General features: G+C 37.8%; 1 protein-coding gene across 2 annotated transcripts; it reads left to right on the forward strand.

Annotated features, from left to right (window-relative positions):
* The first annotated feature begins 27004 nt into the window (after positions 1-27004).
* LOC115218653 lies at positions 27005-57392 on the forward strand. 2 transcript variants are annotated; one of them, XR_005001689.1, is made up of 5 exons: positions 27005-27648; positions 48335-48752; positions 51413-51538; positions 54884-55570; positions 55790-55816. XR_005001689.1 is itself a non-coding variant. In XM_029788577.2 (4 exons), exons 1-4 carry the CDS (start codon positions 27163-27165, stop codon positions 54886-54888), a joined length of 1035 nt encoding a protein of 344 aa, XP_029644437.1. In that variant the 5' UTR covers positions 27005-27162; the 3' UTR covers positions 54889-57392. The 2 variants fall into 2 exon arrangements, 1 of the variants encoding a protein (XP_029644437.1); XM_029788577.2 differs by having other exon boundaries at positions 54884-57392.
* The last annotated feature ends 14697 nt before the right edge of the window (positions 57393-72089 follow it).

A 72089-nucleotide genomic window follows, 5' to 3' on the forward strand; every position in this document is an offset into this window, starting at 1 on the left:
CTGCACCGATGATATTACCATCACTGAGGTCAAATTAATTTCCAATCTTTCAGTAATTAGCTAACACAAACGTCTTATATCTAATTATGTGAATCCGTAAACTGTAAACGGAATAAAATAACAGGAAAGGGTGAAATAGAATAAAATGAAACGAAGTGAGGGATGAGGGAATAAAAATATAATTAGATATTCAGTATAACACATCCAATATTTCAATTCGGTGAAGACAAATATGTGCGTGTGCATATGTGGTAGTGGTGTACGTCCGTGTATGTATTTGTGTATGTGTGTGCATGTGTGCGTAAAATGATTTATTATATGTATGTAAATTAAATTTTTTTAATGTATATACAAAGATGTATGCTTATAATTATAATTAAAAATTAACTGAGTTAGTACATTATGTAAACATGCATGAATTTAGATATGCATGTATGTACCTAAGTATATAAATATATTTAAGATTATAACTATATATATTTATATATATATATATATATATATATACTATATCTTTTATATTTTACTTGTTTGAATCATTAGACTGCGGCCATCCTGGGGCGGCGTCATAAAGGATTTTAGTTGAACGAATCTTTTAGTCGAACGAATCTGTTTTGCCGAACCGCTAAGTTACAGGGAGGTAAATACAGTAACATTGGTTACCAAGCGGTGGTGGCGGATAAACACAGACTCAAACACACACACACACCACACACACACACACACACACATACGTCGAACTTCTTACAATCTCCTTCTACCAAATCCATTGACAAGTCTTTGGCCGGCCCAATAATATAGCAGAAGATACTTGTCCAAGGTACCAAGCAGTGGGACTCAACCCGAAACCATGTTCTTGGGAAGCAAGATTCTTACCACACAATCACGCTTATATTATATTATATTATATTATATTATATTATATATTTAGAATATACAAAACTTATAAGAAATCTTACAGGTATGAGATTTTTGTTTGTAGTCTTTATGTGCATGTGTACTTGTGTTTGTGAGTGTGTATTGCAACTGGGATAAAATTTGATACGATTTAACGTGAAGAAAACTTTCTGCTGATTGATTAGGATATGCCCAGTAATAATAATGATTTCATATATTGGCACAAGGCCAACAATTGCGGTGGAGGTGGTAAATCGATTACATCAACTCCAGTGTTCAGCAGATACTTATTTTGCCCATTCCTCAGCGGAATTTGAACTCAGAACATAAAGACTGAAGAAATACTGCTAAGCAATATTTTTTTTAGATGCGGTAACGATTCTGCTAGCGCACCGCCTTATGATCAGTAATAACGGTTTTAAATGTTTGCACAAAGCCAGCAATTTCAGGGGAGGGAGTAGGTCAATTACATCGATCTCAGTGCTCAACTGGTACTGATTTTATCGAATCCGAAGGGTTGAAAGGTAAAGTCAACCTCGGCTGAATTTGAACTCAGAACGAAAAAACGGACGAAAAGCCGCTAAGCATCATGCTCGGTGTACTAACAATTCTGCTCGCTCGCTACCTTTTCATTAGTAGTAGTAATAGTAATAATAATCCTTTCTATTATAGGCACAAGGCCTGAAATCTGGGGGAGCCGGATAGTCTATTATATCGACCCCAGTACTCAACCGGCACTTAATTTATCGACCTCGAAAGGATGAAAGGTAAAGTCGACCTCGGCTCAATTTGAACTCAGAACGGAAAGGCCTCCCTCTCCACTCTGATCCGCCTGAAAAAGTTGATCAGAAATTCGCCAGAGTGGAATGTGCCCGGACATACATCAGTGTTTCTGGCACTTGAAAGGTGCTGGTGCCAAAGATCACATCCTCTCTCACGACATCCTTCCTCCGTGCTAAGCGGTCCATTAATTCTTTATTTGATCTCCTTACTAGAAGAAGAAGAAGAGGAAGAAGAACCTGATGGAGATTTTTTAAGATGAGAAATAAAGAATTTTTTTCTTTCTGTTTAGCTGAGCCTTTTCTTCAATGAAAAAAGAGAAACTCTCTGGATACTGTTGGAAAATCTTTTATAAACAAATATTGCAAATTTAATTTCTCTCTGTTAATCGAGATTAATAAAGGAACCAAGTGATCTATAACGGAAACATTCGCGTTTGTTTAATGCGATAAATGGAATTAGTAAAATTTGGTAAACAATTTCTAAACCACTCTAAGTTTTATTACGTTTGTGCAACATTCCAGTTTCGTGACACTTCTTTGTTTTACGTCAATATCGATTGTTAAATGACCTTGCAGTTTCGTGTCATTGCAGTGCTTTTATTGCCGAACCATTTTCAAATAATGGACAATAAAAACTATTTTGAATACTGGCATGAGGCCACATGGCCAAACAATTTGAAGGGCGGGTTGCAGTTGATTTAATCACTGTACTGTACTACTGGTTGCTTATTTTAATCGATCGATGATTAGGGGGATCGAATCCAGCAACCAAATTTAAAGTGAACCTATGATCATTGAGTACAACAAAAGATTTTGATTCGGTGATTTACTGCTTTTCTCACGCCCTATAATTATAATTCCCAAAGGGTTCCACAAGGATATGCATTTAGAGGTGGATACAATATGTTACTGATACATATTTGGTCAAAATCTTGGAAGGATGGAAGGAAAAGTTAGTATATAGAACGGCAAAGTTTTAAATCAGGACACAAAACGGCGGCGAGCTGGCAGAAACGTTAGCACGCCGGGTAGAATGCCTAGCGGTATTTTGTCTCTCGTTACATTGAGTTCAAACTCCGCTGAGGTCGACTTTGCCTTTTATCCTTTCGGGGTCGATTAAATAAGTACCAGTTACGCACTGGGGTCGAAGTAATCGACTTAATCCGTTTGTGTCCTTGTTTGTTCTCTCTGTGTTTATCCCCTTGTGGGTAGTAAAGAAATAGGTGTTTCGTCTGCCGCTACGTTCTGAGTTCAAATCCCGCCGAGGTCGACTTTGCCTCTCATTCTTTCGGGGTCGATAAATTAAGTACCAGTTACGCACTGGGGTCGATATAATCGACTTAATCCCTTTGTCTGTCCTTGTTTGTTCTCTCTGTGTTTAGCCCCTTGTGGGTAGTAAAGAAATAGGTGTTTCGTCTGCCGCTACGTTCTGAGTTCAAATTCCGCCGAGGTCGACTTTGCCTCTCATCCTTTCGGGGTCGATAAATTAAGTACCAGTTACGCACTGGGGTAGATGTAATCGACTTAATCCGTTTGTCTGTCCTTATTTGTCCCCTCTATGTTTAGCCCCTTGTGGGCAAGAATGAAATAGCAAAACGGCGTAACTTAATTCTAACTTTTAGTCAGAGATTGAAGGGTAATGTTCGTGACTATGTATTTTCTCAGGGAGTCCAAACGTGGCGAAAGAAATGAAGGAAGTTAGTCGCAAACGGGAAATTTTCGTTTGGATGTTCGTAACAGAGTAAACTCCACTAATGGTCAAGTGGTGATGTTAAACCGGTTGATAGATGAGCTATACCAATTAAAATCTCAGAATGAAAAGAGCCGAGCAAATAAAATTCCATCCTTGACATCACTAAACTCCATATCTTCTCCTCCAAATCACAATAAGATTTGACCATTGCACTCAAAAACTGCACTGTTCATAAAATTAACAACACAAAAATTCCATATCGTAAAAAAGATAAGAAAGAAAAACACGTTCGTTCTAACCATCATCGACACTCGCGATTCTTTCAGCTCAATCTTTCGCTATTCCACCCATACAAATAGATTCAATACCACTTAAAAAAAAAAAACGATTCAAAACACCGGCTACCCGTTAGTCTATTTCCTTACCTGTAATTTATCCCTTTATGGATCACACTCTGCAGATACTTCTGCAAAACTATTCTCTCATCCAGAAACTGTACTCAGGTAACATCATAAGATGCAGATAATATGATAATGTTCACATCCCCCCATCTTACTGCCGACAATTTTGCGAAACTACTCTTAAATCACATAAGAATTTGACTCTACAAGAACTGGCTAACCCCAATCCTATCGAATCAACCGTCTCCATTTTTTCCAATAAAGCCTAAGAACCTCAGATACCAACAATTTTTTTTTAAAAAGACATTACATTGTAAAGAACAACAAAACTTGAACAAGTAGTAAATAACAATCCAAAGAGTTACAGTTTTTTGCCAAACATTCACAACCTACACAGCCAAGAAAATAAAATGATGCACAGGCCGAATTTGACCTCAAAAGAAAGAAACAACTACAATATAGTATAAAGTATCGAAAATCTAACTTTATAGAGAGAAAGGATACTCCTTTACATCGACGACAGAACTTAACTGGTACTTACTTCATCTTGCCCGCAAGGGTCGGGGAAAAAAGTCAACCTCAGCAGAATTTCAGCTCAGAACGTACAGACAAACGAAATGCCGCTCAGAATTTTGTCTGGCGTGCTAACGATTCTTATTTCTTTATTGCCCACAAGGGGCTAAACATAGAGGCGACAAACAAGGACAGACAAACGGATTAAGTCGATTACATCGACTCCAGTGCGTAACTGGTACTTAATTTATCGACCCCGAAAGGATGAAAGGCAAAGTCGACCTCGGAGGAATTTGAACTCAGAGCGTAACTGCAGACGAAATACCGCTAAGAATTTTGTCCGGCGTGCTAACGATTCTGCCTGCTCGTTACCTTAATAATAAAAATAATAGCTTCACTTTTTGGCATTAGATCAGCAGTTTCGGGGTAGGGGTAAGTCGATTACATCGACTCCAGTGCTCAACTGGAACTTATTTTATCGACCCCAAAAAGATGAAAGGCAAAATCGACCTTGGCGGAATTTGAACTTACAATGTGAAGAAGGGCGAAATGCCGCTAAGTATTTTGCCCGGCGTGCTAGCGATTCTACAAGCATGTGTATTCGTTCTTTACTCGATATATTTCTGCCCAAGAGAGTGAATATTTGTGTTTGCTTAAAACCATTTGAATGGATAAAAAAAAAAATTCCTCATGTGGCTCGAAGGTAAACAGAGACATCACAACAAAAAAATAAAATACACTGAGACATATACGTACACAAAGGCACTCAATCACTCACACACACACACGCGCGCAAACACATGAATTTACACATAATTTGGTCATTGAATGTTATACAAATGCCAGAACTGGCTGCCATTCTATCGTACCGAAGGTACCATCCAATCCATCTACATTCAGGACCAGGTACTGCAATAGTTAAGGGTTCAAGGACCCACAGCTCTTCAACGCCCTGTCACAAAAATTAAGAAGTCTGCATAAGGTGGAAGTAGATATCTTCAAAACGGAATTAGACATACTCCTCTCCACAATACCGGATGAACCAACAACCCGATATGAGGTGCAGACAAGGGCAGCGGAATCAGAGTCCCTTATATACAAAATGGGCCATCAGCTGAAACAAAGACACATACAGGAGTGTTGATGTGAAACACCCCAGAATGAAGAAAAGAAAAAGACCACGGTGGTACTCCAGCATGACTACAGCTGCATCGCCGAAACGAGTAAAGGATTAAAAGAGTATATGTAAACATGTGCATGCATATAAGTATATATACGCATGTATGCATGTGATTTAATCAGCAACTCGTTCTTGTATATATGTGTGAACTAACCTTGTGACATGAATATATATGCACACACACACACAAATATATATATATATATATATATATATATAATATATATAATATATATATATATATATATATAAGGAGCATTCCGTCGGTTACGACTACGAGGGTCCCAGCTGATACGATCAGCAGAACAGCTTGCTTGTGAAATTAACGTGCAAGTCGCTGAGCAATCCACAGACACGTGTATCCTTAACGTGGTTCTCGAGGAGATTCAACGTGACACATTGTGTGATAAAGCTGGTCCTTTGAAATACAGGTACAACTCATTTTTGTCTGCTGAGTGGACTGGAGCAACGTGAAATAAAGTGCCTTGCTCAAGGACACAACGCATCGCCGGTAATTGAATTCACAACCTTACAATCGTGAGTCAAATGCCCTTACCACTAAGCCACGCGTCTTCACTATATATATATATATATATATATATAGTTATGCATATAGACGTATATATGTATACTTGTGTGAGCGTGTCTCTGCTTTTCTTCTCATCGTCTGTGTGTGTGAGTGTATAGTGTGTGTATGTGTGTGCATGTGTGTATGCTTTGTGTGTGTGTGTGTGTAAGTAAGCGTTCATTTTTATAAGCTCTTCGTAATTACAAGAATATTAATTCTAATTCAATAAGTAGGGCATAAAATGGTAATTAATTTGGAGGATATCAAGACTGACTCAATCGTACTTAGTATTCTTAAGTAACGTTTCCTTTCATTGATCTTCGATGAAAAACAAAAAAAAAAGACAACAGAAATATTCAACCTCGATGGTGTATCTAATCTCAAAACGTAAAGAAATATGTCTAAAATATGATAGGGTTGACATTTTTACAGCACTTTACCACTTCCGGTCATCACCCGTCCTTCACATAACTATAAATTAGACATGTTAGAATCATTGTCTCTGTGTTTGCTTTCTTCTCACCATGTGTGTGTGTGTGTGCGTTTGTGCGGGTGTGTGTGTGTGTGTGTGTCTATATTGTGTGTATGTATTTATGTGTATGTGTGTATGTGTGTGTGTTGTGTGTGTGTATGCATGTGTGTTTTTCTTTATTATGTTAATCAACCACTGTTGTCTACACTTCATTATTGCTGTCATCGTCGTCTCCGTCGTCATCATCTTCGTCATCACTACCACCGCCACAATCATTAGCATGACTATGATATTATTATTATTATTATTATTATTATTATTATTATTATTATTATTATTACCATTGTCAACATGATCGTCTTCTTCATAAGCAGCATCTCCATTGTTTCGTACTCGTCGTTACGGCTCTAGCTGTTGTCATGGCACCGCCACCACCCACCCAAAAACCCACCCACCACCACCACCACCACCACAACAACAGCAACGTGAGCTACATCGCCGACGACGACAACCTTGATAATAATGATGATGATTTCTTTCATTTTTCAGAGGCACATGAGATGAAGGGAACATTGCAAGAACAGTTTACAAATGTGTCTGGAAATTTGCATGAAAGAGTAGAGGAAGTAAAAGAAATTATATAAAAGCATACATTTATGCATAATATAGAAAGTATGTGAATATGTGAATGATGCAGTCAGTCCTCCTGAAACAGGTGAACCAGTAGCTAGGGCTAATTAAGGAAACTCACAGATCCAGCATCATCTTGATCACAAAAGGCAAACTCTTGTCAAATTGTTGCTCTCCAATCTCTGGCGCAAGCTTAGAGTAGATACATTCATTCTTACCCTTCTTTCAACACTCACCTATCTTTTGACATATTCAATAGGAGAGAACATATCCCTCTCGACCATTTCCTTTTGAAGTAGAGCTTAGAAAGGACTATGGGGGATTGATCGAAGAGGAAAGTCACTTTCCTCAACTCTTTCAATCTTGAGCACCATACAGCCACTTCCGCCGTTACTACTAAACAAAGAAATACAGTCGGACCCGCCTTGTTAATGGTGGCTGGTGGGACAATCCTCACGACAGACTCGATTAAGAGTTTGGATTCATCCTACACGTGACAACAGATGTTTGATATGACTCTAGATGTCAGCAATACTTGGACACTCCACGAGTGCATGCAGTACGGTTTCATTGCTCTGTGCACATCTCAGGCGGCCCTTCCTGGCGGCGTTTCCGTACTTATAGAGCTTATTTTGAATCGGCAGTGCTCCTGGTAGTATTGCCAGGTCAGACATTTCTGGTAATCTACGGCCCGAATGTCCTCCTTAGCAAACCAACTGGTTCATCCTAGAGTTTCCTGGAGAACTGCTCTGTGCACATTTCAGGCGGCTCTGCCAGGCGGCATTTTCGTACTTATAGAGTTTATTTTCAATCGGCAGTGCCCCCGAATGTCCTCCTAAGCAAACCAACTGGTTTGTCCTAGTGTTTCCTCGAGAACATCATTACTTATCTAACACTAATTCTTTACATGTTACTAACATAAACACCGGCTGCCATTGCAGATACCAGGCGTCCAACTTTAGTCTTTTCTTACCATTCTTTGCATAGGACTGCAGATCCGTCCAAGAGATGAGCTGCGGAAAGACGTATCTTACAAATGGAGACCACGCCTGCTTACCGTTCAAGAAAATCTGCAGGTGGTGTTGGCTCAGTGCGAGTCTGCGCGTCAGGAGACACAAAATGCCGAGCCTGCGATCCAAAGGACGCTGACAACAGATGGACCACCTGACAAGTGGAATGCCTCCCTTTTGTAGAAAGCAAAAAATTAGACGCTCCAATCTGGCCAAAAGTGAACTGGAGCAAGGCACAAATGTCAACGATAAGTTATTAAGGAGGCGATGTAGGCATTTGTAACCTCTGCTCGATCTTTCAGGAGTAGATTTCTCCTGTCCATTTCTAGTAAGGCTGAATAACAAGAATTACTATCACTACTATCATGATTAGATTCAAAATAATCATTATCATCACCATTACCACCTTCATTCATTTTTATCACCAGAAGTGAGTGAGTCACGCAATACTGTCGGTTGCAGATCATCACTAAAGAGCTGGTATTGATAGCGAGAGATGAAAATAAAATATATATTTCTATAGGATTGAAGTTTAGTGTGAAAGACAGTACAAAGGGAATGGAAAGAGGATGACTGGATAAGAGTGATGGTTACGGTTGAAAGTGGAAAGTAATCGAATTGATATTAGATTAAGGAATGTTGTAGTTCTGACTTGCTAAGTGTTGTAGATGTAATGTAAGAAGCTTTGTATAAATGAAGAAGTGTGGAGATGAAGTGTGACCGGAAAGCCGTGCTGTTTGCGGAGAAAGAAATAAAGGCAGATGAAAGAGAAAGGAATGAGAACGGAGTGAACGAGAAAAGAGAATGAAGAAGGAGGAGGATGAGGAAGAGGGGGAGGAATAACGATGAAAATAGAAAAGATAATAAGACTATGGAAACTAAAATATGGGGGATTTAGGGTAAAAAGATGAATGGAAAGGAGTTGAGATCAAGAAATATATACGTGGATTAACAAAAGATGTAAACGCAAGCGAGAAAACCAGAAAAACCTCAATGGCTATGAAGAAGGTCCGTTGTGATATTTGTTCTGCCCCAAGTTATATATACACCCTTGTCATCCTCCCTGTCAGAAATAAAGGGAATCAGTGATTTACACTTGTTGAAAGCCTGTGACTATGTTATGGTTCTTCAGTTTGTACATACATACATACATACATACATATATATATATATATATATATATATATATAATATATATATATATATTAAATAAAGCTAGAAGTGTCACATGTGTGCTTTAGCTTGATTTACGACAAGCATCTAAAATGGTACCTCATAGCTTAAAGATGGAAATATTGAAATCATTCCATAACATTTTTTAACAATGACACGAGGCCTTAAGATTTTATACAAGGCATATATAATTAAAAATTGACGTACCACAAGCATGACCTAACCTGTTTCATAATAGCATCTAATATGGTACCACATAGCTTCAACAGGGGAACATCGAAACCATTCAAAATTAATTTCTAACCCTGAGATGAACTCGTAAATGCTGATGGGAGTCGATTAAATCAACAACAATATTTGACTGGTACAAATTTTATCGGCTCCAGAATGTATGTAAAGCGAAGGCAGTTTCAGTGGATTTGAACTCGGAACATATATACCCCAATGCTTTTTTCCAACGCACTACTGCATCACTTAATCTACGGACTTAAAATTATTGAATCTTGATTTCAAATATAAACTCTTTAGTATTACTTTCTTATTTTCGTCTGTCTTTACGTTCTGAGTTCAAATTCCTCCGAGGTCGACTTTGCCTTTCATCCTTTCGGGGTTCGATAAATTAAGTATCAGTTGCGTACTGGTGACGATCTAATCGACTAGCCCCCCCTCTCCCAAAATTTCGGGCCTTGTGCCTAGAGTAGAAACGAATATTACTTTCTCATATAAAGGCAGTGAATTGGGAGAATCGTTTGCACGCCGAGCAAAATGCTAAGCAACATTTCGTTCGACTTTACGTTCTGAGTTCAAATTCCATGGAAGTTGACTTTGCCGTTCGGGGTCGATAAAATAAGTACTAGTCAAACACTAGGATCGATGTGATCGACTTATCCCGTTCCTCGAAATTGTTGGCCTTGTCCCAAAATTTGAAATCAATATTAATTCTTTATATAAGCATAAGGATCCAAGATACTTTGTTAACAATTCAATTAAACGGACGTCATTAAAAGTACATAGACACATTAGTATTAGTTTCTAACATAGGCATGAGGCCTCTAGAAGCTTTAATATTAATAGCAATTCGATTAAATGGATTTTATTAAGCGTACTCTTGGGAGGCCAATGTTTGCAAGTAACCAATCGCTTGGAATTTTAACAACTAAGATAGACCTATTAAATGGAGAGTCGCACCCGCTAAACATATTTATAACATTGCCTTAATTACATTTTCGATAACTTTCCACGAGACTGGATCCATGACTGAAAACCTTGGTTAAGTCATCGATTATTTACGGATGAGTTTGTGCGTTTTTGGTGAGAAGAAACACTTTAATTCGATTGCTTAGACTGTCCAAATCTTTACTGAAAATATCGTATAGAAGGAGGAGAGAGAGAATGAATTATGGGAATAGTGGTATTATGGATTACAATAACTGACATAACAAGTGGGGGATTTAAGTATTTGATAGATCGGGTATCAGAAGAAATCAAGGGGAAAATAGTGATGTAAAACATGAAAAGGTTAAGACTGGTGTTAGAATCAAAATAAGGTACCCCACGCCAAACAAATTGATTTAGTTAACTGCTTAACGTTTCCAGTTGTGACATACGATGAAATAATCTGTTTCAGATTAAAAGCTGCAACAGATAACATCAAATATTTCCATAAGAGAGATTATAACAGATTATGATGGAATTCATCCTTGAATAAATGTAATAGATGCTTACAGAACCAGAAAATATGCTGGAATAGTAGGGCATGCATTGATGAATGTGTAGTAAAAGAAAGAAATATAGATTTTTATGTGGGAAATAGCAAAACGATTATTTTGCCAGCTGCTTGTTAAAATAAGAACAACTTTGGGAATGGTGTGGCGGGGGAGGTCGGTTATAAAGTTTGCGTTAAAAGAAACTCTGCTACTACAGATAGATTCTCTGATCTTTATAACTCCGCACTTAGTACTTCATTCAAACCTTCATTCTTAGATACGAAACTATTCGGCTCTTTCTGTGTAGGCAGTGAGCTCTAGAAATTCAAGCTGAACATCACCACAACTACCTTACTAATCAGGGATTACAATGCCCATGGGTTTTCTAATTACAATGTAAAAGGAAATAAACAAATGCCAGATATCCAGCTGTATTGTGGAGATGACAGTATTATAGAGAACTGGTTGGGCTAGTTTATTTCAAGAAATTGGTGAGGTGTGATCTTCACTCAAGACTACACATTGTAGAAAAAGCAAGCAAAAGGCGATACATACATACATACATGCATACATACATACATACAGACAGACAGACCGACAGACAGACAGACAGACAAACAGACAGGAAGACAGACAGACATAGTGCTGAAAAACGTAGAGAACAACTTTCCGCGAGTCGATAGTAAGCTCCTCGGGAAGTGCTGCCTTTCTGACGATCTCCCACACAACTCCAAAACAGCTGGACTAACATACCTCAAAAGAGAACTAGATGTAAAACGCTCACCATACCTCCCACCACTACTACCACCGTGAAAAAAAAAAGACTGTTAATGGGTATGTTTCTTGAAGACTTGAATATGACACAAATAGCGACATTAAGTGCCGCCTTGAACTCGCAACACCTACATCACATTGCTAACATTTGAGACTATTTATCAAATGCCACCGGGGTCAACTTTGCCTTTAACCCTTTCGTGGTTGATAAAATAAGTACCAGTTGAGCACTGGGATTGATTTAATCGACTTAGATCCACCCCCAAAACTTCTGGCCTTGTACAACAATTTGAAACCAGCAATTTTAAGGCGGCAAGCTGGCAGAACCATTAAGTACGCCGAACAAAATGCTTAGTGTCATTTCGTCCGTGAATACATTGAGTTCAAATTATGCTGAGGTCAACTTTGCTTTTCATCCTCCTGGGGGTCAATAAAAAATAAGTTCCAGTCAAATACTGGGGTCGTTGAAATCGACTAGCTCCTCACAAAATTTCACGCCTTGTGCCTATACTAGGAAGAATTATTTTTAGTATCTACATTTTGTGCTTCCAAAGGTCCTTTTCCAGTTTTTTTCCATTATATCAGCTGTTCGTGTTTGTGCCTAGAAGCTTACTTAGAAATCTCGAATCTGTCAACAGGGTTAATGGAATTCTCCGACATACACTCTGTCTGTCAGTTGACCAAAAAACGTGGTTAGAAGGAGTAAATACTTAGGCGATGTTTAATGTTGTAAAACTTGAAATCTAAATAATGACCATGCTTAAAGGGCCCAGGCGTAGCTGTGTGGTAATATGTTTGCTTCCCAACCACATGGTTGTTTGTCCCCACTAAGCAATTGACAACTGGTGTTAGTGGGTTTACGTCCCCGTAACTTGGCAGTTCGGCATACGAGACCGATACAATAAGTCCCTGGCTTAAAAAGGAAATAAGTACTGAGGTCGATTAGTTTGACTAAAATTCCTCAAGCCGGTGCCCCAGCATGACCGCAATCTAACGACTAAAACAAATTAACGGTAAGATATATATATATATATGTTGTAGTAAAAAACTTCCTTTTTATTCAATAAGGGAAAATTATCTATCAGTGTAGGTACTTCGAAATTTTATGAAATAATTAAAAGAATTAATGTTTCTTTTATTTCTGTGATAAGATGTTCTGGTTGTTGCATCAATGTCAGACATATTCCTTTTTCAAATCAATTCCGTAACTGGCATAACAATAGTAAATTAATGATTCGATAAAGATTTGTTCGTTGAGAGAAAGGATGAGAGAAGGGAAAAAATTGACAATGCAAGGATGTGTTGAAAAGTTCTTAAACTGACTATAAGCGAGTGGTGCTAGAGCAATGAAATTCGGCATACATTAATTTCAATACTTCTTATAACCGAATTGTTTCTTTCCTGGTAAACTCTCATTTGACTGTTCAAAGAAAACTTCATAAGTAAGGCGGCGAGCTGGCAGAAACGTTATCACGCCGGGCGAAATGCTTAGCGGCATTTCGACTGTCTTTACGTTCTGAGTTCAAATTCCGCAGAGGTCGACTTTGCCTTTCATCCTTTCGAGGTCGATAAATTAAGTACCAGTTACGCACTAGGGTCGATGTAATCGACTTAATCCCTTTGTCTGTCCTTGTTTGTCCCTTCTATGTTTAGCCCCTTGTGGGCAATAAAGAAATTAGAAAACTTCAAAAGTAACCAGTAGCGACTTCTTTTCAAAAGGGACAAACTTTGGCACCGTGGTGTTATCAAATACCTGCAGAAAAATGGTTCAGCCCCCAAGAATATGCATACTGATATGATTACTACATTAGGTGATGACGCTCCAACTTTATCAATAGTACAAAAGTGAGCAGCTGAAATCAGGAGGGGAAAGGAGAGTCTTGAAATGACCCAAGATCTGGACCGAAGCATTGACTATAAATCAAATTGTCAATGCTATCAGCATTTCCTGTAAGAGTTGAGAATATTCTGTACATTGAATTTGGTATGACGAACGTTTCTGTTTGGTGAGCGCTACGTCTTCTGACAACTGATCAAAGGCGCACCAAGCCGATCACATCACGGGAAAATCTGACATTGTTTGAGGCAATTTAAGCTGGCTTCCTTGAATGTTTCCTAAGCCAGGATGAGTGATGGGTACATCACTTTGAACCAGAGAAAGCCAATTTCGTTTCACATGCATGAAAGGTGATGGTCTCAGTTTTTGAGGATGCAAAAAGCATAGTGTTTATTTGCCGTCGTCAAAAGGGCCACAACATCAGTGAAGAGTACTGAGGCAGTTACAGAAATCTATCAAAGCCAAACATCCAGAAAAAACTGACGCAAGGTTTCATCGGGGAATACTCCAGTGCAGAAGTCCTTGGTTTCAATAGCCGTTGTTGGTGACTGTAGCTTTGAACTGGTTGATCACTCTCCCTATTCTCCTGATTTGGCCCCATCTGACCATCATCTGTTGCCAATCATGAAAAACCCTTTGGTTGGGAACCAGTATCGCAGTTGATGACGATGTCATATCTGCAGTTGATGACTTTCACCAATGGAATCCAATTACTGCAACACCGATGGAAAAAGTGTGTGGAGCGTAAAGAGGAGTAGATGAAAAATAAACCTCATTTGATCACATTCTAAGAGAGTATCTTGGTCAGTCTATGAACATTTCAGCCGACCCTCCAAAATATAGATCATCTTTGCGTGTTGTATGTATGTATGTATGTATGTAACCCATTACAACCTGTTGCATGGTCGGGTCGTCGGCGACTAAACCGGCAATCCCACCAAGCTTGCTTGGTGAGGAGAGTGTTTATTGGACACCCTGTGGGATGAAAAACAAAACCCGTCAAAAGGCGGAGAGTCAACGGCCATCCAATAAATGTCTTAAGGATGTATCATGCGCAGGAACATAGAAATAATCGGACTGAATACCCGATCGCGCGGTTAAACCATTGGGAGTGAAGGACTTCTAGCCTTTGTTAGGGCATCCTTCTAGGAGAAGGTAACTCCAGTAATTGGGATAACTCCGACATAAAACCTGCGGCTCAGTGGTTATCGATGATGTTGACTTGTTCTTCTTTTCGGATTATGGCTGCTGTTGCTTAGTGAGTGGGACTGACTCAGTGCACAGCCTTTCCTCACTTTAAAAAAATCTTCTTGCACAGACATTGCATGATAACAACATTGATTAAGCTTCGTGCAATGGCCATACTCGATAACAAGGGGGCAGCCACCATGTATGTATGTATGCATGTATGTATATGTGTATGTATGTATGTATGTATGTATGTATGGATGGATGGATGGATGGATGGATGGATGGATGTGGAATAATCTTCACAAGATGTATCAACCGAATTCCACTCACAAATCATTGGTCTACTTGAGATTACATTAGAAGACACTTGTGCCAATGCAATGCACAATGAGACTTCACCCAGAACCATGGGCCGCAAAGCGAAATTCTTTAAACCTTCCTGATATTCACGTGCAATGTCTCATAACAACTTCCCCACTTATTAAATGATAATTTCTTCCTTGATCTTTTGCACAAAGATGCTGTTTAGCTTCTTTGAGAAAAAGACCTTCAAATAAAATATGCGGCGATTCTTTATCTTTGTAACTCTTTTATTTCCTTTACTGGCAGTATGTATTAGATATGTAAAATACTGGAAATATCTTGTTCTAACGTACGTAGGCTGACATATTCATAATATATCCATGCACACGCTTGTATGCAGATGCGAAAATTTGGTACTCACAAGATTTTACATAAGTGGCTCAAAGCTGCTGGCTCTCTCTCTCTCTCTCTCCCTCTCTCTCTCCCTTCCTCTCTCTCTCTCTCTCTCTTTTTCTCTTTCTCTATGTAGGAGTGTACGAATATATCTTCTCAAAAAGACGTCAACAATCAAGAAACTAGTCAAGTTGCTCTTAGATTTTCCTGCACAGAGATAGAGGGCTGAGTGAGTGAGAAAAGGAGAGAAAGAGAGAGAGAGAAAGAGAAAGAAAGAGAGAGAGAGAAAGAAAGAGAGAAAGGAAGATAGAGAGACAGACAGAGGAAGAGAAATGGAGAGCTGTAGTTTATACAGAATATCTATTTACACAGTATAGTTAAATGTATGCTTATTAAATGTACTCGGTAATGTTATCCACACACGCACACACATAAACATACATACGCATGCATACATAACATACACATGCACACGCAAACATAAGCACACATGCAAGCATGAATGCACATACATACATAAAGAAAAGAGAGATAGACCTAGAGAGAGGTAGGGTGAATGTAAGAGGGAGAGAGTAAGAAAGAGGTATACGATATGGAGTATATGTAATACGTATCCGGAAACACTGACATATTTATTGTTTGCACACTCACACAAACGAATATACATTACATGCAAACATACACACGCAGACACATATACATTCTACATGCGTACGCTGTGTGTGCATGTGTGCATGCGTGTGCGCGCTTGTGCGTGCGTGTGTGTGTGTGTGTGTGTGTGTGTGTGTGTGTGTGTGTGTGTGTGTGTACTTGTGTGTGCTTGTGTGTGTGTGTGTGTGTGTGTGTGTGTGTGTGTGTGTGTCTTGTGTGTGTGTGTAACCCACCACCACCACTACCATCACACACGCACACACGCGCACACTTGTTCAATCCGTCGAATACTGTAGACAAAACCTCCCTCACTCCAATCACACTTTGGTGGGGAGGGGGGCTGAACCCCCCCCCATCAAATAATGAATAAAAAAAAAACTAGAAAGGATGGTCACAATCGGAACGCCATTAACCATAAATATGCTCGGTCAGGAGCAGACCTGGAGACCTGGATGTCAAAACAACAATAGCAACAACCTTAAACTTTTACCTACAGTAGTAATTCTAAACAAGTAAATGAAGATGATGGCATCAAATGTCATATATGAATGTTGCACTCTAACATATAAAACGATATTAACTACATTAGCAATAGTTGCTATTGTTGTAGTAATAACATTAGCAAGTGTTACTGTTGCCCCGCTTTCTCTATTATTGTCATAACAGTTGCAGCTGCACGGCTGTGTTAATACTGTCACTAGATCTACTTGGACGAGAGCGACAGAAGAATGTTCTAGTTACCTCCCTTCATGTTATCCTTACCAATTATTTCATTATGTCTGTACTTGTGTTCTCTCGGCTATTTATTTTGTTCATTATTTGCGAGCGTGTGTATATTATTTTGTTTTTGTTTTGAATTTGTTTATTTTTGCACCTCTCACTCATTGTCTCTTTCTTTGAATACACTCACGCGCGTGCACACATATATACATACATACATATCTATCTATCTATCTATCTATCTATCTATCTATCTATCTATCTATCTATCTATCTATCTGTCTGTCTGTCTGTCTGTCTGTCTGTCTATCTATCAATCTATCTATCTATCTATCTATCTATCTATCTATCTATCTATCTATCTATCTATCTGTCTGTCTGTCTGTCTGTTTGTCTGTCTATCTATCTATCTATCTATCTATCTATCTATCTATCTATCTATCTATCTATCTCTCTCTCTCTGTCTGTCTGACTACTGGCGTCTGTTGTCTGTCTGTCTGTGGTAAGAAGCTTGCTTCCCAACCAAATGGTTCCGCGTTCTGTCTCACTGCGTGCTATCTTGGGCAAGTGTCTTCTATTATAGCCTGGGGCCGTTCCAAGCCTTGTGACTGGATATGGTTGACGGAAACTGACAAAAGCCCATCATATATATGTTGAGGTACAGATCTGTGTGTGTCTTTGTATCTGTGTTTGCCCCCTACCCATCATCACCGCTTAACAATCGGTGTTGGTGCGTTTACGTTTCCGTAACTTAGCGGTTCGGCAAAGATACCGATGGAATAAGTACTAGGCTTAAAAAATAAGTCCCGGAGCTAATTTCTTCGACTTAAGCTCTTCAAGGTGGTACTCCATCATGGGCACAGTTAAATGACCGAAATAAGTAAAAGAGTAAAAGAATAAAAGGGTGTATATATATATATATATATATATATATATATATATATATAGTAAAGGTCATTTGTTAAAGTACTCTAAAGTACTGCTGCTGGATATATCTCGTTGAGAGATTTAGGAACAATAATGAATCTATCTATTTATCTCTCTCTCTCTCTCTCTCTCTCTCTCTCTCTATATATATATATATATATATATATATATATAGGGTCATCCCATAAATAATGTGTTTTTATTTTTACTTCTTATATTTTTCAAAATTAAGACAAAGTGTTTTTCTTTTAATCTATAATATACTCTCCTTCATTCCCTACAATGCTCTTCCGTCTATCTGGTAGACTTGCAAGGCCCCTCTTCCAAAATTCCCTTGTCCGTGACGAAAAATATTCCTCCAATACTGTTCTGACCTCGTCTACAGAATTCATATTTTTTCCGTCCAAATGATTTTGAAGACTGCAGAATAAACGATAATTAGATGGAGCGATGTCCGGGGAATATGGTGGGAGGGGCATCGTTTTCCATCCCTACTGTTTCAGCTTTGGAATGTCATCCTCTCTGTATGTGTCCGAGCATTATCCTGATGGAAGAACACATTCCGCCTTGAAACCAAAGATGGTCGTTTTTTCTTCTAGCGCTGACTTAGGCCGCTCAAGCTGCTCGCAGTAGATTTCCTTTATTATCGTTTGGTTGGGGTTTAAAAATTCAAAGAGAACTAAACCTTTCATATCCCACCAAATAAATAACAACCCCTTACGTGGATGAAGACCTTCTTTAGCCTGGGGTGCCGCTGTTTATTCTTTCCCCACCCACTGTCTTCGGCGCTTGACATTTTTATAGAGAACCTATTTCTCGTCACCAGTCACTATTCGGTCCAAAAAAGGTTCATTCGTGAGACGTGACATTAAAGAAGAGCACACATTCACTCTCTGCGCGCCATTAGGCTCGGAAAGGTTGTGAGGAAACCAATGACCCAATTTTCTAACCTTTCCGTGGGCACTCAGGTCTCGATGAAAGTTGAGATACATATGTTCTCAATGTAATTCAAAAGCTGAATCAGTAAAACACAATGTAACAAGGGTGTACGTTTGAAATACAGGTACGTTCCAATTGACGTTTTTTTTTTTCTCAGCAGTGTCTTTTATCATACTTAGGGGCGACATTTATTTTCCCACGAAAGCTCTGGACCCCAGTAATGAACTCATTTGCATACAGCCAATCAGAGCTCACCTTGACTTTGCTGTCAAGTTAAACACACTCTACCAAGTAAACTCAAGACGAAGAACGGTGTTGTAAGTCGATCGATCGCCAAGTTATGCCTGAGTTTAGAAGGAGACAAGTAATTAGACAGATTTGCATCTGTACCTAATATCGGATTTTGTTAGGGCCCCATATGGTAAAGACGTGGATGGGAAAAATGTGCGTAGAGGGTGATGTGCAAGCAACCCTCTTCCCTTACTGCTTTACAAAGTAAACAACAGCACAAATAACTACTCAGAGGCAACCATGGTTGAAACAAGAACAAGAACAACAAGCATTTTTAAAAGAGAAAAGAAGCATAGTCGTTCCTTAGCCAGGTAACCTTATCTTATCGCCCATCACTTATTCGCTCATAAGGTAGTTTGAAAGTTGAGCTCTGATTGGCTGTATGCAAATGAGTTCAAAACCGGGGCCTGGAACTGGCGTGGGAAAAGAATCGCAACCCGAGGATATAGTAAAGATATTTGACCCAAAATTCCCTGCATCGGCATCGAAACTGGGACCTCGGGCGTGAGTGGTTGAGGGTGAAATTCTTAACAAGTCACTCAGTCACACATCTATCTATCTATCTATCTATCTATCTATCTATCTATCTATCTATCTATCTATCTATCTACCTATCTGTCTGTCTGTCTGTCTATCTAACTGTCTGTCTGTGTGTCTATCTGCCATCCATCCGTCCATCTGTCTGCCTGTCTGTCCGTCCGTCTCTTTATCTCTCTCTGTCTATCTGTCTGTCTTTCAGTCTGTCTATATATTACTCAATCTACAAACACACACACGCACGCGCGCACACACACATGAAGGGTATTGGGAAGGAAAGAGAGGAAGATAGAAAAAGAGACATCTCTTATTGTCTTTGTCTCTTTCTTTGCCTCTCTTTACCGTCCTCTCTCTCTCTCTCTCATCTTTTCTCTCGCTTTTCCTCTCAAATACTCTCCTCTGTTGCTTCTGTCCCTCTGTCCTCCAGGACTCTTTGTCTCTACCACGTGACCTGTGACCGTCTAAACCTCTCTCATCCTTTTTCCGCACTGCTGTTGACCAGGTCGGTCACGTTCCTTTGCGCTCTAAACCATTTTCCTACACTTTGTTTACTTCTTCCTTCGTTCTGTCCTTTAATCTGCCCCTCTCACGTCTCTAGTCCTACAGGACATTTTATTTTCCTTTGCGTTACCCATACTCGTCTGCCTGGCAGCCGCACGGCTTTTTTTTTTTTGCTGTATATGTATTACTATAATTATTTTATTTGTCGTGTTTCTTTTCGTCGTTGCCCTGTACATTCGTTAGCTATTCCCAGTGACTTATTTGCCACTGGCTCCACCAAAAGCGAACAATATCGAAAATAAAAGGCGCGAAATTGTAAGGATCGTTTGGACGTTGACTGATGATAAGTTGATCGACCGTGAAAAGTGGGCCCTGGCAGTAGGATATGATTTTTCTTAGTAAAATTAAGTTCTTTTCCTTCCAGTACAAAACCTTAAAATTTATGCTCTAAAATATTCTTATACGAGAACTTTGATTATGTGATCTCTCTGTCTCTGTCTGTCTGTCTTTCTCTCTCTCTCTCTTATGTAGTGTGTGTAAAAATCACATTGTGTAAACATAAGCTATCACATTTACAGTACAACTGTAACATGAAAAAAATATTGTCATGTGAAAGGATTTTTGTATTTTTACATTCATATATATATAAATATATGATAAAAGTATTTATCTCTTATGTCAAAAAAATAAAATTTGCTTTAATCAAATATATCGTTTGAAGTACAAGCCCGTACTAAGTGGTGAAGCTCCATCGGTATCGAGACCAAAAACTTCGAAACCACCAGAAGAGAAAACAAAATCAAGCAACGGGAGAGAAAGGCTTGACAAAATCAACCTCGTCCTCCACCAACTTTACCATGAAGTGCGAAGAAAAAACTAAATTCTCGGATACGAGATAAAGCCAACGACCACCACACACACATACACGCACGCACACCCACACGTACGTACGCACACACGCACACACACACACACAAATTTTGTGCATTTTTAATCTCGTTCTTATTTTATACGTATGAGTCTACATGTGTGTGTGTATGCCCTTATAACTTTCAATCAACAGACGTAATATTACATGTATTACACACACATATATATATGTGGAGGCGCAATGGCCCAGTGGTTAGGGTAGCGGACTCGCGGTTGTAGAATAGCGGTTTCGATTGTGAGTGTTTTTTGGGCGAAACCACCTAAAGCTCCACGACGCTCCGGCAGGGGGTGGTGGCGAACCCTGCCGTACTCTTTCGCCACAATTTTCTCTCACTCTTTCTTCTGTTGGCCTGCTCGCTTAGCCAGCGGGGTGGCGTTATTTGAAGGCTAAAACAATGCGAAGCGCATTGTGACCAACGATGTGTAGCAACATCTGATAGTCTGGTCGGTCACGGTGATCACACACACACATATACACACATATATATATATATATATATATATATATATATATATATATATATATATAGTTAGTGCTCCAACTTGAACTGCAACTAAAAATGCCGGCATGTTATAGCTGCCTAACGATAATTGGTTATAAACAGTGTTTCAATTGAGCAGGGACTTGTATAACAAAAAAATAAAAGTATAAACAGGCAAACAACTGGTGTCAGGTCAGATTATGTCATTTATATATTTAACCCTTTAGCATTTGAACCAACTTTATTCATTTATTCAGCCCAGATATCCTACCGGTTTTATGTTTAAACTGGCCAGATCCAGCCTTTCATACTTTACAAAGGCATTTTAAAACAATCACAGCTTCAAAATCTCAAAGCTATGAGATAATGTATAATTCAAAACAATGTGAATAATGAAGCATTACATTTATCAGAGTCATCTGAATACTAAAGAGCTAAATTTTGACACAGCATGAACATTGAATGTTTCTAGAGTTTCAATCACAAGAGACAGGTATTACGTTTGATTACATTCATGCTTATATATCGTTCCTATTGAAAAGAGAAAAGCCTCGCTCTACGCCATCACTGAAATTTAAATCAATTTGCACTTACAATAATTATAGTTCATAAGCAACGGTTTTTGCCACTTTTCAAGTATAATTGTATAAAGGATTTTTAAAAATGTTTAACACAGCTCAGAATTTAACAGGATTTATATAATGCAAGTTTAAAATAATTGAATAATAAAAGCTATTAAATATTGAGTTGTGTAAAATGTAGTTTTTAATCCTTCATTATTAAATAAACTATGGTTGAATTGTGGAAGATCATTGCTTATGCATTATAATAATTCTAATTAACAACATTTTATTGATTTCTCCTTCCGTACTAATATTTTTTTATATTCGGGTAAAGCCACACATCTGTAGCGGAAGCAATAAAATTGATTGAAATTATTTCTAGTATATTACTGCTATCTATATTATCGATCGGTAGGGAATGGAAGATAAAATTTAGACTTGCACAGTTTGAGCATATGCAATTGCTCAATGCAAAATACTGAGCGTTCAACGAGTCAAAATCCACTAGCTTCTGTTTGGGAATATTAGTTGAGGGTTCGATATGATATGTACCAGTTAAGCATTAACGTCGATATAACCAACTCCCCCACTTCCCCCAAAATTGCTAGCCTTGTACCAAAATTTGAAACCAATATCAGATGAAAGACACACATTTTGAGAGAAAGATCTTGTTAGTTTAATCGATTCTTGTAGTTGACTATTATTTTGGTGGATCGTCGTTGTTCAGCAATAGGATTCATTTGTTGGATCAAATGTGTTACCTGCTCTTATATTAAGGAGTAAATGACTGAGAATTCTACAGACCTATGTAGTGACGCCATCGTGGAAATCTCCAGCACGCATGCGCAGAGCTGGATTCTTCCGGGAGGCCTGCCGGAAATTCCCTCATGCGCATGCGCAGAGCTGGGTTCTTCCGGGAGGATTGCCGGAAATTCCCTCATGCGCATGCGCTGAAAACTAGCAGCAGCAAAATTTTCCTCGTATCGTCCTCTCGAGCGCTGGCAACCGAACAGGACAGTCGTGTTTTAGTAGCCCTCTCAAGATGCTACCTCGTGGCGTTTCTCCGCTATGCTTGAACGGACAGGATTTGGCTCACCCCACTTGACTACTGCGACGAGCTCCTAGGCAGCCGATTCGCCCTGAAAGAAGAATGTATATATTGCGAATCCAGAAATAAAATATCTATGCTGTGGAAGTTAATCGGAAGTCTTGACTCTTTTCCTTCGATTAATATTTTAATGCAAAGGATGCGAGCTGCACCCATCCGGTACGGGGACTTCTCATCCTGTTACACCCATATACTTTAAACGTAATTCTCAACGAGAATCAGCCTGACAGAGTGTGCGCTAAGCTTTACTTTTTGAATCACAGGTACAATCCACCCGACAGGCCTCTATACGTTTCCATCTGTTGAATTTCATTTTCAAAGTATGGGCCAACAGAAAATATCACGATGTAGAATCGAAACCTGCACCTCGTTATTACGAAGCTAACTTCTTAAACATTCGGGTATGCTGCACCAACAGATTCTATCGAGCACAAAGGGCTAGAAAGTGAGGTCGACTTCGGCAAGAACTGAACACAGAACTTAGAAGGGCGAAACCAAAAACTGACTTATTTTTGGTAACAAAACATTGTATAGCTTCTGCTGTTCTCCTCTGTATTCTGTCAGTATAACCATAAATTCTAATGATACTAGAAAACCACAGTCTTTTGGAAGTTGAGGAAGGAGCTATAATAGCTTAAATCGGTTCCAGCAAAATAACGTGTATATGTATATCATTATTCAGTTTTAGTTCAAAATTTATTGCCCGTGTGGTAAGTAGGTTGCTTACCAACCACATGGTTCCGGGTTCAGTCCCACAGCGTGGCACATTGGTCAAGTGTCTTCTACTATAGCCTCGGGCCGACCAATGCCTTGTGAGTGGATTTGGTAGACGGAAACTTAAAGAAGCCCGTCGTATATATAAATGTATATGCATGTGTGTATATGTTTGTGTGTGTCACCCCAACATCGCTTGACAACCGATGCTGGTGTGTTTACGTCCCCGTAACTTAGCGGTTCGGCAAAAGAGACCGATAGAATAAGTTCTAGGCTTACAAAGAGTAAGTCCTGTGGTGGATTTGCTCGACTAAAGGCGGTGCTCCAGCATGGATGCAGTCAAAATGACTGAAACAAGTAAATGAGTAAAAGAGTAATAGCGGAAGAGCCGGTTTCTGACTTAAATCTAAGGCTCCTTCATTGGAATTTTAACAACATCACCAAGCTATTTTTGCACGTATCTGAGTATGTGTGCAGTATTAGGAGTCAGTGCAGGTACAGATTTGTATGTTTTGTTTTATGCATGTATTCTTATGCATATAGTTGCATATCAAAACATGCACATGAATCAACTTTTTCCCTTCTGGTTTTGTGAAGCCTAATTTCTCAGATTTGGTATTTAGGCAGTGAGTTACATATTGCAGTGCCCCAATAATTGCAGGTATAAACCTGAACTTGCAATTTGGTTTGAGTAACTATAGATTTCTCAACAGTTCAGCGTAGGTATATATGTATGTATATACGTACGTGTGTGTGTGTGTGTGTGTGCGTACGTATGTATAAGCGCCAGTCCTACAAGAATGAACAGATTTGAAGACGTTGACATTTTCGGTATTGGGACACACTCCTACATGTTGTCATAGGAGTTTAGAGTTGATATTCTTTAAAAATAGGAGCGAAATGTCTAATGTCGATCGAGGCTAACTTGAGAAGTCAATATTTTAAGAAAAACAGTATCAACAGCATATCAGTCACAGTAACTGTTGGTGGTTTTATTTTTACTCTTGAAGACTATACTTTCTGCCTTGAAATCCCACGTTTTTCTGAAAACGAAAAGTATTCTTTTTATTTTACATGCAGTGATCGTGAACTGTACGGATAGCCGGTGCTCTTTTAAAGGATGGACACAATGGGCAGGCGCTCAAGTTTCTCACGGGTTTAAGGGCCTTGTTCTATTCTACGTGTATTACGGCTTGTAAAAATCAAAATAAAATAGAAGTGGCAGCTTGGGCAAGTGTATTCTGCTATAACTTCGGGCCGACCAAAGATTTGTGAGTGGATTTTGGTAGACGAAAACTGAGAGAAGCCCATCGTATATACGTGTATGTATGTGTCTGTGTGTGTGTGTGTGTGTGTGTGTGGTGACAGTGTGTGTGTCTGTTTGTTCCAATCACTGCTGCTTGACAAGCGGTGTTGGTGTGTTTACGTCACCGTAACTTAGCGGTTTGACAAAAGAGACTGATAGAATAAGTACCAGGCTTTAAAAAATGTACAGGGATTGATTCATTCGACTGAAAATTCTTCGAGGCACTGCCTCGGCATAGTTGCAGTCTAATGACTGAATCAAGTAAAAGATAAACAATAGTAATAAATACTGTAGGGCCAAGTGCATTAATTTACCAGGGGTTCTTTAATGCTGCTAAGATGGCTTTGCATGTAAGGTGTGAATGCTGAATTTTCAAATATATTGGGAAATGACCTTCTTTAGAGTTATAATTCGCTGTACAAATAAATCTATAAAAAAATTTACACAGGTAGCTAACGAGAATTTTTTTTGTTGCAAAAGTGAACCCCTGGCTCGGCTTAATATCTTCTCAGTGCTGGAGCCGGCGGGATTGTCCAGAAGTGATGGGAAGAGATAAGGTGGTCTAAACACTTTGTCTCTGGGTAAGAGAGAGGTACCTCACCTGAAATGCCAGTCTGTGACTTTTTTGCTCCTTTCCACATCCTGGATGCTGCGGTAAATGGGAGGGTCATTGTTTCCCTAGCCGAAAGGAAGAAATTCCTTCAGTATCAGGACTCGTCAGTGAACCAGTACTTCCAGCCTATGGCGTTTAAGACGTTTGTAGGAGCTGGGCTGCTAAGAGCCTAGTTCTGGTCATCGTTGACGGTTCATCCTACCGAGGTATCAGGCGGCGAGCTGGCAGAAACGTTAGCACGAAGGGCGAGCTGGCAGAAACGTTAGCACGAAGGGCGAAATGCTTTGCGGTATTTCGTCTGCCGTTACGTTCTGAGTTCAAATTCCGCCGAGGTCGACTTTGCCTTTCATCCTTTCGGGGTCGATAAATTAAGTACCAGTTACGTACTGGGGTCGATGTAATCGACTTAATCCCATTGTCTGTCCTTGTTTGTCCTCTCTGTGTTTAGCCCCTTGTGGGTAGTAAAGAAATAGGTATCAGGTGATGTCTGTGAGGTTGCTTGGTTTTTCTAACGCCTTAGCCTCGCCACCGCCCGTAGTAATGCCGCGTGCGTGTTGGCTCGCTTCAGTAGGTTCCGTAGAATCTTGTGGTGTGCGACCAATTAAGGTACTTGATGTTGAATTGATGCTTTTTTCTTTCTTCCTCTTCCTTTTTTTTATTTCTTCACTCATGTTCGTGTTTTTTTCCGTTTGGGATTTATATTTTGTATTATATATGCATCATATACATACGTATTATATTTGTAATTATCAAATTATCGAAATCATAATATAATATAATAATAAATTATATTCGAAAATTTAACGAAAATAATTGCAGTAATGTTTTAATAACTTATCTATAGTTTTTATAGCTTTTTTTTATGACTCTTTTAGCTGTGACTTACATTCACATTCTCTTCAGTTAAGTCTAAACTTATAGATTCCTGGAATAATTAGCATGGAACAATTTCTTGCCATTAAATATATTTTGAGCAAATTCTATAAAGTCTTCGAATATTTGTAAAACACAGCCAAAGAAATATTTCTAAGAGTCTTGTTTAAACGTAAGATGCAAGTACTTAATTACAAATAAGAAATCGGTCATTTTGTTAGAATATTCAATTAAGGTATTGCATTAAAATTTATCAGGAACTATATTATAAGAAAAACACAAAAGAATACCGGAAATAGATAGAAAGGGGTTGTTAAAGTATTGTAGAGTTATTTCCCTTGTCTCAAAACTTCGAAATTTCGCAGCTTCTTCCTTCTTATTTCCATACTTTACTTAAACATTTACATATACATGAATGCATATATATTTATATGCTTGAGTAAATATACAAAGCTAAAGAATAGTATAAATCTATTTCCTAATAATGGCAAAAGTCGTTACTCCTCCGAGAATAGCAAAACTTGTCACAGAATTCGTATGCGAGTACAGCATATCCGATATGGCTATGACACCTGATAATCATCTTTGTGTGGCTGAAGAGGAAAGTTGTGTGTCGAAATACACTCTAACAGGGTTGTGCGTCGGACGCCTAAAGTTACCAGACTGTTACTTGGGAGGTGTTTGTTGTCTCCAAAGTGCGTACGGTCGGCAACTTTCTTGTCTTGGTAAACAATGGAACGACGAAGCTTATATTCCCGGAAGATTAGCAGTCCCTACGTTCTTCGGAAAATCTGCTGGTCGAGTGCTGATTTTAGACGGTAGTTCAGGTGATCAATTCGGACAGATCAAAGCTGAAGTGGATACAGGAGATTACACTTACTGGTCCGTATGCGACCTGGGAGTCGATCGCGGACTTGTTTTGGCACGCCAGGGCCACGTTGCTACAACTAAACAGGACAGTTGTGTCGAGGTAAGATGTTATAATATTTCATTGTTTACTCGGATATTAACCCTTATACTTTTTTTTTCTCCTTCTTTTGGAGGTAAGAAATGAAAACTATAGTCTATTTAGTGACGTTTTGGTATCTCAGAACTATACTTTTAGTCGTTTATTAACCAATAATATGTAAAGCTCGCTCGGTGTGAACGAATTTATCTTGTCTCTTTGTTTACGTTAAACTTTTAAAAAATAAACTGCTCATAATTTTAACCTCACCAAACGAATTTTGACATCTTATTAGAAACTTTATGGGATTAATATTATCATGTACTTTTTAAAAATAACGATACCATTTCTTGACAACAACTAGTAAAATTGTCTACTGGGATAGTAACGCGTAAGAGAATTCTCTGTTAAACTATATCTTCCACTACTATTATCATTATTGTTGTTTTTGTTGTTCATAATATATATATATTATTATTGTTTATTATAAAATATCTCGTTTAGTAGTAAATAACTTTGAAAATATTCTGATAAGCTTTACAGGTTGTTGGCCACTAATTTTGAAAATGGAGTATATTACAGTATTTATTAACTTGAATATATATCCTCGAAATTTTGGCTTTTTGCCTAACCAAAGGAAATGGCTCACACAAACGCACTTGCGTGTATTATTGTCGATATAATCTTCTCTCTCTCCTAATTTTTCGTCGAGATAACTTTTGTAATTCTTTGTTACGCATTAACAATAGATTCTCCTCTAAGTCACATCTCTAGAGTTAAGCAATTATGACTTAATCTTCTCTTACATAAACCATTTATATTTGTTACATACACGTTAGCTCCATGCTTATTAATACTAATTAATAAATTAGAAATAAAAAGTAGCTCTAAAAAACGTATTTGTTTCCAACATTATTTACATATCTCACTTCCGATTCTCTAGTCACGCAGTTGTTTAGAGTTACTTCCCTTATACTAATGTGTTGCATGTTACTTCTAAACATGGTCATAGCTAAGGTGAAGCATGCTGCATTAATTTCGAGACTAGTTGTTTATATTATTTACTTACCTATCACAACCAAATAGAAAGGAATATTTTCTATAATCTATTAATGTAATTTTGAATGTAATATCATATCGATTTTTCCCCTGAAAACATTAAGATTGCATGAATTACACTCTTTAACAGGGAGAAAGATCCGAAAATTCATAAAATACATGGGAGAGAACTTGTTTCTCAATGTTTGATTTCGTTCGAAGCTGTTCGCTGGTATTGCCAATCATTGCTACTGCTTGGAAAATCAGAGCTTTGGCTCTGATTTTCCCAAGCAGTAGCAATAATTGGCAGGATCAGCGAATAGCTTTGAACGAAATAAAACCTTAAGATGTATTATGATTCCCATATAAATATATAAATGATATATTATAAATATAAAGGATCTTTTCGGTTTGAACGGCAGTTTTTTCTAGCGATGTCTATGAAATTGTCACCCATAATTATGACCCTAGTATCGATCTATTGCATTTCAATCTATTGTAGGGTTAGGGGGAAGGGTATCTTTTTTTTCTTCACAAATGTAAATAAACCCAATCTGTTTCTTAAACGAGGGACATATTCATACGGCACAGAATGTTTTTTTTACCTCAATAGTGTCAGTGATTGGTTGAAATTGCAGATATTGAAGAAAAAAAAACAACAAATATCTTACAAACTATGGAATTTTCTCAATAAAGCCAAGAGAAAAAGATGTTTTATAAACACATTCTACCAGTATACGAAGTTTAAAATTTTTTAGCTACCTAGAAATTGTTAAAAACTGCCATTCAAACCGAGAAGATCCAATATAAATATATATATACATTATTATAAAGATACTACCTCATCTACTCATCCTAGAAATGGGTTGGCTACACGGCTACTACATAAATCTCCTGACTAGTTGCTACTCCACCACCAATGTATTTGAACTGTGATAGATAAGGGGAATAAGGACAAGGGGTACGCTATGGTCCGAGAGACTGAGTTTGGGAAGGTGAGTTGAGACATTGGCGAACACAGTCCCTCCCTGCATGCACTGCCCTATTTCTATCACTGTGTATTAGTATGTGCGCTATTAACTGCAGAGTAAAAGGTTACTTTTACTGTATCCTTTGGGGTCTGGCCAAGTCCACAAATTTGGAAGAGAATAATTCACAAACCTGCCTCCTTTTTCGGTCACCAATATTATTTCAAGGATGCTTCGATATGATCGCTCGATCTGCTAGAAATAGCAGCCAAATCTCTCTCCAATTACATCCTTCCCCTCATCATCATTTAATGTTGACCTTCCATGCTGGCAGAGTTTGGATGGTTCAACAGGAACTAGCAAGGCTGCATCAAGCTTTGCTGTCTACTTTGACATGGTTTCTATAGCTGAATGCCTTTCCTAATGCCAACCACTTTACAGATTGTACATGGTGGTTTTTATGTGGCACCAGCAGCAGTGAGGTCACCAAGTAACTTGCTCGACAAGACCTCTCCACTGAAGTAGTGAGCAGTATTGAAAAAGGTGTCTTGCGGTACAGAAGTAACAAGGCTGCCATAGGTAGAGAGAAGGAGAGGAGAGAGAGAGAGATGGTGAAGATGAGACAGTGGTGGGGTCATACTCCTAAGTTACAGGAAGATTCATAAAGTAAAGGGGATTGGGGATTGGAAAGCATAGGGTGAGCAAGATTTTGAAATTGCAAAAGGTAAGACGGAGAGTGGAGGGATTGTTGAAAGGAACATTTTAAGTGCAGGTAGGTTTGTGAAGAATAGATGGAGAGGAGTACAACAGATTGTAAGTCTGAGGAAGGGGGGGGGTAGTGTTGAAAGATGAGTAGTTGGATGGGAGAGATATTCATAAGTTTTTGTGTGGCGGTGGGGGTGACATGACTCTACAGCCTTAATTTCACGTAACTGGATGGGTTTTCTGAAGCACGACAAATCAATAATTGTCATGGTCCTTTGTCATCTCTGCTGTGAGGTTCAGCATCTGAAGATCATTTTTCATCTCTTTGCCCACATCTTTAATAAATACAAAACAAAAATATATAATCCAAATCTGCAAAATGCTAACGAGTTCTTACATGAATAAATAAATAATAAACACAAAATACAATAAAATAAAAAATAATATAAAATAAGCAGACCTGCAACTGAACATTGTCCATAGATGCATAAAAAATAATATTTGTTTCAAATTTTGGTGCAAGGCCAGCAATTTTGCAGTAGAGGCTAAATTGATTACATCAACCCCAGTGCTCAACTGGTACTTTAAAAAACCCCCAAAAGGATGACAGGCAAAGTTGATGCCAGCAGAATTTGAAATAATAATATATATTGGTTTCAAATTTTCGCACAATGCCAACAATTTGGGGGTAGGGGCTAAGTTGATTACCTTCTCTCCAGTGCTCAACTTAGTACTTATTTTATTGACCCCCAAAAATATGAAAGGTAAAGTTGTTCCCAGCAGAATTTGAAATAGTAATAATGTATATTAAAACAGAAACCAAACTTGTAAATTGGAGAATGTGTTTCTAGATACACTGTGCCTGATTAAAGATGGTCATTTGCTTTCTAATCTTCCCTCCTACTACCCATCTTTCAACACTACCCCCTCCCCTTCCTCAGACTTACAATCCATTGTACTCCTCTCCATCTATTCTTCACAAACCTACCTGCACTTAATATGTTCCTTTCAGCAATCCCTCCACTCTTCGTCTTACCTTTTGCAATTTCAAAATCTTGCTCACCCTATGCTTTCCAATCCCCAATCCCCTTTACTATATGAATCTCCCTGTAACTTAGGAGTATGACCCCCACCACTGTCTCATCTTCACCATCTCTCTCCCTCCTCTCCTCTCCTTCTCTCTACCTATGGCAGCCTTGTTACTTCTGTACTGCAAGACACCTTTTTCAATACTGCTCACTACTTCAGTGGAGAGGTCTTGTTCAGCAAGTTACTTGGTGACCTCACTGCTGCTAGTGCCACATAAAAACCACCTAGTACAATCTGTAAAGTGGTTGGCATTAGGAAAGGCATTCAGCTATAGAAACCATATTGCACAGATTAAAATAGACTGGACAGTGGAGAGAATGTAACATGTCCACATTGTAACACTATACTCCATATGATTCATCACTAAATGTTGCAGAGTGCAGCAGGCTTTCCAAGTAAGTAGAGACTTTAGTGTATCTGAAGCATCGATTCTGTAGATTGTACCTGATTGCCACTGTTAAGTCAGAGCAGACTTAGGGCTATGAGTGTCTCATTTCTGTTGAGTGAATGAGAAGTGTTTTACCTCAGAGTAGAATACTTGTTAGGATATATGTGGTTTGCCTTTAGTCATCCTACATATGTCTTATGTCCTTAGAGGAAAAGCTCAGCTGCTCAATGAAGTTTCAACCATAACCAGCAACAACCAAACTGGTCTGATGAGGTTTCTGGTAGAATAAACGTCCCTTTAATCCTACAGAATTTTAGTCACTTTTCTATTATTGACAACCAATTTTTTTTTATATTTACAAAGGAGTTTGTAAGTAAACTATTAAACAATCACCCAATTCCTTGTCCTCCTTCTTGAGGTAGTTGGAGCTATTCTGAAAGTTTGCTGATTAACTATTACGCCCATCTCACAAATGTAATAGTTTATTTACAAATAAATTTATAAAAAGTGGTTGGCAATAACAGGAAAGTACTTAATATTACAATATGGTGTTGAAGGCTTTGGGGCCTATATATATATATATTTTTTTTTTATGTGTGATTCTGATTTAGCTTCTGTTCAACTCTGAGCAAGCAGATCCATTATAAAATGCTTACCAGCCATGGTTATCTTGGTAATCTCAGACTTTGTGAATTTAAGAATAGTGTTTTCTCAAATTTTTTTTGCTGAGGTTCTGGACTAAAAATTGCTTGTGTGCAACTTTTGTCTTTCATTGCTCCTTTATGTGAGTAGCCATTGCTCAAATGCCATGTTGACCAACTAAACAAATGCACATCATTTTTATGTGGATATTTCTATGAGTATAAAATTACATGATTAACTTTTCAATTAAAAAATTACATTTTCATCTTAAAAACCTTATGCATGCACATTTTTTCCCCTTTGTAAATGCACATGCACAAAGATTGAGGGAACATTGCCCAGGATTACATTATCCTAAGGTTTTTTAAGCATGGTGTGAAATGACTTGACTGATATTTCAAGCAGTTCAAGTCGCTGTGTTATGGTTACTGGTTTGTACATTGTAATTGTTTTAACATGAGATCGATAACGACAAATTTCGAACAGTATTCAAGGAAGTAATATTGTTATTCTGCATTTTATGTGCAAGTTTTAACATGTTTGACTGCACATCTGGGATTGATCAAATATGTACAAAATATGTACTGGAAGTCAATTCTATTGATTGTTTTCTTCACCAACAAACTTCTTTATTAAAATCAATATGATAAACCATTGTTTGGTCTGTAACTTTCAGAGTAGTTGAGTGATCTTTATGTGGTTTGTATTCACAACAAAAGACATAAGCGTTGGTTTAGAGCAAAAGGTGTTAACAGACGGAAACGGGACAAGATTACAACATTGATACTTTTCAGGTGACTGGCTCTCAAGAAAACCTCAGTAAATATCATTTCTAAAAGATAAAAAGGCCATCAGTTTCAGGATCTTGTTGTAGAGGATGTAAAGTTTTCTGGTTACTTTATCGATTGACTTAGATCAGTTTTTCTTAATAATGGGCAAGCTGTTATCATGTCTACATTTTACACACACACACACACACACACATGTATTTGTATATACATGTGTGTATGTATGTGTGTGTGTGTATATACACACACACACACACACACACATGATTCAACTAAACCCTTTAACGTGTTCCTTCTCGAGCCATGCCAGGCTCATAAGGGCCAGTTTCCCAGTTTCACTGGTCTAGAAATTCACCACCTGGATGGGACGCTGGTCTGTCGCAGGATTACTCATTTTTGCCAGCTGAGTAGACTGGAGCAACGTGAAAATGAAGTGTTTTACTCAAGAACACAACGCAGGTCTAGGAATCGAAACCACAACTTTACGATCATAAGTTCAACACCCTAACCACTAAGCCACACGCCTCCACTTGGCTGACGTCCATTGACTGAGATAAGTAGAAGATAAAAGATGTAGATATATTGATACATTTGTTCTTTATTCTCCCCTTCAGCTATCTAAGCACACATATAGATGGGAGTTTGTGTGTGTGTGTGTATCATGCTTTTTAGTAACATGTTTCATGGCTTGTCTGAGAGTTTATTGAGGTAGACTTTCTCAGGCTTTGGTTGACCCAGCTAATGCTATAGTAGAAGGTACATGCCAAATGTGGCACTCAGACCAAAACCTTGTGGCTGGGAAGTGAACTACTTAATCACACAGCTGTATCTACTGTCTGGAAGAAGTTTTCTTCCCAACCACATGCTTCTGGATTCAGTCCCACTGTGTTGCACCTTGGGCAAGTCTCTTCTACTATAAAATCAGGCTAACAAAAGCCTTGTGAGTGGATTCAGTAGGCGGAAACTGAAAGAAGCTTGTCATCATTATTTAACATCCGTTTGCCATGCAGGCATGGGTTGGACGGTTCAACTGGGGTTTGGGAATCCAGGGGGCTGCACCAGGCCCCAATCTGATCTGGAAGTCTTTCTACAGCTGGATGCCCTTCCTAACACCAACCACCCCGAGAGTGTAGTGGGTGCTTTTTACGTGCCATCGGCATAGAGGCCAGAGGGATTGGTTGGTGCTTTTTACGTGCCACTGGCATGGAAGCCAGTCAAGGTGGCATTGGCATCAGCCACATTTGGATGGTGATTTTTATGTGCCACTGGCATGGGGATCGCAACTACAATTTCTATTTGATTTTGATGTACTTGAATCAGTAGGTCTCCTCACGCATGGCATGTCGCCCTACGATCCAAGGTACCTTTGAGTAGGCTGGTTATGCAACACTGGTGTAGATTACAGCTGGGAACTTACTTTATTTGCCAAGTCTTCTCAGTCACAGCATATTTCCAGGGGTCTCGGTCTTTTGTCATTGCCTCTGTGAGGCCCAACGCTTGAAGGTCATGCTTCATCACCTCATCCCATGTCTCCCTCTAACTTGGATTCCTTCCAATCTACCTTTCACTCTGAGCGAGAGACCTTTTGTCACCAATAGGGGTAGCAGCTTTCTGAACTTTGCCCAGGCTATTCTTATTCTAGTGGTAACACTCTCTGAGCATCCACCCCCACTACAGACTTGGTCACCTAGGTAGCAGAAGCTATCAACTACTTCTAGTTTCTCTCTCTGGCATGTGATGGAATTTATTTTCTGAGCATCTGTGGTGTTTATTATTGCCTCTGTGCATCTGTGGTGTTTATTATTGCCTCTGTGCATCTGTCAAACATGAAAGCTATCTTCCCAGTTAATCTCCCTTTGATGTTGCTGCACCTCTTATGTGTCCATAGCTTACACTGGGTATAACTTAGTTTCTACCTACACCTTTTCTACAGATCGAGCAGGGCCACCTACCTGAAGGAGTGTGTGATGTATTCACCTTCTTACTTATTAGAACTTTGGTCTTTGCAACATTGACTCAAAGGCCCTTCGATTCTAAACCTTGCTTCCACACCTGAAATTTCTTCTCTAGTTCTGATAGTGATTCTACTATGAGGGTAAGGTCACCAGCATAAAGAAGCTCCCAGGGGCAACCTGTCTTGAATTTCTCTGTTATTGCCTGGAGGACTATAATGAATAAGAGGTGGGATGGGATTATCCATTACGAATTGGTTGGATGGAACCAAACAGTCAACAAGGAACTCTGTGTTCAGCAGATGGAACGACTCAATACGGCTACTCAAGAGAAAAGACCTAATTGGCAGCATAGAGTTCTTCTGCTGCTCCACAATGCCCACACTCATATCACCAATATGACCAAGGAAGTCATTCAAACGTATGGCTGGGAAGTGCTGCCATACTCTCCTGATTTGGCACCAATGGATTTCTGCCTCTTTTGATCTCTTTCAAATGCTATGCACAGAGTTTTGTTCAATACTGATGCAGAATTGAGAGCTTGGTTGGATCAATTTTTCAAGTCGAAATCCAGTGATTTCTACCAACGAGGAGTTTAAAATCTTGTTGAACATTGGGAAGAAGTTTAAACAACAAGAGTTGAATACATTATTTATTAATTAGCTGTTAGTTTTTTATTAAACCTTTTAAAAAATTTAAATTTAAAACAACGGTGGCTACTTAATCGCCAACCCAACTGATGATGCCCTTGTTGGGAAAGTGGACCATCATAAGCTTTTTAGTTGACTTGCTTTATCTGCCCTTTTGTGCATGTAAAAAACAGATGCTTGGCTCTTATAAGATAATCAATAAGCAGTCTGAAGTATTTCATAAATCTTTGTCGTATTTTTGTCCAGTGTAACACAAAACTTTATTACACAGCAAGCTTCCAGATGGTTTTCGTGTCCTGATTGCATTCTGCAAACTAATCAGCTGGGACAAGCAGTGTTTAGAAGGGTGAATTCAAAGTACTGTTACAGCCATCTATTTCAATCTGGAAAACAAAAGGTGGCAGGTCAGCTTATTAGATGTACAGGAATGATATACTAAAATTACAATAATCTAGGTTAGTTGTAACTACCTCTCCTAAAAAAGTCTCAAAACTCATGAAATGTATCTTTTGTATATGTGTGTTTGTGAGTGATTGTATGTGCGTGCAGTCCGAGTCAGACGCCATGATAGATCGTTAGCCACTGCACACATTTTTTTTCTGTGTACCTTTCTGTAGAAGAGCGTAGGCTTGAAACGTAAAAGACTTTTTCTATTCCTGAGTGCTATACTAATACATCTGTTTGTTTTTTACACCACCTGTTTTCGTCTTTTGTTTTTTTTCGTACACTTTCCCTATATATATATCTTATCTCTCTCTATATAAACGGCAGTTTGTCTGTCTGTGTGTCTGTCAGGTTGTACCCTCACCCTGACCACGGCTTTCAACCGATTCTAATGAAACTTGACACACACATAGCCCAATGTCATAATTCAAAACTAACGCAGCGAAAATTTTGAAAAGTTCCCCCAGTTCTGAAAAAAAATCGATAAATTCAACATGGGTCGAGAATCTAAGCTTTTTATATGCAACACATTTTCTACAGACTGTCTAGGGGACGCAACTCGACCTTTTTAACTCTCGGAACACGTGGGGTAAGTATCCCAAAATGTATAAAAATGTACAAAAACGGCAAAAAAGCGGGCAGCAATGTAAGTGACAACAACGAAAAAGTCAAAAGTGACCAAACTGAACAAACGAATGGAAAAGGTTTTTTGATGCACACGACAAAAGCGGTTTATAATAAACCAAGAGTTTGCAAGTAGCGTCCGAGGACCCTTAGGGTACGTCAAAAATTTAAGGTAAAACGTTTGGGGTGGTAGTTATAAAGAAAGTGTAAACAAAAAAAGTATTCGAATAATTCGCGGCTGCAGCAGCTATTAGCAGAAGTGGCGGTGTTGGGGGTAAAGTCTCGAATGTAATTTCTTCCTGGTAGGAATTGGTTGGGTTGAATTATCGATAGCTGTTTGATAGTTATTTGGGAGTGAAGAGAAGACATTGCAACCTACACATGCGCCTTCGTTCCCTAGTGGGAAAGGGCTAGATTGGGATTAGTCGTTGCCTACTAGGGGCTCTTACATACCCGGGCAACGCCGGGCTATGCTGCTAGTATATATATATATATTAGTGGAGCACTAAGAGCACCATCCGAGCGTGATCATTGCCAGCATTGCCTTACTGGCACTTGTGCCGGTGACATGTAAAAAAAAAAACACGATTTTTCCATGACTGTTGCCAGTACCACCTGACTGGCCCCCATGCTGGTTGCATGTAAAAGCACCCACTACACTCGGAGTGGTTGGCATTAGGAAGGGCATCCAGCTGTAGAAACTCTGCCAAACCAAGATTGGAGCCTGGTGCAGTCATCTGGTTTGCCAGTCCTCAGTCAAATCGTCCAACCCATGCTAGCATGGAAAGCGGATGTTAAACGATGATGATGATGATATATATATATAGTTAAATACATATATTAATGTATATGCTTTGTGTATTTTCCGGTGGCAGCAATGGCATAGTGGAGTATATAACTCATGTCACTAGTGCTAAAACACCTTAGACACATGGACACCCTCAGTCACATTTGGGAGTGATGGACATCAATGTTTCACCATTTTTATGGCTTATCAAAACCACCTACATGCCTCGGCTGAAGGCAAGTCAGCTAGCCAGTCCAATGACTTATATGTTAATGGCTTGTAAAATCCTGCGCTGGTATGCTTGGAAATTGCATACCTAAGAGAAAATTTACATACAAAGTAAAAGCAGCTCTAGTGTAATAAATTTTGTTAAATACATATACTAATGTATATGCGTTGTGTATTTTTCGGTGGCTACACTGGTGTAGCATTGCCAATGTGAAAACACCAGCGACATGAGTCTTATATACTCTGCTTCACCATTGCAGCCACCGGAGAATACACAAAGCATATATATTTGTATATGTACCATAATCTGGGGTAAATAGGGACAATAACCGGGGAAAATATTTTAGCACAATAAAGTTGAGATGACTCAAATTGACACAAACTAGCACAATTTGAGTCATCTCAACTTTATTGTTCTAAAATATTTTTTCCCGGTTATTGTCCCTATTCACCCTGGATTACAGTATTTAACATTATATATTATACTAGACCTGCCTTTACTTCATATTTAAATATATATACATGTATATATATGGAAGAGAGAGTTTGCTGCTCTGGCAACCATCCGAGTGTGATTGTTGCCAGAGCAGCAAACTGACTTCCGTGCCGGTGGCATGTAAAAAGCACCATTCGATCATGATCGTTACCAGTATCACCTTACTGGCACGTGAAAAGACATTTGAGCGAGATCGTTGCCAGTACTGCCCGACTGACCCTTTTGCCGGTGGCACGTAAAAAGCACCCACTACACTCTTGAAGTGGTTGGCGTTAGGAAGGGCATCCAGCTGTAGAAACTCTGCCAGATCAGATTGGAGCTTGGTGCAGCCATTGGTTTGCCAGTCCTCAGTCAAATTGTCCAACCCATGCTAGTATGGAAAGTGGACGTTAAACGATAATGATGATGACTACCATCAGTCAAGAATGATCCTGCCCCTGCATATATATGTAAAAATGTGGGCAAGTTTTTTGAGAAAGTTGTCTGTTAGCACATGTACTTTTTCACAAAAGAGATGTTTACCCAAAACAAGGCTGCTAATTTGAGCTGATACAACTTGGGCAACACTGTCACCATGACAGCTTCCTGCTGTCAGAGGCTAAAGGTACTGTAAAACCTCTTTTAGACCCTTTAACTGTTCCATTGATACACTGCTCTAGGATAACTTATTTTATAGCGAAAGGTAAACTTGATCTTCAGCGAGATTAGAACTTGGAACACAGACAATTGAGATGAATACTGTGAGGTATCCTAGCCAATGCTTTCCAACCACAATTCCAGATTCAGTTCCAGTATGGCATCATGGGCAATATCAATAATAATAATAAGAAGAAGAATAATAAAGATTATTATGACATTGCACAGCATTACCTATTATTCTTTTAATACTGTAAATCCTCGAGTATAATCCGCCCTTGAGTATAATACGCAGGGGACTTTTAGGGGGCAGCACCACTGAAAAACCTAAACCTTGTGTATAATACGCACCCCTTCTCTAACTTGAGTCAAGGAGGTCTATATAACGTCCTTGGTTTGTAAAAATGTATATGGTAACATCCTTTATTATTATTATCATTGTATATATATAACATAATGCAAACATGTAGCTTCTTTGTGCATTTTGTTTGCAGAAAATAGAGAAATAAAAGTAATAACGTTTAATAAATGTTGCTTAATGCAAGTTATGGATGATTCTTTTATGACTTCATTGCTTTCAGGCTTAACTTAAGGTATTTTTGCACCCGACATCACAAACTGCATCTGAATAAACATTGCCAGACAGCAAATAGAGACTCGGACATTGCTTAGAAAATAATTTTCATTTTTAAGCTCGTATATAGTACTCACTAGGGATTTTGGGGAAAAAATGCGGATTATACTCGAGGATTTACAGTATATATACACAGCTTTACATAGACCTACACATATTTCAACTGCACTGATGAGTAACCATTGTAATTGCAACCATACTATAATACTGGTGCAGTTTCTTCAGGGTCTTCATATCCCTTGATTTAACTGTTTAAAGTTTTCTGTTTATCTACTCTGTGTTGTATGATGTGGAAATTGTCTGTTAAGTTAGGCGTGAACAATCTTCAATTGAAGTTTTGACTGGATAATCAATATTCCATTATTTCAAACCATGTTACTGCTGTTGGGTGGGTATTGATGGTGTTGTACTGTTCATATTGTTCTTGCTAATTGTATTCATGTGGCTGTTTAGTTTCTACTCAATCCTTATAGACCCAAGATTGAAGACGTTTCATTCAACTTTTAAGATGCACTAAGACACCGCCTTATATGCTTTTATTTGAAATGCATTCGCTTATCTACATCATTCTATACATTACTATTGCTGTTGGTGTTGATAATAGAAACACACATGCACAAATACATAAATACCTACATACACACACACATTCTTTTATATGTGAGTGTGTGTGTGTGTGTTTATATATATGCTCACATTATGGACAATATATATGTGTGTATATGTGCGTAAAGTGATGATGGTTTTTCAAATTGTTAACAATATACTTTCATCCTAACTGAAACACAAGTGGCTATTGAGTTGAAAAGAAAATATAGTTTTAAGTTAGTTAATATAAAACTATGCAATCTGAGTTGCTGTAAGCATGAAATTACAGCTTGTATCCCGAAATCCTGTAACTCGAGGTAATCCTCATGTGGGGGATGCTTGCATATATACATATTGTCATCATTATCATAATTTAGCATCTGTCTTCCATGCTAGCATGGGTTGGACAGTTTGACAGGATCCAGGACCCAACAAGTGCGAGGACTGCCTTGAGTAACTGTATGGAAGGGAAGGGGAAAAATTAGCTCAGGAAGGAGGTAAGCAGTGGCAGTACAAAAAGCATAGAGAGCAGCAATAAACCTGAGTAGAGAACAACAATATGATAAACAAATCAGAAGATAGTTACTCACTAACGTTGTTTACTTTATTTTTCTTTACCTCTTAATTATTTTTATACTTACAGTAAACAAACTTTGCTATTTCTTGTGGAAATGCATGGCTTAGTGGTTAGGGTGTTGGACTCATGATTGTAAGATTGTGGATTTGATTGCTGGACCAGGCGATTTGTTGTGTTTTTAAGCAAAACATTTCATTTCACATTGATCCAGACCAGTTGTAGGATTGAGTTTAGTCTGGAGAGGGATGGGCTCTGCCAGGCTTCCCCACCCAAGATATGCTGCCATGGCTGAAGCACCCCAATGACCCTCGAGGGAGACGTGTCAATAGTCAATTACCTGTGTGTCATCATTGTGTTTTATATTTTTAATTTTATTTTATCTAGTTTCAGCTCATGAGCTGTGGCCATGCTGGGGCACCGCCATTTGGTGTTGCTACATGATTTTACTTCACGAATGCTTTTTAGCAACTGCCATTTGGTGCATGAGACAGTTCGATGCAGCTGCCCTCATCTGCACCTGTCGTGAAGTTGGTTCATCCGGGACACCTGACAGGAAGAGATCCAGTCCTACTTGATTTTTTTTTTTTTTTTAATAGGAATGTTGACAATCTAACCGAAACCAACGACTGCAGTAGATTTTAGTTTTCTTTATACTATTTTCACAACGAAGTTTCCAAAGTAATGAAAAACTATGCTGAAACATGTCATATACTTTTTGTTATAAAAAATTCAGGGAAGATCTGAAAATAAGTGAACCATTCCAAGCTGTTTGACAATTATTTCCCAATCGAAAGACACCTTGCTAATGCTAGGGCTATAATACAACACTATGGCTCTTATGCCTTTATTTGTTATTTTTTTTCCTTCTAGGCATGATTGTGTGGTAGGAAGCTTGCTTCTCAGCCACATGGCTCCGGATTCAATCCCACTGCATGACTGAAGTCTCGTGAGTGGATTTGGTAATTATGGAAATTGAAAGAAGCCCATCATATATATAAACATGTGAGCTTGTGTATGTATGTGGTGTGTATGTGTGTGTGTTTGTCCCCAACCACTGATTAACAACCAGTTTTAGTGTGTTTACGTCCTTGTAACTCTGTGGTTTGATAGAACAGGTACTGGGCTAAAAAAATAAATAGTACTAGAGTCAATCAATTCGACTAATGCTTTAAGGCAGTGTCCCAGCACAGCCACAGTCTAATGGCAGAAATAAATAAAAGGACAAATAAAAGAAAAAAGTTTGATGCCATGATCTCACTTTTGAGTATCATCAACAGAGTTTGTTCTGTTGTAAGCCCTTGGATCATTCCTCTGAATGTTAGAGGATACTGATAAAGTAATACAAAGTGTTAACGTAAACGTTATATAAACGTTATATAAGGCATATGGACTGACTTGTTGAGTAAAAGATGAAAGGGAAATCAAGATGAAGTGGAATAAAAAATTTGAGAATACTGGATCTCGAAGGTGAGATAAGATAATACAAAACTTATACGCGTAGATAGTGTAGCTATTGTGAACTTAATCTACACATACTGACATGAACAAGAAAATACCAAAAATGGTGTGGAAACTCACAATGGAACTGTTTGACTAAGCTAAAAAGAAATTTCAGTAATTTTAATTTGGTCTCATCGAAAAGCAGTTTTTTTAAAACTTCTCCATTCGGTATTTTACTTGCAACTTTTCATTCAATACCTATTTCTTTACTACCCACAAGGGGCTAAACACAGAGAGGACAAACAAGGACAGACAAACGGATTTAGTCGATAATATGACTCCAGTGCGTAACTGGTACTTATTTAATCGATCCCGAAAAGATGAAAGGCAAAGTCGACCTCGGCGGAATTTGAACTCAGAACGTAACGGCAGACGAAGTACTGCTAAGCATTTCGCCCGGCGTGCTAACGTTTCTGCCAGCTCGCCGCCTTCTTTTCATTCAATACCGCTCGGAGTTTTCATCTAATTTGATACTTTTCTTTTTTTTTTTTTTTTTGTTATTTAAATCGAGATATTTAAAGACAGAAAGACTTTTGTTCTGTTAAAAGTGACAAGTTTTGGAGATGCTTATTAAACAAATTGTTTTTATCTCCACGTGTAACTATATTTCAATGTTATTCTTTCCCTTGACATTACACAAGGAATCTCGAACTAAAAGGAAAAAATAAACAATTCTATTATCTCCCTTACATCATAATTTCATTTTCTTACAAAGTTACTTCTCTTGATATTAAACTTTTTCTTTGAAAGAGTTAACCTTTCTGTATTACTGTCTCACTGCAGTTTGTAAGGACGACTTAACACAATCCGATGTTGTAAAAACAGTGAAACTAGTCGGTTCGAAGCTAATTCTATGCTATTCGAAAACCTCCGTAGAACAATTTCACGGTAGGACAAAACGATACGTCAATATCACTCCATTTACATATCGATTCCTACAGCTACACACATCATTCGATCTTCTGATATGCCGAAGAACATCTACGCTATTACTCGATTTGTTAGAAACAACCCTCGAATTACCTTCACTGACATATGCCAGTACAAGATACATTGGGTAGTGTAGTTCTATTTACCTGAAAACGACGTGATGGTCATGGCTGAGATGATCTGCAGAGTCAGAGTTAACCTTCTGCTGGACAACAGCGACTCTTGAGGAGTTAATAGTAGAACACTGTTGTGGTAATGATACTTTGAGTGGATCCTGTAGTATTGAACGCATGAGATGGTAGAAGGGGTTGTCCTTAACTTCTGAGAAGGACCCCCTCAGACTGATGAAATAAATGAGGTTTATGCTTAGCTATGGTTATTGGATGGTTAAAGCCTGAAGAGAGGAAGAGGGAAGAGTGATGGAGGTTTGAAGGGGGGGTTATGTTTTTAAGAAGGTCGGATAAATCATAATGTTTAGTGTATGAGGTGCACACTTCATAATAATTAATAACAAATAATTAATATGGCCCCCTGGCCCCTGTGCTGGAGGCATGTAAAAAGCGCCATCCTATCGTGGCCGTTTGCCAGCCTCGTCTGGCACCTGTTCAGGTGGCATGTAAAAAGCACCTACTACACACACGGAGTGGTTGGCGTTAGGAAGGGCATCCAGCTGTAGAAACACTGCCAGATCAGACTGGGCCTGGCGCAGCCTACTGGCTTCCCAGACCCCAGTTGAACCGTCCAACCCATGCTAGCATGGAAAACGGACGTTAAACGATGATGATGATGATGATGACAAAAATATCTGCAACTAACAGAGAAGGCTTCCTATTAAAGCTTTCAACCATTCTGTTTATTTGCTAGTTTTTATTTTATTTTATAAACTATTTTGTCTTTCAGCTGGAATTGTGAAAGAAGACTGTAACAGTTGTAAAAGTATCCATTGATCCTAACATGATTTGAAATCCGTTACCTTCATCTTTGCTGGGTCAATAAAATGAATATAGATTGGCAACGCATTGACATTGGTTTCATCGGTCCAGCTCACTTTGATCATTTCTGTTGAAGTGCAAGAGAGTTTATAAAATAAATTTGAAAACTAACAAACCAAAGAATGGCTGAAGGCTTTAACAGTAAGGTCTAGCACTTAGTTGGGAGTAGTTTTGTGTTATTGTCTGACGGAGAACTCTCAGATTTTTTGTCAAGTCTATTTTACTATTATCAACATTTGCTGTCTCCTTAAACTATGATTAGCTGACCCTCTTCCCAGTTCGAGGTGCTTAGTTCACGCATTTCCTTAAACCCAACATATTCATTGATTCATTCATTAAAGTCTTATCACACAGTCACTTATTTATTCTCTAAATTTTGTCTTAGATTGTCTGACGGAGAACTCACAGATTTTTCAAATCTATTTTACTATCAATATTGCTGTCTCGTTAAACTATGCTAAGCCGATCACCCCCCCCCAATATTTCCTCCCACGTGTTCTTGACCACTCCCCCCCTCTCTATTTTACTCTGTCTGTTTCTCTCTCTATATATATTTCAGTATGTCTCCCTCTTTTGATTACCACTCGCTTCGCCAAGACTTCCTCCACCACCACCACCACCCTATATAAACTAGCGCATGCACACAGACTCCCACTCGCTTTCAATCCCCTGCCGAAGAATAACGGATCCCTGATGTACAGATTAGAAATTTTCGTCTTTCAACCTCGTTTCATCTACTTTACTATTTCTGTGCAGATCATAAACCCTTCCGGGTACTACTTAAGAAGTGTGGTCCCGGTGCATGCGCTCACATAGTCGCGCATCTGCGCTGGCTAGTCATGACTAGTTGATCCTACAATGACTACCTAGCAAAGTAAATAAAATACAAAATAAATATTTTTTTTACACAAAGTAAATAATTTTTTTTTTAAACAAAGTAAATAATTTTTCTAAACAAAGTAAATAAAATACAAAAACACAAAGTAAGGATCAACTGTACCTGGCTTTCGTTGACATGGAGAAAGTCTTTGACAGGGTCCCCTGATCCCTTATCTGCTGGTCAATGAGGAAACTAGGGATAGATGAATGGTTAGTGAGAGCTGTGCAAGCCATGTACAGGGACTCTGTCAGTAAGGTGAGGGTTAGCAATGAGTACAGTGAAGAATTCTGGGTAGAGGTAGGGGTCCACCAAGGTTCAGTCCTCAGCCCCCTCCTATTTATCACAGTCCTCCAGGCAATAACGGAGGAATTCAAGACAGGATGCCCCTGGGAGCTCCTCTATGCTAATGACCTTGCTCTAATTGCTGAGTCACTATCAGAACTAGAGGAGAGGTTTCAAGTATGGAAACAAGGATTAGAAGCGAAGGGCCTTAGAATCAACCTAGCTAAAACCAAAGTCCTAATAAGTAGGAAGGCAGGCAAACCACAAATCCCTTCGGGTGGATGGCCCTGCTCGATCTGTAGAAAGGGCGTAGGTAGAAACTCTATAAGATGTACCCTGTGTAAGCTATGGACACATAAGAGGTGCAGCAATATCAAAGGAAGGCTAACTGGGAGGATAGTTTTTGTATGTGGCAGATGCTCGGGAGCTATGAATAACACTGAAAATGTGCAGAGAACAACTTCTGCCACATTCCAGGGAGAAAAACTAGAAGTAGTTGATAGCTTCCGTTACCTAGGTGACTAAGTCAGTAGCGGGGGGCAGGTGCACTGAAAGTGTAACTGCTATAATAAGAATAGCCTGGGCTAAGTTCAGAGAGCTCTTATCTCTGCTGGTGACAAAGAGCCTCTCGCTCAGAGTAGACTGTACGACGCATGTGTACGAACAGCCATGCTACATGGTAGTGAAACATGGGCCGTGACTGCTGAGGACATGCATAAGCCCGCAAGGTGTGAAGCCAGCATGCTCTGATGGATGTATAATGACAGTATGCATACTTGCAAAGTGTTAGTGCCTTCAGAGAAAGGTTGGACCTAAGAAGCATCAGATGTGGTGTGCAAGAGAGACGATTGTGCTGGTATGGTCATGTGGCAAGAATGGATGTGGATAGCTGTGTGAAAAAGCGCCACACCCTAGCAGTTGAGGGAACCTGTGGAAGAAGTAGACCCAGGAAGATCTGGGATGAGGTGGTGAAACACGACCTTCAAACATTGGGCCTTACCGAGGCAATGACTAGTGACCAGGACCTCCATGCTGATGGCACGTTAAAAATACCATTCAAGCATGATCGTTACCTACATCGCCTTACTAGCACTTGTGCTGGTGACACGTGAAAAAGCATTCGAACGAGGTTGTTGCCAGTGCCGCTGGACTAACTCCTGTGCAGGTGGCACATAAAAAGCACCATTTGAGCGTGGACGTTGCCAGTACTGCCTGACTGGCCCTCGTGCCAGTGGCATGTAAAAAGCACCCACTACACTCTCGGAGTGGTTGGCATTAGGAAGGGCATCCAGCTGTACAAACTCTGCCAGATCAGATTGGAGCCTGGTGCAGCTATCTGGTTCGCCAGACCTCAGTCAAATCGTCCAACCCATGCTAGCATGGAAAGCGGACGTTAAACGATGATGATGATGATGATGACTGATATCAATTCCGACAGGTCATTAACCGTTGTTTTAATTAAGAATAGTTGAAAGAAAAATATGTGCATGTATTAACTGGATTTACATACAGAAAGAATGCAACATGAAAAAATATAATTAAAGAAGTTTCTTTCTTTATTATTTAAATATTAAGAGGAGTTCCTTTCTTTATTATTAATTTGTTTTGTATGCCTGTGTCCTTGCTAGCTGCATAATCATCATTGTCATGGCTTTTTTAACATGGTCAGAAGGTATTTGATGAGGCAGGTTTTCTACAGCCGGATGCTCTTCCTTTCACATTTTCGTGGAAGACTGGGAACAAAAGTGACACCACTTGAATAATGACTTTCACTTACAAATATAGTGAGATGTTCTGACAAGGACACACACACACACATGCTCATGTACATGTGCACACATACATGAACGACTGGTTTCTTTCAATTAAATGGCTCCAGGTTATAGGTGAAAACATTGGATCAAGATGCCATGCGGCAGAACTAAACAGAAGACCATGTGGTTAGCAAGCAAACTTCTTAAGAACACAGTCATGTCTGTTAATAAATGTAAAAAATGTACATGAAATGCTCATTTCTTCGAATTTTCCCCATCTCTGAAGTGGATGCCGGTGGCACGTAAAAAGCACCATCCGATCGTGGCCGTTTGCCAGCCTGGCCTGGCCTCTGTGCCGGTAGCACGTAAAAAGCACCATCCGATCGTGGCCATTTGCCAGCCTCGTCTGGCACGTAAAAAGCACCAACTACACTCACGGAGTGGTTAGCGTTAGGAAGGGCATCCAGTCGCAGAAAGATTGCCAGTGTCACAATCACCATCATAACGTGAATTTGTAACTGGTTTATTAGGAGCCTGTATCTCATGAGGTTAATGCTCAGAGAGTGTGAAGTTAAATATAAATAAGTATAAAAAGAAATGACTTTTAACTCAACCCTCCATTGTTTTTATAGGAAACTCATCAGATCTTTTTGGTTTGAACGGCAGTTTTTTCTATGAAATTGTCACCCATAATTATGACCCTAGTATTGATCTATTGCATTTCAATCCGATTTAGGGTTAGGGTTGGTTAGGGGTGGGGGGAAGGGTATCTTTTTTCTTCACAAATGTAAATAAACCCAATCTGTTTCTTAAACATGGGACATATTCATACAGCACAGAATGATTTTTACCTCAATAGACGTCAGTGATTGGTTGAAATTGCAGAAATTGAAGACAAAAAAACAACAAAGATCTTACAAACCATAGAATTTTCTCAATAAAGCCAAGAGAAAAAGATGTTTTATATAAACACATTCTACCAGTATATGAAGTTTAAAATTTTTTAGTTACTTAGAAATTATGTTAAAAACTGCTGTTCAAACCAAAAAGATCCAAATCATCCCTGCCCCACACCAGTCGTATTGTCTCAACTTTATTTCTGTCTGTGACTTCTAATTTGTTAATTTTTTTTATTCAGGTGATGTTTCGTAACTACCGAATGGGAGACATAGAGAAACCTATCGGTTTTGTGTGGTACATCAGCTCTATCAGCCCAGATGTGATAATTGTTAGTGATGAAGACATCCGAGGACTGGTTATGTGTACACTCCAGGGAGAAGTCATTACCCAGTACAGTGACTATGGCTTCAATCCAAGTGGCCTTTGCCCCGATCCTTATCGTGGTTGTATATATGCATCCAATGGAGAAGGAAACTGTGTGATACGACTAACACCTGATCTTGAATATGACGGGGAAATTGTTGGAGCAGCTCAGGGCCTACGTAATCCTTTTGTTGTTAGTCTCTCCTATGATGGACGATTTCTTGTAGTTGCTGAAGATACATGGGATATAGGCGAAGACCTACCAACTCCTATTAAAGTGTTCTCCTTACCAGGTAACAATACCATTTTTAGTTGTCACATTACTTATTAGTACAGTGGCCATCCTGGGCTGTTGTTTACAATGTATTTCATCTGCTTATATATGTGGTATAGGCACAGGAATGACTGTGTGGTAAAAAGTTCATTTATCAACCATATGATTCTAGGTTCATGGTGCTTTTTGTTATGGACTCAGATTGACCAAACCATTGTGAGTGGAGTTGATGGACAGAAACTGAAAGAAGCCCATTGTATATATATATATTCCTTCACTTGTTTTAGTCATTTGGCTGCAGCTATGTTGGAGAACCACCTTAAGGGGTTTTAGTCAAAGAAATCAACCCCAGGACTTATTCTTTGTAAGCCTTAGTACTTATTCTAACAATCTGCTTTGCTGAACCACTAACTTACAGGGACATAAACATGCCAATATTGGTTGCGAAGTGATGGCGGTGGGGGGATTAAACACCCACACACATACACATGACAGGCTTCTTTCAGTTTCTATATACCAAATCCACGCCCAAGTCTATAGTAGAAGACACTTACCCAACGTGCTACACAGTAGTACTGAACCTGGAATTATGTGGTTCAGAAGCAAGCTTCTTAATGCAGGCATTGCCTCACCACGATAGATCACTGGTCACTACACATTCTTTATTTTCTTTCCCTGTTTGTTTCTGTGTTCCTTTCTGTAGAAGAGCATAGGCTCGAAACTTTAAATACTTTTTCACTTCCAGAGTGTTATACTAATACATCTGTTTGATGTCTACACCACCTATCTTCATCTTTTGTTTTTGTGTGAATTCTCCCTATATATATACATATATTGTGCGTGCGTCACCAAAATACACAACTGTGTCCTTCATTTTCAATGTTCTATGGTGACCTAGCCATTCAGAAATATTACCAAGCTTAGAAGCAGTTGAAGGTTAGTAGCAGAAAGAGCATCCAGCTGTAGAAAATACACACAAACACACACATGATATGCTTCTTCCAGATTTTGTCTCCCAAATCCAAGCACAAGGCTGTTGTCAGCCAGGCATACAGAATTTTTGTTTTTTAATCTCTCTCTATATAAACGGCAGTTTGTCTGTCTGTGTGTCTGTGTGTCTGTCAGGTTGTACCCTCACCCTGACCACGGCTTTCAACCGATTCTGATGAAACTTGACACACACATAGCCCAATGTCATGATTCAAAACTAACGCAGCGAAAATTTTGAAAAGTTCCCCCAGTTCTGAAAAACATCGATAAATTCGACATGGGGTCGAGAATCAGAAACACAAACCACAGACTGTCTAGGGGATGCAACTCGACCTTTTTACTAAAAAAAAAATTTACCATCGTTTTTTTTCCATTTTTTTGCTATTTTTTGGCTATAACTCTCTAAAAATACTTTATAGTTATTTCCCTTACAAACCTGAGCAACGCCGGGTGATACTGCTAGTATTCAAATAAGTACAAGTGACATATTAAAGCTGATTCAGTCAATTATATCTGCTCCCTTATTCACACATATACACCTTACAAAATCCTGGTTTCAGCTTTGATAATAAATCATAATAGAGCCGGCTGGTGTTATGCATCCTCTATTCAGTCACCTCTGACTCTGACTCTCCTCTCATCACTTTTGTTATGTTCACTCCTACCTCAGCCCCACATAAACCACTATGTTCTGTCCTTCCTCTTTAGAAAATTTTTTATCTGGAGTTTTCTCTCTGCTCATATCTTTGCTGCAGATGTTGACATGCAACAGTTTAGATGAAGCATTAAACACATCAATTTCATTCTCCTTGAAGGCCTCTAAAGCCAAGGCATAGCCCCTTCCTCCAGACTGAACAAGGACAAAATCAAACAAATAAACTAACAAACAAAAACATCCACAGCATTTAATTTGTAGCAGACTCACTGGAATTTGAGATGAAATATTCTGCAGTGTTTAGTTACTTTGGCTTTATATTTTTCCCTGGATTGCAAAAATAAAGCAATAGGTTGATTTGCATTCCTGTAATACAATTATGAGAGAACACAAGAAGATAAAACAGTATATTATAATCATTTGATCAAATTTGGTAATGCTTTGGTGGAGAGAGAGCTTGTGCTCAGCTCTTTTGCAGGCTCTTTGAAGCAAGAAGGAATTATGTAGTTGATATTCTTAATTTGATGACCAAGGTGGCAAGTTGGCAGAAACGTTAGCACGGCGGGCAAAATACGTAGCTGCATTTTGTCTGCCATTACGTTGTGGGTTCACATTCCGCCGAGGTTGACTTTGCCTTTCATCCTTTCGGGGTCGATAAATTAAGTACCAGTTACGCACTGGAGTCTATGTAATTGACTTAATCCCTTTGTCTGTCCCCTCTATGTTTAGCTCCTTGTGGGCAATAAAGAAATAATTCTTAATTTGATGACTGTAGGAAAGAAAGCCCCTATGATATCTCACTGCAAAACCAATGTTGGACACAGTGTGGAGTTCTTCAGAATTATAAATTGAAACCCATCTTTGCTCATGTTTTCCCTATGTGCACTATACCACAAAAGTTCAAGTTTGGACATCAGTTGCTTCATTCTTCTAAATTTAGGAATATATTTGATTCTTTAAATATATTCCTAAATACTACTTCCTTAACTAAATGAAAAACTCTATTTCAAATTTAGTTTTGTATGTATTTCTAGACAAGATGATGCCTCTGTTATATATCTGCCGCAGGAATATTCGTAAACTGCTTGGTCGTACGCTTCTGTCTGCAGTTCCGTTTCTTGGTTTGCCAAAATGTTTACAGAATTATTTACTTTATGCAGGTAAGTCAAATAATATCTGTATGCTTGCCTGTCCATTTGTTTGTGTCTATAAAACCATCCATCCATGTACATCTCTCTCTCTCTTTATCTGTCTGTTTCTTTCTCTGTCTCGCTGCATGTACTAGCAGGAGAAAAAGCACTGACTACATTAAATAGAATGTATTTATTCATTTGAAAGTGATGAGTTACTCACCAACCATTCTGTCACTTTTGTACGTTCTGACAGATGTGTGAATCTTAGAATGGCAGTGGAGTGGATCACCAACTTCAAATAAATGACTCTGCACATGCACGTATGCATGTGCGCACACGCACACACACATCATCATCATCATCATCTTTTAATGTCTGTTTTCCATGCTGGCTTGGGTTCTATGGTTTAACAGGAACTGATGGGCTGCACCAGGTTCTGTAGCCTGTTTTGATATGGTTTCTACAGCTGGATGCCCTTTCTAGTACCAACCATTTTACAGAGTGTACTGGCTGCTTTTAACTTAGCACTGTCACCAGGGATTTTTACATGGCACTATTACTTTTTACATGGCATCAGCACCAATACTTTTTATTTGACACTAAAACCAGTGCTTTTTGGTGGAATCGGCACCAGTGCTTTCATGTGGAATCGGCACCAGTGCTTTCATGTGGAATCGGCACCAGTGCTTTCATGTGGAATCGGCACCAGTGCTTTCATGTGGAATCGGTACCAGTGCTTTTTATGTGGCAATCAGTACCATGGCCAATGCTTTTTATATTGTACCTTGATTTTAGGATACCAATTCTGTTGTGATGATCAGGTTTCCTTGTACAGCCATGCACCACATTTCTCAGTCCTCTTTCATTTTCATAAGGCTCAGCATTTTGTCCCATATCTTCTGGGTCTCCTTCTTCCTCAACTTCTCTCCAGTTTAAGTAATTGGCACTTGCTTATGCAGCTGTCCTCATCCATCCGTATCATGTGACCAAACTAGCACAATCTCCTCTTTTGCACACTGCATCTAATTCTTCTTATGCCAAGCTTTTCCCTCAATACACTAGTGCTCTGTTGCACATGTACACTGACATTGCACATCAAGCAGAGCATACCAGATTCTTTTCTCTCTAGTCTCTTCATGTCCTCTACATGTGGGGCCCATATCTCACTACCATGTAGCATTGCAGTTTGCACACATGCATTATACAATCTTCTTTTCACTCTGTGAGTGAAAGAGAGGTAAAAGCTCTCTGAACGTTTTCCATCCTATTCTTATTCTAGCAATTATACTTTCTGTACAACATCTTCCACTGCTAATTAGGTTACCTAAGTAGCAGAAAATATCTACAACTTCCAGAGAGCCTCTGGGACATTTGAGGAAATTGGTTTCCTGTGTTCTCTGTGGTCTTTTATGGCTCCTATACATATTCCACATACAAACCCCACTTTCTTAATCTTCCTACTATTTCACAGCACCTCTTGTGTGTCTATAGCTTTCACTTGGTACATTGAATTGAATTTCTGCCTACATCCTTCTTACATACCAAGCAGAGCCTTTTACCTGAAGGGTGAAAGGTTCTGTACAATTTCTTGCTTACTAGGGCCTTGATCTTTGCTAAGTTAACTTCAAGAACCTTTGATTTCAAGTTCTGTTTCCACACCTGGAATTTCTTTTCTAATTCTGTTACAGAATCTGCTATGAAAGTCAGGCCATCACCATATAGTAGTTTCCATGAGCTTAAATTCATCTGGTATGGCTTGGTTGAATTGGAGGGGCTGAGGACCAAGCCTTGGTGAACTCCTACCTGTACACCAAATTCATCACATGGCTAACTACTATCTTACTAACAGCACCATTGTACATAGCCTGCATTACTTTCACACGCCATTCATCTACCCTTAGCTTCCTCAGAGACCACCATATTATATAGTGAGGTACTCTGTCAAAAGCTTTCTCTAGATCAACAAATGCCTTTAGCTGAATACTTATCTTGCAGTTGCCTGACTTTGAAAATAATATCAGTGGTGCTTCTCAGAAATATGCAAAATTAATCTAATTCTGTCTCTAAATAACTGTCTCTTCACAACTTTCATTGCCTGGTTCAGTAATTTGATGCCTCCATAATTAAGTCTTTCTGAGGCATCTCCCTTCTCGCAACAGTCTCTAAGGATTATGCTTTCCTGAATAACCTGATTAACTATACACGTGACTAAGCCATATCCAACTTAACCAGCAGTGAGTCCTGATGGCCCAGGAGCCATCCCTGTCTTCATATCTTTAATTGCCTTATCTAACATGCTGCTATCAACTAGGATAGCTGCTCCCTCTGTTGGGTTCACATGAGGGAGACTTCCTTTCTCCCATTCATTCTCCACATTTAATAGCCCTTCAAAGTAGTTCTTCCAAAGGAAGAATTAAAATATGTCTAAGTTAAGAAATAGATATGCAGGATCTCCATATTTGTCTGAAAAGTGATTATCTCCCATTTGGTGACATATTTCCTGCCAGGGCAAGCCAGACTGGCTCCCATGCAGGTAGCACATAAAAACACTTTTTGAGCTTGCTCATTGCCAGAACTGCCTGACTGGCCTTCATGCTGGTGGCACGTAAAAGTACCCACTACACTCTTGGAATGGTTGACGTTAGGAAGGGCATCCAGCTGTAGAAACTTTGCCAGATCAGATTGAGCGTGGTGCAGCCTCTGGCTCATCAGTCCTCAGTAAAACTGTCCAACCCATGCCAGCATGGAAAGCAGACATAAAAGGATGATGATGATGATGAATCACCATTTGCAACCTGTTTTCAATGCTGGCATGGGTTGAATGAGGCTTGACAGGAGCTGGCAAGACAAGACTACACTAAGCTCCACTGCTTTGGCATGGTTTTTATGGCTGGATGCCCTTCCTAACGGCAACCACTTTACAGCCTAGACCAGGTGCTTTTCACATGGCACCAGAACTGGCGAAGTATCTTTTGCATGGTTTTTATGGATGAATGCCCTTCCTAATGCCAACCACTTTACAGAGCAGGCTGGGTCGTTTAAACATGGCATCATCAATGGTGTGGTCTGCCACACCAAATGCCAACTATCTTGTGATAGTATAAAGAATCAATATTTAGAAATTCATAAGCATTCATACTTTTTTAAAAGATGTATATGAGCGAGTGTGTGTGTTATTTAAATATTTGGTAGGACATATGAGTGAGAGGGAGAGAACTCAATACATGAACATATGTATATATATTGTTTTATTACTTTTAGTCTTTAAAAAGTAGAAAGTTGCTTTCTGTTGATTAAAAAGTAATTAGAAATTAAGAAATCTGAATAGATATTTTCTATATCTTTTGTTACCGCAATCTGTTTTACTTTCAGTTTGACTGCAGCAACCTTGGCAAATGAAACAAGTTGGTGAAACCAATGCTTAATCTTTGACTGCTGGATCTGAAGGCAGATCTTATCAAAAGCCTAACTGCAAATCAAAGGCATCATTATTATTTTTTTTTAAACATTTTTTTACTGGTAATTTATTAAATTATTTATTTTTCATATTTGAACAATTTTTTTTTCTTTTACCTTGGACTTTGGTGAAAAGGAAATGCTCAACTTTAATGTAAATGGTCTATCTTTTTCATTTTTTTTTTTTTGATATGTGAATTTACTGTTGCCAAATTTTACCAAAATTTGGTACAAATTGTAAATATCTGTACAAAGAAATGAGAACAAAAAAATTACTCATGAAAGAGAAACTATCTTCAATTAAAATACTAATTTATTTATTTCACTTTTCTGTCAGCAGTAAATATATATATATATAATATGTGTGTGTGTTTGTTTGTTGAAGAACAGCACCTTTCACTATATATTTTGCCTCCAATCTTTATTCATAGTTTCAGTATCTTTAAATTCTGTGAGACGAAGGATCCTGTGAAGGAAAAAAATAGAACTAATCATATTTTATGTTACATTCAGGTAGCAACCCTATCCGAAATTTAGTATCTACAATAGCATTAAATTATTTTCTAGTATTATATATATATATATATATATATATATATATATGTGCATAAGTCATGTAAGAGACCATAAGTCAGGAAAATATATATATATTTACACACACACACACACACACAACTGCTGGTTTTATATATATATATATATATATATATATATGTGTGTGTGTGTGTGTGTGCGTGTGTATAGGTCATATAAGATACCATAAGTTAGGAAAAAAATATATATATATTTACACACACACACGCACACACACAAAACTGCTAGTTATATATATATATATATATATATATATATATAGTTAAGAGTAACATAGTTATTACCCATCTGATTATAGCATTTATGACTTGCTTTCACAAAATAAATACATTCATTCACCATTGTGAATACTTTATTTTAATCTTTATTTCACTTCTGAACTATTTATGTTATTAAAAATGAGTGATATATATTTAATATCTTCGCACTATTACCAAAACACTCATATATAAAAAAACAACTCCTTGTTGTTTTTAAAATGTTCTTCAGATGACTCCTCCCACCACTTATAAATAAATAAAATGACAATAAAAACAACAAATACTGTTGAAAGACTTGACAGAATGTTTGTATTGAAGAAAATATCTAATTGATACTCAAAACTTTAACACTGTTTTATACATATGATCTCTATTGAAGCTGAGCTTTACTTTGTTTTTACTGAATATATTTTATTTTATATTCCACCACCTTCATCCCCATCACTCAGGTTGTATTTTGCATTCACAAAGTATCAGAAATTAAATGTGATCATATCTAATTTTGTTTATTAATTCAAACTAGTTTCTCTTTACCTTTATGATATATCACTTTCGTTTACCGAAAGTTATTTATGAATGATTCTAACCAATAGATAAATGGCAGGAGACAAAAACTATTTGATACGACAGTGTTGTTTTTTTCTCTTATGTTTCACTCAGGTATACTGTGAGCTCTGGAACGGTTAATGACCGGTGTGGCTTGTTATGACTCAAGATGTGGTAGATTTTGAAATTTAACTGATAATAATGGTATCGGAGCAAATGACATTGTGATAATACACTCCTAAATATTGCAATTAGCTATTAACTATTGGGGCAACAACCTATGAAGATAATTTCAAGTGTCATCAATGATGAAATAAAAGAACGGGGGTGGGTTGACGACATACTGCGATAAACTTACATATAAAAGCAGCTCTTTGATAACAATAAAGAAAAAGTCTGACTTACAGCCATTAATAATTTTACGAGGTCGAGTAGTAGTGCTAGCAACACAATGAGCAATTGCGAAATATCACTTTAAAAGCTCTTTTATGTGCAAGATAGGCATAAAACGAAACCATTAAAAATGAAGAGAAAAAAGAGAAAGTGAAATTTTAAGCACACACTTTATAGAGAACATCCAGTGGGCTGTTGCTAAAACAGATAGACTAATCAATAAACTAATTTCCAATGAGATTAAAAGAAATATCTAAATTTAATTTAATTTTCCTTTTTATGTTCCTTCTTTCAATGTGGAAGAGTTTTCAAAGCTTAATATAGAATTTAGTTTCGTTTATAACGTTACCAAAATTATCTCCCTTGAATTAATCGAAGGTGTAGTGGTAAAACAGCTTGTTTCGAATTAGTTTTAATTAGAATTAGGTTTCTTAATAAAATTTTCATTTAAAAAAAATTGAAATTACTTTATTGTGTGTGATATTTTAAATAGAATTATACATTTTTCATTCATAAACTCTGAATATTCTCATGATCTGGTAAACTTGAATGTAAAATATATTTTAAAATGTTCTAAAAATTGTTTGTAAACATTTACACACCTTTTTATATAAAGAATTATGTACACCTCGCTTTGTCTTCGACACTGTTTATTCTTTTTATATTGGTCACATGATTTTGACAGGATGGGTGGGGGGTGATTCTTCCGTTAGAATATCCTGGGGTGGGAAGTTTTTTTAATTATGGACAGGGTGAGGTGAAAACGTACCAACGGTAACCACCTCCCCAAATATAGCCACAACCACACCCTCTGCTGTCTTTGATACAACTACCATCACCGATAGGATCTCTACACAGTCATTCGTCCTGCTAGAAATAACAGACGAATCTTTTTTAAATCACATCATACCGTCTTAAATAGAAAGCTATATTGGAACACAGCGTCGGATTTGGATGAGAAAATGACAGCTGGGATGCATTTGATCATGTCTGTTCGACATGAGCTGAACTGTGACTAAACAGCAACAACACCGTCTCAACTATAACCCATACAACGCATTTATCGTTTATATTTTACTTGGTCCAGTCATTAGACAACGGCCATGCTGGAGCACTTTGAAGAATTTTAGTCAAACGAATCGACCCAGTACGTATTTTTATTATAAGCTTGGAACTTATTCTGTTGGTCATTTTTGCCGAATTGCTAAGTTACGGGGACGTAAACACAACATTGCTTGTTAAGTTGTGGTGGGGACAAACATACATACTTACATACATATATACTATACGACGGGCTTCTTTCAGTTTCTATCTAGCAAAACCACTCACAGGGCTTTGGTTTGCTCGTCGCTATAGTAGAAGGCACTTGCCCAAGATGCCAGTGGGACTAACAATATTATCTATTATTGTAGTTTCAATTAATTTTGGAACCCAATGAGTGTCCATTATATTTATGAATGCATGTAGTGTATTTTTATAGTGCATATATATGCATACATATGCATATGTATTTATATGTGTATGTATATGTGTGTGTATGTGTATTTTTGCGTATGTATTCACTCGTATGTATGTGTATATATATATATATATATATGTGTGTGTGTGTGCGTGCATGTATACGTTTATGTGAGTGTATATATATATATATATATATATATTTGTACATGTGTGTATGTTTATATGAGTATGTGTGTGTGTATTTATGGGTGTATGTATATATTTGTATATATGCTTTTTAAAATTTGTTTACAGGAAACATTTTGAATGTGTAGATAAAGCCGGCCAAAGTTTAATGATGCTGACAGGTGAACCGTTTTGGGGTTGCATTGAGTTGTACCGATGTAATGTAGTATAAATATAGTAATAACAATAATAACCCTTGGATGGAATTTATAAACATTTAAATGTCTATAAAATCCATCCAAGTATTGTTATTATTACTATATTTGCATATATATATATATATATATATATATATACATATGTGTGTGTGTGTATGTTATCTCTCTCTCTCTCTCACTCTCTCTCTCTCTATATATATATATATACATCAAATGAAATAAAATGAAAAACAGGACACAAAGGATGTCGCGGTACACATGTTTCGAGCTTTTATAAAACAACTTATCCTTACATCAATGCATAATCGACATAACAGATAGTTTGAAAGCCCTCTTCAGCCGCATGCAATTGCTACACCAAAGACTTGTACCACATTATGAAAGGTTTGAGAAAGAACATTTGGTATTATTTATAATGGTAAGTAAACCGAGTATCACTGGGAAAGTATGTTTGTAAATCTTCATAATCAAATAGGCGTACAGGGTATTATTAGACTCAAAAAAAATCGTCCATTATATATATATATATAATGTATGTGTGTATTTGTATATACCGCATTTTAACGTGTATAAAGAACCCTTTTTTGTCAAAAATTAAATTTTAAAAATACGTGAATTTCTTATACATGGATAGTATTATAGCTATTAGTGGAGGCGCAATGGCCCAGTGGTTAGGGCAGCGGACTCGCGGTCATAGGATCGCAGTTTCAATTCGAGTGTTTATTGAGCGAAAAACACCTAAAAGCTCCACGACACTCCGGCAGGGGATGGTGGTGATCCCTGCTGTACTCTTTCACCACAACTTTCTCTCACTCTTACTTCCTGTTTCTGTTGTACCTGTATTTCAAGGGGCCGGCCTTGTCACTCTCTGTGTCACGCTGAATATCCCCGAGAACTACGTTAAGGGTGCACGTGTCTGTGGAGTTCTCAGCCACTTACACGTTAATATCACGAGCAGGCTGTTCCGTTGATTCGGATCAACCGGAACCCTTATTGTCGTAACTGACGGAGTGCTTCCATCCATCCCCATATAGCTATTAATAAATTACTTAATTACTCGAACCTCAAATTTCCATGACTTACAACATCGCAAGTCTCAGGCCAACAACATCCAACAGGTTGCTACGTCCTATTGGATTAGTTGCTGTCCGTTCGTCAAACAACGGCATGCACATAAAGCGAACATCACGAACGACAATCGTTTACCAGACAGTACTTACTCGTGCTCACCGAGACTGTTAAATCCGTATTTTTGTATTAGCACTGAATTTCTATGTTGTATTTAAAATTGCGAGCGAACACACAAGTGAAAACATTAACACCTTTTTAAAAACTCAAGCCGCATACGGAAGTCATACAACCTATCAGAGACAGCAAGCGTGCTCAATAGCCATATATGGCAATGCAGCTCACACTGAAAGAGCTGTGAATGTAGCATAACCAAAATATTGAAATTCAACTGAGACACAAACTTAGGTTATTGTCTACTGTTATTTAAATTGATCCTGCATTACTCCTTTTATAGATCTTTGTTTTCTTTTAGCGTTAAAATGTCCGAGAATGAAAAACGCATTTCATATCCTGCAAATTTAAAATCGAAAGTGATTCAGTTTGCAGAGGAGCATGGAAATATAGCTGCATCAAGATAGTTTGTGCCGCCTTCTACGGCTGCAATGACTGAACTGTGGAGAAAGCACAAAGATGAACTTTTACATATGCTAAGGATGAAGAGAGCAGCACGAGGCAAAAAGGCAAGGTGGTAAAATCTGAAGGAAAAACTCAAACACTGAGTCGGAAGACAAATTGGTACATTTATTTTGACAAAGATCCTCATCGACGAAGGAAGAAGAATTGCTCAGGAGATTTAAAAAAAAAGCGCAAAGAGGATGGAGAAGAGACAATTGATTTTAAAGGCACGCCTATCTGGTGCTTCCGTTTTATGAAGAGGAATGGTTTGAGTCTAAGGACTAGAACCAAGCTTGCTCAGAAGATACCTGATGCTTATAAAGAAAAGATTCTTAAGTTTCATTCTTATATCATTAATTTACGCAAGAATACCAACTTTGAATTGCCACATAGCAAAAATGGAAGAAATTCTACTTACCTTTAATGTTCCTTCCAACAAAACTGTGAATTAAAAAGGGGCCAAAACAGGGGCCATTAAGACAAGTGCGCATGAGAAGACTCATTACACAGTTGTCTTGGCATGCTGTGCTGATAGTATCCAGTTGGCCATTTTCAAAAGGAAGACGCTTCCAAAGGAGAAGTTGCCCGAAGGAGCTCTTGCGCTTGTTCAAGCAAAGGGCTGGATGGATCAAGATGGTATGAAGCTTTGGTTCGAGAACATTTGGAGTAAGAGACCTGGGAACCTTTTTAAGAAGCCATCTATGCTGGTGTTAGATCAGCTCTGGGCACATACAACTGATGAAACAAAAAAGTTGGCAAGATTTTAGAAACCCAATTGGCAGTTATTCCTGGAGGCCTTACAAGCTAACTTCAACCTCTGGACGTCAGTATCAACAAACCATTCAAGGAACTAATGAGAAATGAATGGAGCAAGTGAATGCAAGGGAGTGACTCCAACGTAACACCAACAGAAAAAAGTTAGGAAGCCAACAGTCAGTGAAGTTTGCGGCCGGGTGAAGAATTCGTGGAATGGTGTGAAGAAAGAAGTGATTGTAAAGGCCTTTAAAAAGTGCGGCATAAGCAACATGGATGGTACGGAGGATGATGCAATTTACAATGGGGGTGATTCTGATGGTAATGAACTACCGGCAGTTGTATCTGATTATGATGTATTAGATGAGAGTGACGAGGAATTTAATGGTTTCTATGATGAATAAAAAATATTTTTGATAATACTTGTTAACTGGTGAAGATAATTTATTAATATTCTTCTGAAGGGATTACACGGTAAATTTTCGTAAGTTACCCGCACGCATTTCACTAATAAAAAAACAAAAAAACTCGGATTTTTGGGGTGGAATCAAGTACTCTGACCTCCTAATATGCTACAATCCCCTTATTTTTGGTTGGAAAAACGATGAAGATTGGACCCCACCATCCCAGAATCATCGGAATTTTTTTTTTCGTTGAATGAATTACGGTGACATTCTAATATGCCATAAAACACTTTTTGTTCGGAAAATGGGGGTGGGGTTGGAGTGGAACCCTCAGAAATTTCGCCCCCACCCCCAACATTTTACAGAAATACATTTTCGAGAGTGTGGATTACATAAGATTGAAAATTCAAACAACTTTACACGTTAAAATACGGTATATATTGTTGCTATTATGCATAAGTGTCGTAAGTCCAAAACGTTGCTTCTTCAGAAAAGGAAAAAATAGTTTCACCATTTCATTTCATTTTACATTAGCAACAGTTTCAGCTTAACAATAATACCTTGTTGGGTGCCTAAAATCGTAACTCCATGCATGTATCATATTTTCAGTCAGAAACATTTTTGCAAAATTGTCGTATGTGGGGCTTACTACACTTTTGAAAAATGCTAAACCGTTGTACTACACTTTGACAAATTTCAATTGAGGCAGCTGGAGATACGATAGTTTGACCAAAAGAACCGGTCATTGCAAGCAAAATTAAATATTGAAAAAAAAAAACGCATTTGGTCAAATTTGGACATACGTCAGTTTAACATAATAGCAACGATATATGCACATTTGTGTGTGTATGTATATATATATATATTTGTATATTTATGTATATTTGTATATATATGTATATTTGTGTGCTAAATGCACACATGGCTGAAAGCGGGTTAGGGAGACAAAATTAAAAATACCTCACGTTAACTGTGAATTCGTTCCAGTTTCTAGATTAAAGCAAAACTTAAGCCTCCTTCCTTTGTCAACACAATACGCGGATAGGAGAAATATAAGCCCAAATAATTGTCTATAACATCCAAAGCAAGTTCACACGTCTACATACAAATATTTGCACATATAGATCCAAGGAAAGTCACTTTTAAATCCCCCTCACGACAGCCAACGTGTATATTATAGGAATAGTCAAGCAGTAAATGCTATTTCGGTCCGGAGTAAAAATAATTAAGTTATATTATCTAAATTATTTATTAATTCATAAAAGAATTGATAAATATATATATATTAAGTATTCATATGTGCATATATTTATGCATATATATGTATATACATGTATGTGTATGTGTGTATACGTATAATGCATGTATATGCAGTGCCAGTATGTACGTATGTATGTATGTATGTATGTATGTATGTATGTATGTATGTATGTAGGTATTTCTTAAAATTTTTAACAACCTTTTGACCTAATGATTCATAACACAAAGAATAAATATATTTCCTATCCAACACAGTTTCAGTGTCGATTAGGGTGACGATTTTTCACCCGTCTCTCTCTCTTTGTGTTTGCACACTCTAACATTTCTCCTTAAGGAGATCAGCCACTTCGAAACAAATCCTTGTAACCCAGAACGACTTGACGAAGCATAATGTGAAAACGTTTGCTGAATCAGTGTAAAGTCAAATTAACAGAAAATGGTTTAAGTATTCTCTCAATGTCCTGGGCCAGAGCTCACATTAAGCTGGTTCTTCAGTTAGTATTCATCGGAGGTGGGACGGGGGTGAGTATTCAGTAGTTCGATTAAGTAATTCACCTATTCTTTAAATCAGACGTGGGCAACCTGTGACCCGTTGGAGTTTCTGAATGGCACGTTTAACAAAGCATTACATTAAATTTTGGATCTTTTTGGTTGTGCGGCTCGCCATATATCGAGTCATGTCTCATTTGCCCATTTCTCATAAAAGTTTACACTTTCCTGCTTTAAATTACCGGAGACTTGGGTAATTTGTCGATAGACACGAGGCCTCTAGTGGTAATTCTCAGACAGAATCAACGTGACAGAGTATGTAACCAGGTCGAATGGACTTTTGAATTACAGACAGAGTCAGTCCGGTAGAATTCACCACTCGGCTTACCCTGCGAACTGCATCATTCGGCTATCTCTACGAACTTCACCTCTTGGCTATCCTTGCTTACATTAGTAAATGCTGCAATAAAAGAGAGGATGGAGAGAAGACAGAGAGTAGCAAGGAAAAAGTTTGGATCTTTTCGGTTTGAACGGCAGTTTTTTCTAGCGGTGTCATATGAAATTGTCACCCATAATTATGACCCTAGTATAGATCTATTGCATTTCAATCTGTTTTAGGGTTAGGTTTAGGGGGGTATCTTTTTTTTCTTCAGAAACGTAAATAAACCCAATCTGTTTCTTGAACGAGGGACATATTCATACGACACAGAATGTTTTCACCTCAATAGACGGTCATTGATTGGTTGAAATTGCCGAAATGCAAGAAATTAAAGACTAAATATCTTACAAACTATAGAATTTTTTCAATAAAGCCAAGAGAAAAAAGATGTTTTATAAACACATTCTACCACTATACAAAGTTTAAAATTTTTTAATTATCTAGAAATTATGCTAAAAACTGTCGTTCAAACCGAAAAGATCGACAATTGTTGACCTTATACTCTTTAGATCAACGAATCTGTTGTAATCAGTACATCCTATCTCAATATCATTATACCAATCTTTTGATAGTTATTTCTCTCCTTTTAGAGGTTATCATTATTTCATTATCTGTGTGTGTGTGTGTGTGGGCGTGTGTTTAATTGACATATGCAGTTATATTATTTGTAATTAGTATCTATACTGCAGGGTTCATAGGGAACACTTTAAAATTATTTATCTGCAATAATTTGTAATCAACTCTTTATCGATGAATACAGTTGTATAGTATACTTTTCATATGCACAACGCGTGCGCACCGTGTGTGTAGTGTATGTGTGTGATCGCATGTATGTGTGTATTGGTTAGAGAACGAAAGACTAATAATATTGTTAAATATTTAGTGTTAACATTTAGATAGACTTAGATACGTTGAAGATCACTGTTCGCTCCTATCAACAATGAAGCATTTCACGTGGTCGCTTGACTTGTTAGAATTAGTAACGAAAAGGTTTCCCTCAGCTCGCACCATACCATCTAAAAAAAAATAGGAAGGACCCGTTACCTAATCTAATCATAGGTATCCCCAAAAGAACGGCTTGATCACAATTGGAAAATATCCGACTATAGGCTTGCTCGATCGTAGTTGACTGGGGTGGATATAGGATATGGGACTAAACGTTTTCTTCCCCACTCTGAGATTAATGCAGTGGCCCCCAACATATAGTAACGCAGTGCCTCGTATCATCGAACGGCATATGGCAGTTGACTTCATCTTCATTTCCGATCACTTCCAAATCACGAGTTTATCGCGAGTTTATGTGCACAGGCCCTAATATAAACTCAAAAAAGACACTTTGAGCGCGAAAAATCAGAGAGAATTGGGACCCGTTCGTTACAGACCTCGACGAATTCTTCTCTCATAGATATTTTCACAATTTCATACTCACACCAGCGCGATTTTCCTAATAACTGTTTCACAGATCTATACCAACTTGGAAATGGATGAAGCATCAATGGCATATGTTTTTGTAGCGATATGAAAAATCAGCTTAATCACCAATTATCTGTTGAAGACCTTCAGCACCTGTAAAATTTGATGTTCATATAAGATTGACACAGTTTGTATTTTCATGAAGCCTTGTAAAAAATGTAGCAATAACTGTTGTATAAAAATTGACACCAAGTCTTTGTCATAACCAACGTTAAAAGCTTTTTACAATGCCCTGTTCCTTTCGGATGTTTTACTGAAATTAATTGGAATCAAATAGAAACTAATTTTGTGCCTATTATCCAAAATTTTCTTTATAACCCCTTTCTTGCGTGTGCCTCTGTTTTAGATATTTGTTTTAATCAGTGCTCTATATGTTAATTTTTATTGAAATTACTGAAGATAACGATGATTTCTATCGAAATTAATTGGGAAGTCATCAATTTTGCTTCTGCTCTCTAGTAAGCACAAATCCGGCTCATATTTTACAAGTACTTTATTATAGTATCCAAAATGAGGAAATGAATAATCGACTTCAGCATGATTTAAACACATTAAAAAAATATCTTCATCGGGATTAGAATATAAGTATAGCACATTATATAAATATAATCTATTTCCAAGAAACACCCCAGAACTTCACCCATAGATTCTCCCGAACATTTACCCTCCTCTTGTGAGCTAACAACGTCTTCAAGTGAACGATACTGCCCGAGTTAAACATCACTGGTTTACTGTACAACAAAGCATCAAACTTATATTGCGTCGTGGACACTAATAACTGGTTTAGCAATAAGGAAATCGGTGTCTTTTTTTGTTTATTAAACAATAAAACATACAAATGAACATAATAATGTTCTTTTGTTTATTTAGACTTCAGCGTGTATTAAGCTATTTGCTTTTCCCATTTGGCGACATTGAAGAAGGCCTTGGTTGATAGAAATATAAAACACTAACAATAGAAAGGTTCTCATGAGAAAAACATATTTGAATGTTAATGACTTAAACGACTCTTTTATGACTTAATGTCTTAAACTATTCATTGGCGGCTGGAGGAACAGATACTTTGAAATGTTTAGTGCAGAAATTGAAAATACAATGAGACAGGTTTTGAAAGTGCGAAAGCAGCGAATGAAAGCATGAAAGCAGAAAGAAATGTACCAATTTGCAAAACAAACGTCTTCAGTGCATTTCAAAATAAGATCATTGTTTTGAAATAAAAATATTCACTTACAGCAAGATCTCAAAAGCTAAAACACTGAATAATGTTTTAAACAGTGTCTTCACTAACCCTATGATTGTTGTAACTTCGATTTGAAAAACTGTTTGGATGATCAACGTCAGTCCATCCACAGGGCAGAACATCATCGGTTGTTGTAGAGACTCCGGTTTCCTGCACATGACACAACATTGCGGTCAAGAAATCGACAGTTTTACTGTATAAAGAAGCGCTAAGTAAACTTTGTAAGAGGGATTTGTTAAAGCACATGCGACACATATAAGTCGAGCACTTTTTAAAAAACTTTCCAGTGCAATGTCAAACAAGAGTTAAACGGTCAATGTATCCTATCGAGTTGTTTTGTGTGTGCCTGCTTCAGTTATAGTTTTCAAATGTTCGTTGTCAATTGCAGAAACGTCTGCAACAATTCTTATCTTATACATGTCTTTAGTCTCTACTAGGTAGTTTTTCGAACCTGTGTTAAACCATATTTGTTGACTGCCCTCTGGTCTGATCAAGTGTTTGGTCGACTCTGGTCGATACTGTGTTCAGTTTTCGCTATTTGCTTTCAATTTTGAACTCAGTATTCACACTGTAAAACTACTCGAGCTTTACTTTTGTTTCTTTTCATCCTTAACTTGCTTTCAGACTCAACTAAACAAGAATAAATATTCAGAGAAAAACCATTCGCAGCAATTGATCTGATTCATCGTTTCAAAATGAACATAATTAAATGAATGTTTGTTCAAACATTAGTACCAAACTTAAAGGTGACAAAAATTACAATTATGTTTGTACCAACCTTGTACCGAACAACTAATATCCTTTCTACTAAAGGCAAAAGGCCTGAAATTTTGAGGGAGGGGGTCTAGTCGATTCCATCAACTCAAGTGTTTCACTGGTACTTAACTTATCGATCTTGAGAAGATGAAAGACAAAGTAAGGATTTGAACTCAGAGCCTGTATTAAAGCAAAAAACTAGGGCCTTCCATAAAGAAGATTTCTAATAATTAAAAACAGGAGAGAGCGTACAGACATACAAACATACATACATACATGCATACATACACACATACATACATTCATACATACATAATACATATATACATACATACATACATACATACATACATACATACATACATACATACACATATACATACATACATACATACATACATACATGCATACATACATACATACATACAAACAAACATACATACATGCATACATGCATACATACATACATACATACATACATACATACATACACATACATACATACATATTAGCAGCATATCGGCAGTGTTGTTAGAGTGTTACGTAGAATACGTTTTGGTCTTTTTCAACTCTGAGTTCTGAGTTTAAATCATATAAAAGTCGATTTTTCATTTCCTCATTTTGGGTGCTATAATAAAGTGCCTGTAAAATGCAATAGGAGACTGACTCTTAGCTAGGAATCATTGCTTTAATTAAACAAGAACAAATTGTTAACATTTTGTGGATAGCGAAACAGACACCTGCCAGGTAGAGTAACGATATCAATCACGTCACAGATTTCAATTATGTATTCGGCCTACCGGTATTTAATCGGTCCTTTAATGTTTTAGGATAAAAGTTAATTAATTTGCTGCGTCAAATTTTCTATTTTGATATTAATTACGAATGGCTGTTCAAAAGTTTCTTTGACTGTGGTTGTCAGCAAGGAAAATTATGAGATGTTTTAATCTTTTGCGCATGTATTACGCATGCGTGAGCATCTTTCTAAACACACGCGTGTGTGTATGTAATATGTGTGTATATGTGTATGTGTGCGTGTGTGCGTACACATGTGTGTGTATGTATGTATGTATGTAGGTATGTATGTGTAAGTGTCTATCTATCTATCTATCTATCTATCTATCTATCTATCTATCTATCTATCTATCTATCTATCTATCTATCTATCTCTCTCTCTCTCCTCTCTCTCTCTCTCTCTTTCTCTCTCTCTCTCTCTCTCTCTCTCTCTCTCTCTATATATATATATATATATATATATATATATATATATAATATATATATATATATATATATATAAAGTGTATGTGTCTAAATTACTTCAAAGGCTTACTATACCGAAGAAGATAACTCTAATTATTTACCAAGTTTCTTATAAATAGATGAATTAAGTTCGCAGTTATACTTACTCATTAACTAACTCTCATTAAACTCAAGTAATTAAAACTTTCGGCCCTATGTTTTGAGAAGGAAGATCTTAGTATGACACTATTTGAAAGCACCTAACATTTTTATATGGAGCTGCGCAATTTCAACCAGAGTGTGTTTTAATAAGTTTTTTGAATTTGCTCTCGTAAATGTTTCAATATTTGCTACGATATCTATTCCGCATGTGAATGTATTGGTTTTCCCAGCTAACGGGAACAGTACTCGCATAATTTAAATATTGAAATGTATAAACAGTGAAACAAATATGTAAATTAATATGTAAATTAGACAGCCTTCTTGAAAAGTTTCATTGTTTTCTTGAAGCTTATCTTAAGCATTTAATGAATCAATATTTATGGAAGCATATTATCTATCTGAAAGTATGAATGTGTGTGTATGTGTGAGTGTGTGTGTCTGTGTGTGTGTGTGTGTGTGAGAGAGAGAGAGAGAGAGAGAGAGAGATGGAGGGAAGGAGTGTGTGTCAGCATGTCATATTTGTGCCATGTGGAGGGGTTTAGATAACTGACTGGCCCCTGGATTGCTAATTTACAATGTATGTGAAAATATTGTAGCATCATTAAATGAAAACATTAAAAAGTAACTTCATTTTAGCAAGTTAAATATACAATTATAATATTGATTGAAAGAGAATGTTCCTGGCCTAATGACTAGTAAAGACATTAATTATAGATCCTTAATGAAGTTCGCGTGCAAGAGATGATTCAATCATCAAAGTCCGTTATTAGATGACTTGCTCTTGTTCACCGACAATCTCAAAATTCTTAATAACGAGCTAAAAGTCTGAAAAATCTTTTAGCCTCAGCAACTGTCATGTTAGGGAATAAAAAGTATTTCAAAGCGATGCACCAGCATGGCCGCAGTCGAAAGACTGAAACAAATAAAAGAAGAAATGTGTCTAAATGTTTATAATAGCTAAATTGACAGAAATATTTGATTCATAAATTGATTTTGAAATGGAATATTTCTTGTTTCCTATTGAAATAAAGACCAATTTGATAATTTTCTATTTATAGTTACTTCTAAACATATCTAAATAAATTATAGGCTTGTGCTGTCTTCTAATATTTGAAACGAACAACTAAATTATGTTGTAAAAACTCTTCTACCATATTCCTATCTTCGGGGATAGTAAAAGTATTTGTATCTTTTATTCTTTGTTGGTGTACATTCAGTTAGATTTTCCATATTTTCAGCGATAACTTTATCTTCATTAAGAATACTGAAAACCGTCCCATTTTCGGTATAAAGAATTTATTTTATCTAATAAAGCTGTAACATTATCTACTTAACATCATTGGTAACAGACATTTCTGAACTGAAAAAGAATATTATCAAAGTGATAATATCGTTTAGTCATTTAATCCAAAATGTGAACACAATGCAACCAAAGGAATTTAAACAAGTTTGGCTGCCTCTTACATTTGTACTCCCTCCCCAAACTCCCGGTGTTAAATTCAGAATAATTGCATTTTGTAGACCAGAAAACTGAGTGCAATGGGCTTAACACTTCCAACGCTTACTAACCCTCAAATATCCGAGGTAATATGCAGTGATCTTTTAAAAAATCCTCAACATTTTGTTTTACAATTTACTATCGTTTAAGAATGAACTCCCACGAAATATATGGTAGAAATTCTGAATATAACCCAAGAAAGTTGTGACTTATTGCAACATTCAGCTGCATTAATTATCTCTCTAATACGTGTTGATGTGGATACTTGCAGATAATGCAATGTAATCTTTTCTTATTTTTATTTTATGAAGCTTTAAAATGTCAACACCATAATTTTTCTTCTTGTTGCTGTCAACAAAATCTGGGAGTCTTTCTTTTATTCCCTTATAGTTACTAACTAGTAGCTATGCTAAAATAAACCTAGTTGTAGTAATGTAATTTGTTCTAGATGTGGCGAATAAGGAGATACATCCACAAATATACTGTAAAGCTTTGCTTACTCTTGTTCAGTTAAAATAGCTTTTTAAACATATTCGCAAAAATTATAAGCATACATTGATTATCAGAAATGAAATTTGGAAATTTGCGTTCATTTATGTTTTGTTTTGTTTTTTTTTATTTAGGAAGCTCTAATGTTGTTCATCGATCATATATATTGCCTTTGAAATCACCTATCTGATTCAAAATTCTCAAAAGACTGTTATCGTTTCTGTCACCAGCTTGGTAGCTTTTATCCATAAAAGCTAATTTCCTCTCTCTGCGAAAGCGTCTAGTATCAAGTATACGCTGTATACTTTTTCTTCAAAGATTTGCTTGGTCTTGAATATTTTTAACTAAAGACCACCAACAGAAGATTTATGCGAGAATCATCACTTAAAGTTTCACTTGTTGATATAACAAAATTTGTGATAAACATTACAGTGAGCTCTGATAATTTTTCAGTTAAGTCCCCTCCTCTTGCTTTATTTTTACACCTGAAAGAGAAGAATATCGTTGATTATTTCAACGATATTCTTCGGTACTCATTACATGATATAGTGGAGGCACATGGCCTAGTAGTTAGAGTAGTGGACTCGCGGTCGAGGGATCGCGGGTTCGAATCTCAGACCAGGCGATGTGTGTGTTTATGAGCGAAACACCTAAGCTCCACGCGGCTCCGGCAGAAGGTAATGGCGAAACTTCTGCTGACTCTTTCGCCACAAATTTCTCTCACTCTTTCCTCCTGCATCTTGCAGCTCACCTGCGATGAATCGGCGTCCCGTCCAGGTGGGGAACCTATACGTCAAGAAACCGGGAAACCGGCCCTTATGAGCCAGGCATGGCTCGAGAAGGAACAGACAAACAAAACAAAAACATTACATGATATGAAGAACAGAAGAGCAATGCAAGTATTGTTCACCATTTAAAAACTATAATAGTTTCATTAACGATATAGAAATGTGGGTTACAATCAGTCTTCAAAAATTCCTCTTAATATATTTGTGTGTATTTCTCGTTTTAAAGAGCTTCATTAACTTTCGTGATGGTCGGTACCTACCTTTCTAATATTCCGATGTCGTTATCAACTAATGTTTTATCATCTGATGTAATAGAACCACGTTGGCTACTTGACATCTGAGCTGTCTCGTCATTAACTGTAAGTGAATGACGGCACCACGAAATTGCAGATGCCTGTGTTATAATTTCATCAACACTTACAATCTTGTTTAGCTTGAAAGCGCAAGACTTCTTCCAATTAATTGTCCTTCAGATGAATTTTGATACCGTTGTAACTTTTCTTTTCTTCTTTTTTCAAATCCTAATTTATGGTCGTAAATTTTCTAAATGAATTAACCAAATGACAAACAGCTATTTCTTTTTGATACAAAGCTATTTGCTGAGTCGTCTGTTGTGGTAGGGCTGCTCTCATTTACTAACCGATTAATCGTTTCTCTCCGATCTTTCCTTCCCCGTGCTGCAAAGCCTATTATTTTTCAGTTGCGTCCAAATTCTCGGAAATTAAATAGGAAGGAAAATGTGTGTGCGTGTGTGTGTGTGTGTGTGTGTGTGTGTGTATGTTAGAGCTTCCCAAATAAAAAAAAACATA

The sequence above is a fragment of the Octopus sinensis genome, linkage group LG13 (genome assembly GCF_006345805.1).
Source record: "Octopus sinensis linkage group LG13, ASM634580v1, whole genome shotgun sequence".
NCBI classification, from domain to species: Eukaryota; Metazoa; Mollusca; class Cephalopoda; order Octopoda; family Octopodidae; genus Octopus; species Octopus sinensis.

Excerpts from the sequence above, each read along its gene's own strand:
- LOC115218653 (XM_029788577.2), top strand. The coding sequence starts at position 27,163 with ATGGCAAAAGTCGTTACTCCTCCGAGAATAGCAAAACTTGTCACAGAA. Across the intron at positions 27,649-48,334 it reads AACAGGACAGTTGTGTCGAG|GTGATGTTTCGTAACTACCG; the intron begins GTAAGATGTTAT and ends TTTTTTATTCAG. Across the intron at positions 48,753-51,412 it reads TAAAGTGTTCTCCTTACCAG|ACAAGATGATGCCTCTGTTA; the intron begins GTAACAATACCA and ends ATGTATTTCTAG.